Consider the following 72,089-nt stretch of genomic DNA (forward strand, 5'->3'; position numbering starts at 1 on the left):
TCCAGAGAACATCCATCGCCAGGCACCGCATCATGGTCGACGAAGCTGTGAGGCCTATTTGCCAGCATCCCTACCGAGTGTCACCGAAGGAGAGAGAGATCATCAGTAAACAAGTCGAAGAAATGCTTCGAGACGACGTACTTCAACCATCGACCGGCCCGTGGGCTTCGCCTGTGGTGCTGGTAAAGAAAAAGGATCAGACCTTGCGCTTCTGCGTTGATTATCGGAAGCTAAACGTCGTCACAAAGCGGGATGTCTATCCACTTCCGAGGATCGATGACACCCTCGATAGACTACGGGATGCGAAATTCTTTTCCTCTCTCGACTTCAAAAGCGGATACTGGCAAATAGAAGTGGACGAACGGGATCGTGAGAAGACAGCATTCGTGACACCAGACGGACTATACGAATTCAAGGTACTTCCGTTCGGCCTCTGTTCCGCACCTGCCACCTTTCAGCGGATGATGGACACTGTGCTCTCCGGGTTAAAGTGGCAGTCCTGTCTGGTTTATCTTGACGATGTCGTGATTTTTTCTACCACCTTTGCTCAGCATGTGGAACGAATAAGGACTGTGCTCAAAGCTATTAGTTCAGCAGGGCTGACGATAAAGCCACAAAAATGTCACTTCGGCTTCCATGAGCTCCTTTTCCTCGGCCATGTGATTAGCTCCGAAGGCATCCGTCCTGACCCTGAGAAGACCGCAGCAGTAGAAAAGTTTCCTAGACCAACCAACAAAAATGCCATTAGGCGATTCCTAGGACTTTGTGCCTATTACTGGCGTTTCGTCAAAAACTTTTCGAAGATTGCCGAGCCGTTAACGCGATTAACGAAAGAAGATATGCCTTTCGTATGGCACAGTGAACAAGAAGATGCATTCAATGAGCTGCGACGGCGACTTCAAAACCACCCGGCCCTTGCGCACTTTGATGAGGAAGCGGAAACAGACATCCACACAGACGCCAGCAATTTAGGACTTGGTGCCGTCCTCGTTCAATGGTAAAACGGAGAGGAAATAGTGCTTGCATACGCTAGCCGCACTCTTTCGAGGGCTGAAACCAACTATTCAGCCACCGAAAAAGAATGCCTCGCAGTAATATGGGCCATAGGAAAATTCCGACCATACTTATACGGTAGACCGTTCCGAGCAATCAGTGACCATCACTCATTGTGCTGGCTTGCAAACCTGAAAGATCCTTCTGGACGACTTGCTAGATGGAGTCTGAGGCTGCAGGAATACGACATAACGGTCGTGTACAAGTAAGGTCGCAAGCACAGTGACGCTGATTGTTGATCACGTGCTCCGGTCGAATCTGCTCCTGTGAAAGATGGAGACGAATTTCCGTTTCTTGGAGCCGTGACCACATCTGAGATGGCTAAACACCAGCAGTCTGACGCCGAGTTGCTTCTACTCATCAGGCACCTCGAGGGACACCCCGTCCATGTTTCGCGAGTTTTCTGCCGGGGATTGTCATCGTATGTGATGAGAAATGGCGTCCTGTACAAAAGAAATTTTGAGCACAGCACAGAGACATTTCTACTCGTTGTTCCTTCAGCTTTGCGATCGGAGATCTTAGACGCCTGTCACGATGACCCATCAGCAGGACACCTCGGAGTGAGCAGAACCTTCGCCTGAATTCATGCTAAATACTACTGGCCAAAGCTATTGAATTCAGTACAGCATTATGTACGAACATGTCGGGATTGCCAAAGACGCAAAACGCCTCCATTAAAACCCGCAGGCCTCCTTCAACCAATAGAACCCCCAGGAGCCCCGTTCGAACAAGTAGGAATGGACTTGCTTGGTCCCTTTCCGACACCGTCATAAGGGAAACGATGGATTGTAGTAGCGACCGATTACCTAACCCGATATGCCGAGACTTCCTCTCTAATCAGTGCAATGGCCGTTGAAGTGGCTGAATTCTTTGTCACCAAGATAGTATTACGACACGGTGCCCCGGCAATTATTATCACGGACCGAGGAACTTCGTTCACAGCCGCTTTGACGCAATCCATCATGAAATTGACTCATACCAGCCACAGGAAAACAACTGCCTATCATCCTCAAACAAATGGGTTAACCGAGCGATTGAACAGGACGCTGACCGATTTACGTAGACTTAGAACACCGTACATGGGACAAGATCCTACCCTATGCGACATTCGCCTACAATACCGCATTGCAAGAAACCACTCAAGTAACGCCATTCCAACTTGTTTTTGGTCGAACAGTTACCACACCCTTGGATGCAATGCTGCCTGTCAGCGACAGTACAGAACAGAACCCTGACATCAGTGACTTTACACAGAGGGCCGCAGAAGCACGTCAGCTGGCGCGACATCGCATTCAACAAATGCAGCGCATCGACGCGGACCGTGTTTGGGATCGGACCTGCTGGTACGATCTGTTGGGAACTCGGCGCTGACGCCCGTGGTTGTACCTGGGTCGCAAGCCCCAAGGGTAGCGTTGGCCTGGCGGCCTGGGGTACAACTGGAAGCATCCGAAGGTCCCGGCAAAGCATGAGTCGACTGGTAACAACGAAACAACTTGTTTATTTTAACATCGCAAAGAGTTGGTGGTCAGGTTTGACCGAAGTAGAGAGACGGGAGAGCACTTCACTCAACAGAAGAAATCGGAGCCCTCTCTTTTGCGTCCGGGGGCAGCTGTTTTTATACTCTCGCAGTTGAGGGCAAGAAGGAACCCCTCAAAAGACGAGCACGTGAATGTACAATGGGCTAATGGTGACGCACACTGTCGTAGCGATGCCGTAGCACCATGACGAGCACGATCTCGTAGCACCCTGTCGAGCACGATCTCGTAGCACCCTGTTGTAGCGCTGCCGGTCGGGCACAATGACTGTAATGAGAGGATGGTCCCTGCTTTGGCATCGCCTGTTTCGGGCACAATGACTGGAATGAGAGGATGGTCCCTGCTTTGGCATCGCCTGTTTCGGGCACAATGACTGGAATGAGAGGATGGTCCCTGCTTTGGCATCGCCTGTTTCGGGCACAATGACTGGAATGCGAGGATGATCCCTATGCGGTCGCATCGCCGCAGTCGCGCCTGGAAACACCTGGCGATGAGTGTTGCGGCGACGACGATCGGGCCAAAATGTCTGCCGCCCCGCCGCAGTCGCGCCGGCAAAACCACGTGTCGCAGGCGAAACGCAACAACCGTTACAACCTGCGGCGAAGGGAAGTCGAGTATGCACCAGGCGACAGAGTATGGGTGTGGACCCCCGTGCGGACGCGCGGCCTGTCCGAAAAGCTTTTGCGCCGTTACTTCGGCCCTTGCCGAGTACTTCGCCGCATCAGTCCCCTGAACTACGAAGTTACGCCAGAAGGACAAGTGAGCTCATCGCGATGCCGGCGTCGCACAGAAACTGTACATGTGGTCAGACTGAAGCCATCTTATGACAGGCAGTGATTATTCGACCAAACATCTTTTCTGTGCCATATACCACTTTAGTATGGACAACTGCTTGTGAACAATTTCGTCGCTTTACGCATCGGGACGATGCGTTTTGGAGGAGGGATAATGATAGAAGGCAGAAACATTTAAGCAACGCGCGCAGGTTCGTGCGCCCCCTCAAGACGACAAAGGCGTATTGAAGGAAAAGACGACGAAATAATGGCACGTGTTTTCACCGCACGCACTCGCATCGCAGGTGGCCGTTGTCGGCGTCTACAAGAAGAAGACGAGGTGAAGCGACGCTCGAGAGAGAAGAAGAAGGCCTTCCTGATCTGCCGTTGAGAACGCGGCGGTGTTTTTTTATGTACCCCAGGGCACAAGTTCGCCCACAATGAATAGTTGTATCTGGATTCCCTTAACTGTCCGTTACAATATATATATATATATATATATATATATATATATATATATATATATATATATATATATATATATATATATATATATATATATATACATGGAAAGAAACGAAAGCGAAGGGCCAAATTGGTATTAGTCATATCCTAAGCAGCAAACAAACAACGACACCAAGGACCGCAGGTGGGATAGGAACCCACGTCTTCGCATTCCTCGTGCCATGCTCTTACCGATTGAGCTACCGCGACGCCGTTTTCTCATCCTCAAGGGTGTCGAGTCTCGCAGCATTGATGTCTTCAAGTAGCATCTGTGGGTTTATTGACCAGTTTGCCTTCACCCAAAATGTTCACGGACACGTGACGCCTGCGGCAGAAAGGATTTTCCGTATCCAACGCCAAGGCTTGTGAGTGGTGTCGCTGGCTAACACTCCCATTGTTACTTCTAGTAGATAAACATAAATACCCCTGAAAGTGGATGGGAACACGGTGGCGCAGTAGCTCAATTGGTAAGAGAATCGCAACCGTAATGCGAAGACGTCGGTTCTTATCCCACCTGCGGCCATCCACTTTCGTATCTATTCATTTGGTATTTATTTATTTCAAATAATAAGTGCAAGTAATTTGCCCTGTGCTCTCTTTGGTGCCTTTGTTTGTTTGCTTTATAACCCTTTCAGGGTCAATGACGCAAATGCCCGGCGCCGCGAACAAGTCGAAAATGGTGTGGGCGGTATATTTACGGCGCCATCTGTAGGTTTAAAAAGTGTGCCAATTTCCTAATTTTTTCTTTCCTGGCATGTGCGGCCGCTATGTGGGAATACAGGGAATTTTTTTCTCGCGCCTCCCTTTCTCCGTTTTCGTTGCATGGTCTGTTTTAAAGCTAGTTTGCTCCAGCACCTCTATATAGTGCAGCTCGCGCTGGGCACGCGCGCGGGCAGTTCTGCGGGTGGTTTCGGCTTCTTGCGCTCGCAAAATTGATGGCTATCTCGTTACTAATCGCTCAAAGGGCAGCCGCCTTTTTCTCGCTGGTTGAATGCTCACATGTTTGAGCATAGGAAGGATGACGCCGTGTATGCGTTTCCTTCTCTTTCTTTTTCCTTTTTTTTGTGGCGGGGGGGGGGGAGACTCGCGATATCTAATTGCTTCTGATTGGCGATAAGATGAAGATTAGCGGTTGTTTGTCACACGTTCTGCTTTTCTGACGGGAACACAACCACATCATTTTCCTGGGTGCGCTCACCTACGAAGTTCGATTAGGCTATGGACGTAAATATTAGTATAAGAGCAGGAACATTCGAGACTTGCGAAATATTCTCGTGTGCGCATATTCAAGCCTTGAACTATAACAATGCATCAAATGTATAATTTTTATAAGTTTATTTCCTTTTTATATTGTTGTTATTCATCAATAAAGAATGCATATATACCAACGCAAAATATTTGTTTCTCACTGTACGGTCACCCTAGAAGAATTACGGTAATATTTTTTCGAAGTCGGTCCCGCAGTAGAATTGGAATCTGCAATAAAGAAATCGACCCTGGGCGGTCGCATATGGCGAAAGAAATCGTCCCTGAAAGGGTTAATATATATATATATATATATATATAATTCACCATGATATAGACGGAGAGAGAGAGAGAATAGTTGTCAGTGCAAGCCGACTAATTGGTATCCGTATATAATGCAAGTGTTGATGCTGCTAGAATCGAGAACGCTGCAAACACGGCTGCATTTTATTTCAATGGCCGTAAAAGGCAAAAGCAAGCGACGGTCTGGGATATACAACGTCCCATCGATTCGGAAGGTGAACACAGGCCGCATTCGACACTACACACTGAGTCAAAGAAATGAAAACTTACACGTGATTGCAACATCGTCAAAGATGTAGAGGCATGCAAATAATACAGTGATGAGATATTATGCGCAGGTGTGTCACTCTTATGTTGGAGGTTTCCGCAGTAAAGAAAGGTGTTGCTAATTGCAACGGTCCGCAAGTGAGTGCACATACAGCGAAGGTGCCCGTTTATTTCACTTTTTATTATTTCTCAAGATGCTCTAATACACACACCTGTTGCGTAGAATTCAGAGACACGACCTCTTGCACTAAAGCATAGATGACAAGGTACTGCGATTTACTAATAAATTACTGGATTTGATGAAGAGGCCATGAACGTTGAAGGGCATTTTAAGCCTTCGCTTTGTATAGCTCCGGGTTCCAGCGGTGAAGTTTCCGCACTGTAAAATAAACAAAACCGCAGAATATTACAAACACACGTATTCGATGATTCTGGACATACTAACTATATGCGGGCTGTGAACTCTCGCACCGGCATCAACATCATTGTCCAGTAAATGAGAGAAGGGTTCTTTGAGAGCCGATTTATAAAAGAACGACAGCGATAAAACGTAGGCTTTACGCAGTATTTACAATTGCACTTTCCCACTTACAACGCTCATAGTTCGCACATACGCTGTTAAGGGGCGTTTGCTTAACATTTGTTCCTTTTCAGCATATTTTCGAATGATGCCGGCTCTGAAAAAACAGCAACACATAACACAAGGCCGAGCTTATTGCCAACCGCAGCTTACTCAAAAAAGCATTTCACTGTTCCGAAAAAATAGGCCTCATCCGAACCGTGTCAATATTTCGAGTTTGTTCTGTAATATCCCGATGCTTTTAATTAATATCTAAGCGTGTGGCTTGCTACCAGAAAGAAGTGAGGACAAGATGGTGGCGGATCTAAACTGCGACCTTCTCACAACCGCCGTGGTTGATCAGTGGCTATAGTGCTGGGCTGCTGAGCGCGAGGTCGCGGGATGGAATCCCGGCCATGGCGGCCACATTTCGATGGGGGCGAAATGCGAAAACACTCGTGTACTTAGATTTAGGTGCACGTTAAAGAACCCCAGGTGGTCGAAATTCCCGTAGTCATCCAATACGGCGTGCCTCATAATTAGAAGTGGTTTTGGCACGTAAAACCCGATAATATAAATTTTTGAACTGCGCCTTTCTATCGTAACAGGAGGCACCACTCATTTGCCGGGGCTACGTATAGCGGGGTTTCAAGGTAGGAAAGATGTGCGACATTATATTTTCTTTCTACGGACGTCTGTCTTTCTTTTCAGAGGGTACAGAGCGACTTCCGAGCGAACTGAATAAGGTTATCATAGCACTTTACAGCGTAATGAGTCACTTGATATTTGTACCCGACTCCTTTCGAACAGCCATTGATCGCTACTGCATGTTTTGTTCGTGCATTGTGTACAGACGAGCGAACGAAGGCTACTCTAATAATATGTTTAGGCGTTTTTAATTTTGCGCTGCCACATGCAACTTAGGAAAGCTTTATGACGGATGTTGGATTTTCGAACATATATGCAGAAACAATGATACCATTTTCTTCGAGGTAGTCACACCCATCTTTAGCAAAACAGTTAAGTATGGTATTAAATGAAGGCGTCAGTAATTTATCTTACTTGGTGAAGGAAGGAAGGAAGGAAAAAGTGGAGAAGGAAGGCAGGGAGGATAACAAGTTTAGCCTAACCGATTTGCTACCCTACACATGGGAGCGGGAGGGGGGGATCTTACTTGGTGAAGAAAACAGTATACTTATGCGTGTTGCCGTCTGAAATAAATTTACCATGGCGAGTGCAGTCTAAATGGTAGTGCAGTATAAAGTACAAAACACATGATACACTAATGTGCCCAAGAAGACCTTGTCTTTCTTCGATGTCAACATTTGCTGACTGGCCTCTTGTTTTTTATTCAAAAATCCACCGAAGAGGGAAGTAAATGGTGTAGTACCTATGTATACAGCGCGGAATAGGTGTGCGCTCAGGCAGTATAGTGCATTGTCACTTAAATTGGTGCAACGTTTGCCTTGGCGGCAATATGAGCTAAACGGTGTCGAAAAAAAAATGTATAAATCATAAAACAATTGACCTACAGCGCTTTTTTTAAAGAAAGTTTTTGGTCCCTCGTTGTATCTTCAATCCAAACATAAAAATCAGGAAAACAAAAGGAAACAAAACAAAAATCAAAACGAAACAGATAATGCGAGTAATGATTGATGGACAAAAATTCAGGGAGCCATTTGTTTTATTATTGTTATTGTTTTTTTTGTTACTTTTACGCTCAAAAAGAACCTCTGGGACTTTGCGGGCGTAAGAGTTATCACCGACGAGCTTGTTTTTTTTCAGTGTCCAGTGATGCATCATACTACACTAATTTCAGCACCATGACCCTCTTTATACAACTTACAGTCCCGCTCGCATAGGTCAACGCAGTGGCTAACTGACCCTGCGACTTCGTATTCAACTTTCGAGCTCTTCAATTAAACTGCGTTTCAAAATGACAGTGAAGATATCAGAGCAATTGTGTAGCGATTGGTTAGTGGAGAGGCTATAAGAAAATAGTACACAGTGAAAAAGTGTACCGATATACAAGTGACCTTTTTTTTTTATTGAAGTGAATATTAGGAGAGGTTGGCGCCTCTATGGTGGCACCGGCTACTCCTTGTCACTTGGCAAAGGAAATAAATTTGCGCAGAAAGGGAGAATAGCGAGACGAAATATGGCACTCAGTAGAACACTGGATGAATAAAAAATATACAGTCCAACAGTACATGAGTAGTGACCTTTACGTGTTTTTATGTAAAATTAATATTGCATGTTGTTGTTGAAGGTACTAAGGTTAAGCCAGCCGGCGTTCCCGACACACACTCGTTGTGTTACATTATGCAACACAGAGGGCGCCGCACATGCTGGAGCCTTTTTTTTTAGAAAAAAGAAAAAAAAATACCAGGGCACGTATTCACAACACCCATGTAAAATCCCAAATGCGGTAATTAAGGAATGAATAAATAAATACTTACATATATAAAAGCCGACCGTGAATGGCACCGTGCACCAATCATCTCGTTTTCATGGAGCAATACTATCAGCGCGAACGATCGAAAGTGGACCCGTGAACAAACATTCTTTCACAAGAAAAGCAGAGATTAATACGGAGCGAAGTTACTCCTAATTAGGTCAAAATATTTGTTGGCAGATTAAAAGGCCCTTTTGCGACTGCTGAAGGACAAACTTTGTTAATTTAAAACGATTTGTTGAAGGGCTACTTTTTTCAAGCTTGAAGGATTCATAATACCGTGAACTAGGATGACACGAAGGCCAAAAGCATGTTAGTCATGAATGACAAAGTGCTCAATACCAGCCTTAGACTGAGATTCCCTTCCATTATGAGCCACTCCTAGTGGTAAAACTTGATTCGCATGCCAAAGCTAGGCCAACCCTGAAAGGAAAGCGGTAGCTTCGAGACGTTAATGTGCACCATTCAATCGCTGTCTGCATTATTCTTTCTGTCAGAGGCCCCAAGGGAAATTACGGAGGGCTTGGCACCCAAGAATAGCGTACGGAAGCTTGTCTCTCATTTGCCTGCTTATCACCATGAGCTATTGGCCCTCTCCTTTTTTTTTAAAGATTTCTGACACCATTCCACCACCCTCTATATGCTGAAAGGCAGCAAGTGCACTGCTGTAATAGCTTATTTTGAGATTATTTCGTCGCACATTAGGTATATATAGTCATAAGGTATGTGCATTCATCTGTGTATGGGTGAAACGACAAACGTTGCCAGAATTTCTGAAAGAATGCAAATGAAAAAATTATGCTCGCCTACTTCGCTGTTTATCAGTACATGTATCCCCTACCTTTATAGGCATATGCGGTAAAAGACATGCTGCATCTAATTTCCTCGTCCTCATAAATTCCTGCCTTACTCCCTGCCTCTATGCGTGGTTTAGCCAAGTGGCGCACTCCTGTACAAATGGGCAAACGATTTGTTAACCGTCATGTTTCCTACGTATATTTTCCGGATGACAAAAGAGAGAAGGGACACATCCTTGCCAGTGTGCATATGTCCGCTTACATTCTTCTCTGCTTAAGGAGATGTGAAGGGAATGCATAAAAAATGTATAGAGGAGGGCAATCAAAACAAAAAGGGAAAAAAACTGTATGAAATATTTTCTTGTTTCTACCATTGTCCAAGTGCTTTACAAAGCATCGTTCTGCCAGTACACCCGAGTTTGCAAAATGCTAGAGATAGTGTACTATGCAGGTTTACGATAATCTGCCCAATTTGTTTTTATGATGCTTTTTGATCACCCTTCTCTAGCTTCGTTTTGCGTAAAATTCAATCATGCCACAAACGTTGCTGTACTGTTTTGTGATATTGCTTTCGACGAGAGCGTGACATCTTATGAGGCATCTGCGGCGCTTGCGACCAGGGCATCTTTCATTTGCGCTTTGAACAGCAGCGATAAAAACACACATGTATTTAGCTAACCAAAGCAAGACATCACCATGCTTAGCGATTGCGCGGCGCTACCCTGAAAACTGCTGCGTGGTAACGAACTGTTCACGAGGCTGAGGCACAGAGAGCTTCTATATAATTTCATCTTGCTACGCTGTCTTGCTGCCACAGAGCTGGTACAACCGGATGCGTAGCGAGAGTGTAATTCACGGGGACCTGCGTAAGTAGTCTACAATCGCATGAGCGGAAGACACACGACCATTCTCGTTGATCGGCTAAGGTTGGGATAGCTCAAAGACACGAAATTAAATTATATTTCAATGAGAAAGACGAAGCACAATTTTAATATAAGTACGCTAGGATCACGAAAAGAATGGTTTTGAAAGCATAGGTTATTATGAGCAAAAAACGAAGTCATTAGGAAGAATGTAAAAAGAGAAAAAAAAATCAAATGCTATTCAGCTAACACGAAAATATCATGCAGTAATGTAGCTGAATACAGTAATGTAAGTGCACGGAAACTAAACGGATGAGCAGACAACCACGTCGCTGTTGTCAATAGTCGACGCATTCAGGTATGACAGAAATATAATGGTTAAACCAAGTTCAATAAGACGAAGTGGTACTTTGAGCGTGTCTTTGTCCTAGACTAAAAAATTGTTCACACATTCAAAATAAGTTAGAAATGGCCGTGGTTTCATGTTCACACACATACATACATATAAAAAAAAGACACGCGAAGGAGAGTACTCATGAGTAACGCTGTGTAAGTAAGTCCCTAGAGTCGTCATTCGAAAGAGTAGACAAGTCATTTGAGTTCAAGCATCTGCGTTTGGCTCAGTTTACTGCTGCTGGGTTCAAATGTGCTAATATTCCGTAGAGTTAATTAATGGCTAGATAGAAAATTGACGCAGCATAATTTGCTTCCGAATTGAAAGCTTATTAAAGGAGAAATGGAATTACCGGACCCACCAATGCTGTCTTCCCCAATGAACGCACCCTATGCTCAGGCACCAAAATCCATCTTTGCCCCAAATTACTCCTTAATAATTCATTATTCTTTCGCCCTGGATGGTGTCCACGTGTATTCTGGACCTGTGTTGCATTTTTTCTGCGTTGGACGTTTTATAAACGTCATATCTTTATATCTATGTTGAAATATATGTTGGTTCCAATTATAACATTTTGTAAGCACTAACATGTGCTTTTTAGTAGACACAACCCGATGTTTCCTAGAATGGCCAAACGTCAACACGACCCAAGTCACAAAACAATGTATTTGGTGTTGTAAGTCTGTGGTGGCGCCCCTAGGCAAACCCGAAAAGCCTATAATCCCCTAATTGGCCTCCTGTAGGTAGGACATCCTGACATTTACGTGCACCAAGTTTAACTCTACAGTTCTCCGTTCTCCTGTTTCGCATTTCGTAATGCGCTTCCACGCATTTCTAGTATTGACAATCAATCATGCCTGGTCAACCACCACAGCATGGGCATTTCTTCCACTCGTTTTTGTCGCCTGGCCCCCGCAATACTCTTAATGCGGGTGGTTTCCTCGGTCAATTTCCATCGTAACTTCCTACCATTCCTCTCTTCTACCCGATTTCACGCCTGCAGCAAGATCACCGTGCCGCTTTTGGTGTCTCTGGCAGCCACATGTGCACCTCTCCATTCAAAAAGTTGGAAAAATCCGGCTTGCCGACTTCTGCCCTGAATCCAGCCGCTCTACATCTACTGCATGATTCCTACTCCAATCGAGTTCAAATTTATAAAGATGTCTCTTCGACTCTAACCTGCTCTACTGATGCGGTGGATATTCCGTCGATGTCAATCTGCAAAAAGTTCAAGATCCGCCATGTAATAACATCGACAGGTTCTGGACTTGTCATCCTCCGTAGCGCAGCGCTTTATGTACATCAACAGTAACCAAATCACTGGCCTATATTCTGTGACTCAAACGCAGCCCTGCAATCACTCTCATCAGCAATGCGTCGAGGGCCAATACGAACAATTGGTGGCAGAGATACGATTACACTAGCTTAAAGTAGTGCATCGAGGCCACTTATCTTTCAGTGGGTACCTGGCCCCTGCAACATAAATGGTAATGAAAGTACCGAAAAAGCTGACGGCGAGCCACCTGGAGAATGTGAAAGCACCTTCATGCCATTGTCGAGAACGGATGAAGCCTGGCAACTCGGCAGTTCTGCCCATATTATCACTCTAAGAAATTGGAAAATACCACAGTTCACCAGCCGGTGCCTACATGCCATGGACCTCCATATAAGATTAAATTTTGCCTGGTTTTACTCGACAATAACAAACGTTACTATGCCGCTTGCGACTAGGAATTTCTTTTACGAACGCCTGCTCATTCCTAATTAGAATGGCGGACAGTGTCAGCTGCAGTGCATGAGGTGTAGAGGAAATGATCAAACATCTCCTGCGCGACTGCCCAACATACAAAAAATAGAATATTCTCCTCCGGACAGCTTTAGGGACCTTATATGACAGGCTTTTCACAGAAGAGAAGATCTTGGACGGTGTCATCGTGTGTCTGCTATGCACAAAACCACAAAAGCGCTGCTGCATGTCTTTAAATGCACCAGCCTATATGACAACTTGTGAGTGGCTCAACCACTAACCCTTGATTGTGTGCACACCACTGGAAAGTGCAAACTTTGCCTTTCCTTCTCATCTTTCTAACGCTTTTCCCCTCTCTCAAGTGCAGGGTAGCCTACCAGGCCCAGCCTCGTCAACCTCCCTGCATTTCCCTTATGACCCCTTACACCTGCAGCACGACCATCTCTACCACTGTGGTGCCTACATCCACTCCAGGCCCTTCTTGATATTCCCGGCATCAAAAAAAACCGGAGATGTCATCTTTCGCCCTCAAAGAAACCGTTCTTTCATTCCTACATGAAAAACACAACGAACGCACCCACGTTTACACGGACGGTTCTGTCTTCTCTAAATGTTCAGCTGCAGCAGTGGTTCTTCCCGCTCAGTCTGTCACTATCAAATTCAAGACGTCTCACGTTACATCATCGATGGCTGCAGAACTCGCAGCTATTCGTGCTGCTCTGGAGTTTATTGGTCCCAAATCACCACATTCATGGTCCATTTTTTTGTGATTTAAAGGCAGCTCTCCAGTGTCTGATGTCCCCTTTCAACCACGGACGAAATGTGCGATTAGTCACAGACATCCGACTACTCTACCATTACGCAATCGACAAGAGACACAACATCATCTACCAGTGGATACCGGGTCACTGCTGAATTTCGGGAAATGACAATGCGGATGACGCTGCCCAGTCGGCCCATGATGGTGCCCAGATTATACCCATACCACTGTCAAGAATAGGTGCAGCCACAAGTCTTCGCTCCCTCGCACGCGAGCTTGCGCTAACTCTGTGGAACACCAGTGAATTCACGAACACACGTCTTCACAGATTGCATGCATGTTTGCAACTCCGTCTTCCACTAGGGTTGCCACGAGCGGAAGCAACACTTCTGCGCCGCCTATGGCTCGGCGTGGCATTCACGAACTCCTATTCCTTCCGCATCGGAATGGCCGACAGCCCTGCTTGCGACACCTGCGGCTGCGAAGAGACGGTCGCGCACCTCCTTTGTGACTGTCCACGTTACAATGGGGAAAGAAAAGTGCTCGTGACCGCGCTCGAAAAACTGGACAATCGCCCCTTTACAGAAGAGAAGGTTCTAGGACACTAGTCACTAGAACTAGGCACTCAAGGCCTTAAGGGCTTTGCTCAAGTTCTTAAGGACATGTGAATTGTGCGACCGCCTTTGAATATCGTTGCGCGTAACATCGCGTTACTGTGCGCATTTTTTCTTGCTTTCTTTCTCTCTTCCTTCTCCTTTTATTCCCTTTACCCCTTTCCCCAGCACAGGGTAGCCAGCCGGTATTTCCACTGGCTAACCTTCCTGTCTTTCCTTCCCTTTTGTCTCCCTCTCTTATGACCTCTTTCATCACTCGTTTTTTTATCATTATGGGGTTTTTTTCATCGTCAGTGCGAAACAAAGACGAGGCCTACCAGGTCAGACAAGGTCAAGCGCTACAGACAGGACAAGTGTCCTGTCTGTAGGCCTGTCTGTTGGACAAGTATCCAACAAAATTCTTTATAACAGTGCTGGAGGAACTGGAGTCCTTAACTGCACATCGAAGTTATCTGATGATCTACGGATCTTGTGCCTAGAGCTACAGAATGATTGCCGGGTTAATTATGAACGTTGTGACATTCCTTGGCAGAACAGTCTTTGATGTAAGAGTTGATATAAGGAGCTTGCGTGGACGCACGTACGTGATGTGCACGGAAAATCTATGTGAAAGGGGGGGGGGACGGGGTTAGGTGGCCGCCATACGGGTGTAATTGCAACGATGGTTTGTTACTTGCACTCATTTAAAGAACACATGCGACGCCGTTTGCGTGGCTAGTGCGGAGGTTTTTTTTTAATGGTAAAATTAGTTACCCTGATGAGAGTGAAGTACGAGGCTATGATATTAAACCCAATAGATACCTAAGCGTGTTGCTTAAGCTTTTGTCTGCTTTACACTTTATTGAAGATTGCAGAAAATAACTTCAGAATAGACAGACGCTTCATATATGGCTATTTAATCGCATTTAGCTTAAGTAGGCGCTTTATCTCTGGCAGATTGGGTTCAACTGTTCAGATACATATTGAACAAAAGATATACACTTATTAAACAACCACCTAGACTCTATGTCTAAAATTTGTCGCATTGAAATTAAAAATAATTTAAACTCTGTAGTTTCACTTGCCAGAACGAAGGTTTGATTATGAGGCACGCCGTAAAGGGGGACTCTGGATTAGTTTTGGCTACCTGGGGCTCTTTAACTTGCGCACTTGAATCTAAGTACACGAGAGCTTTAGGTTTTGCCACCATAAAAATGCGGTCGCTGCAGCCGGGATCCAATCCCTGACCTCGAGCTCAGCACATTGCATTTGCGAGCGGAAGCTGCATTTTACTGACGCCTGAAAGCATAGTTGTGAAAGGACGTAAACATTTTTTTTTCATTGGCGACAACAGTAAGCTTTAAAGAAATTAAGCGGAAACTTTAGAATTCCGTTACTCTCCCGCCAAAAACAGGTGTCACAATTATGTAAACCCTGTCTGTTCAACCCTTAGCAAACTAGAATTCTAAATACTTGAGAGTTTGCATGAAATTGTTGCTTTGTTAGGCGCCTGCAGAAAAGTCCTACTCTGAAATTAGTGGTATATTTGAGAGCGATCTATAAAAAATCGCTTTCATGTGCTTCAGGTATGTAACAGGTGTAGTTCATCTAAGTAAATTGTGATATCTTTTTTATTGGTGAGTGACAGCATTGTAAGCTTGATGCGTCAGTTTTTATGTGCGTGTGTGTGTGATTCCCAGCAATTTTTCTAAATGAACTGCTTAGCTGAATCACAATTGTGCTTCAAACAGTCAGTAGAATTATACGTTTACCTTTAAATCAAAGAAACCTCCTCAAAATTAGTTCAGTGGGTTTCATTCCAAGAAAGAAGTCTAGGTGACGTTCCCTCTTAATACGAAGTATACTTCAGCATAAACTTGGTGCGCCCGTGTGACCGCCTATATGCGATAGCTATATATGTTCATTTTCGTTGGTTGACAGCCAAGCAGACAGTTGGCACAGCAAAAAATTTTGTTTACTAGCACTAATAATATTCTTCTGTCGCCGCTTTACCATATGGTGTTACTAAACACGGTATCAGTCAACTACAGAACTTGTGTCATGCTGGAGCAACAACATCCCGATAAGCTCTGCTGCGATAAGTTGTGCCATTTCGCTCTTCTCCCTGCTTTCATTGACCTAATGTTTGTGCCTGGTTTATCGCCCCAGACCCGCCGTGGTTGCTCAGTGACTATGGTGTTGGGCTGCTGAGCACGAGGTCGCGGGATCGAATCCCGGCCACGGCGGCTGCATATCGGTGGGGGCGAAATGCGAAGACACTCGTGTGCTTAGATTTAGGTGCACGTTAAAGAACCCCAGGTGGTCAAAATTTCCGGAGACCTCCACTACGGCGTGCCTCATAATCAGAAAGTGGTTTTGGCACGTAAAACCCCAAATATTATTGGTTTATCGCCCCAGGCAGTACCTCTACATTTGGAAGAGTTCGTAGTTACACGATACACTCGATAGAACGTTTCACGCTACAACGCGAGCAAGTTCGGTGGGACATATTGATCGGTGTTTGACTTAAGCCTACAAGTAGATAAACTCTCGTACCATGCTGTACCATGAGTGAAGGTACGGGCCCTTGAAATGAATGATGACGCGGTTTATATGGAACTGCTATTGTGAACTTACGGGTGGCGCTCCCACTATTCATCTCAACACCCCCTGCCATCCTGCCAATGCATGCATGCATGCCGTGAGTCGTGCCTGCTTTTAATGCCTTGCTCCGCATCAGACTATCCGTCGACTGGTTCTCGAAAAGATACAAGGCGTCGTCGACGCATCCTTTAAAGAAAGGCCCACTGACACGGCTCCCTAGTAGTTTACATTTTCCTTCATTCTTTGAGCCTTTTCCAATTTCTATTGCCTGCATCTACCCCCACCACATCATCCAAAAACAACCGTTTGGGAAGTGTGGCTGCGCCCAAAGCCTTCATTTTTCTACGTTCCCAGATCTATCGTCGCTATAACTTCCTTAATCCCTTCATGACTCATAAGTGCAAAGCTTTAGCTCGGGGTCAACTGCGATTTTCCTATTATATATGTAAAATGTAGAAATGTCATTGTGGGTCGTTTGTTGAACCGATTTGCATGAAATTTGTAGCAGTTAAGAGACAAAGTTAAGTTGTAGTGACCTTAGTAAGCAGAATATATATTTGAGGCCTCGTTCTTTTTTTTTTCTTTCTTTTACATGAGCTCACAAAATTCGGTAACGAAACCGAAGCACAATGTTTACAAATCCGCAACTCTGCACAAAAAAAAAAACATGAATCGTAGTTGTGTAAGTTGCATATGTTAGACAACCTAAAGTGGACAAATCTTTTGCAAATATTATTTTGCAACTTACGTGAAATTATCACAACGTTTACAAGGGTTTCGCAAAAGCCTTACTCACAAATGAGTGGTACATTTAAGAGTGGTGTATAATATACGCATTCTATCCGTTTTTCATTTGTTATTATTTGCAGTTTACAAAATTGGGATATCGTTTTTAATTGCTGAGCTACTCAGTCGTAAACATGAAAGTCTAGCTTTTCTAAATTTTGCAATTTTCAACAATCTTCTTTTAAAAAAACTTGCCAACCTAAATAAAAAATACGTTTGTTGCAGTCACCATATTTTGCGTTATTCATTTAAATGCAACAAACTCCATCAAAGTCGGTTCACTGGTTATCGAGAAAAACCGTTTCGCCGTTCCCATGTATTTAGTAGGAGCCCCCGAGCTAAAGCCTTAAAGCCTCCTTTTAGGTGGCCGAAGCAGGACTAAGTGAACCCTCTTACGCCGGCCGTGGTAGGCGTCCACCAACGTTGGCTCGTCGATGGGGAGGGCGCTGCGGTCGACGAAGACCACGTACTGCACGTTGCTGCCTTCGGCGATCGAGAGGGCCTTGGGCGCCGCCCGGTAAACCAGTGGTGGAGCCTGCCATTGTGAAGGCTCGATGGCTGTCTCCTGCTGCCCGGAACCTGGTTCCGGGTTTAGCGTGCGGATTATGTAGATGGGGCCCGGCCTGACGCGTGCCGCCCTGCCCGCCGGCAGGCTGCGGCTGAACCATCCACGTTCGGCCGAGTACCGCGGCGGAAGCCGTGGGCGCGGCACGTCGCGCTCGAAGTGGTAGGGCGAGTCGCGCTCCAGGCGCATGGCTTCGCTCCTTTCATAAGGCTTCTCGTCGTCCAGGTACGCGGCCAGCGCGGTTACCCCGGCGAGAAGGGCGATCACTGTGCGAAACTGCGGGAAAGAACAAAAGGGGGAGGGGGAGTTACCTGCTGGCCAAATAAATTAATCTAGTCAGTTTTGCCTATGCAGCTGTCGGTCTAGCATGTCGTTCTAGATGGAGAGCACAATTACAGACGCGCTGGAAGGAATTGAGCATATACAGAGCCCTTTACTTGACGTTTAGTTTCCTTTACATTACTTTCTTTCTTTTTAGACTGCATTAATCCTCGGGATCATCTCCAACTTCTAGCAGCATTATTTCCGGGGTCAGTCCCGAAATCAGTACAGCCACACCTCTGGTTTTGATTTTAGGCTCGCACAGTTTCCACTGGCATATCTGGGTTTCATTTTGGCCGTTATTCGCTAATTTCGCATTATATCTGCTCCATACATAGCTATACGCTAACTTGGCCTTTTAGAGCGTAGCTTCTAGGCGTCCGTTCCTGCGGCGGGCGTCGGCGTCGTCCCTCGGCGTAGCCCGTAACCAAGCGAACGAGCACAGCGAAAGGCCAGTGCACACGCGGAGCGCAGCGGGGGAGGAAGAAAGTTGGCGACAGTGAAGTAAGTTCGAGGAGTTAAACGGGTGAGTAGGGTATTGCGAAAGCGCGAGAAGAAAAGCGTAGTGCTGCGGACGAGGGGCTTTGCGGTGACGATGGCTACGAGATGGCGCATGCGCGTCGTCTGTATGGAAACAAAGCGCTGCATGAGCGGAGGTAGCCTGCGGCAGCTGCTGTGAATCGCGCCCACACGTCACCCACGCGCTTCCTCTCGCGATCCCCAGATTATCGTGGCAGTGCCACCGCACTTCGTTCCGTTTGCAGCGTGCCGCACGAGACATGATTGTCCCCACCAGCCAAAATATCCCGAAATGAAAACACGCATACAGCTGCGCTCAAATTTCCTATTAGGGAGTATCGCAATTGTCGGCGAGTTTTCTGGTTCACAGCTTCATTTTGACGCCTTTTTCATTTTCCTTTGTGTGCCAGAAAACCTGAAATTGCCTAACTTTCGAGACGAAAGTGGCTAGATACCGAGACTCCATGAGCCCTAAATCGATCCGAACTCGCCAAAAAAATGCACTGTCTTTGAAAAAAAGTTTTCATTAAAACCTTATGTATTAACTAGAAAGGTGCATGATGTGGAGTCTTGTAACAGAATACCATACTATGCTAAAGTAAATTAACATTAAGTCGGGAGTATGACGGAAGCCGGTCTGGTCGGGATGATGCATACTTAACAGGAAGAGGTCCAGACACCGACCAAAATTGTTTAAAATAGTTATTTGTGTTTCGGCTCCCCCACGGGAGCCTTGTTCACAACGTAAATAACTATTAAACATAAATAACTATTTTAAACATCTTGGTCGGTGTCCGGACCTCTTCCTTTTAAGAGTGAATTAACATGATTATCGTAATTTTTTCGTATCCAGCTTTTCTGGACATGAGGGTTTAGTTCGCGTGAGTGCCACCACGTGGCGTACTAACCTTAAACTTTTCAAACTTCCCGCGGTGACGCGTGATGACGTCAACCAAACAAAATAAAAAAAAATAAATGCTATCCCTGCGCATTGAACTTCGCCACAATGCTTGTCCCGCCGGTGTTATCAGTGTTCTTGATCAAGCGTATTCGCTCGTCGCCTAGAAATTACTCGTCATCCTAAGAGCGTTTAGTCGCGACGAGCAATGGTTGATTCTGGGCTTTTGATGCGGTTCTTTTTTTTCTTTTTTTTTCTTTTCCTTTTCTTTTTTTCATTCTACGGAGTAAAGAAGCTAGCCTATTCGTCAGAAGTACTTCGGGGCAGCCTTTCTTCAGTCGGCGTACATTGTTAACGTCCAAACATCGCACAGCGCCTACTAGAGACGCCGTCGTGGACGGATTTTGATTTTCCACTATCGAATTCGTTAAGGTGCACAAAATTATTTCACTAGCGACATTGCAATGCGCACACATGGGCCACCGCCGCAGCTGCAAATCTAGATGTGCTTAAGCATTAAGACATATGCATGGATAAGTTGGTTTTTCACCTTAACACAAAAGTCACGATACAAGAGTTGAGCAAACTGTCCCTGTGTCGTCGCAGGCTGTGAGACCGGGCTAGTTGGTATTCCATGATAAAGTGACTAGCGCAAGAGTGGACCCGGGACACTAGAGGCGACAAGGATAAGCGCGCAAACATCCAACTGGGCGCTTGTCCTTGTAGCGTCTTTAGTGTTCCCTGTCCACTCTTGCACTAGTCACTTCAGTTTGTGTCGTTGTCCGTTAGCACGCTATAGCCGAAGCTGTTCGCAATATTACGTCTCCATTTACTGGCCACCAGGCCAGGTACACCATTGGGTACGACATATACAGTACTTGCAGTTAGTTTCCAAAGTAGTCTCCTATGGCGGTTGTCCACGTGCGTGAAGCAAGAACGATATTTAAAATTATTGTGCAGTAATATATGCGGGATTTGTGTGTTCTCCCCATTCTCTACCATGTTGCCGTTCCGCCTTTATTATATAGCCGCAATGTAGACTAGCAGCTATCGAACGCCATAAAGGCTATCCACATACTCAAAGACCTCGCGCACAACTCCTGACGCTTAATTGTACTCAAGAGTTGTGCGACTGCCCAGGACATCCTTAACGAATGTTACATAACACATTATGAGGTTTTACTTGCCAAAACCACGATTTCATTAGGAGGCACACCGTAGTGCAGGATTCGAGAATAATTTAGACCACTTGGGATTTTTTAACGTGTGCCTAGCCCTAAGTACGCGGGTTTTCGCATTTCACACCCATTGAAATACCGCTGCCGTGGTTGGGATTCTATCTCGAGACCTCGTGATTAGCAGCCGAACCCAATAAAAGCTAAGCAACTACGGAGGGGAAGGAATGTTGGCAGTAGGAGAAAGGTGACAGCCGGAAGGTGAGACAATTTGTTCCAATCCTCATTACGCGAAAATCGGTACCATCTGTTTTGTCGAAGAATGACACCGTAGAATGCACTGTATTCAATGAGTGAAAAAATTATGCGAATCCTATGTATGTGCGAATCGATGTAAGCAAAGCTTTCTGCGTTTGATGTCATTGTCATGCGTAATCTCCACAGAGTACGCAGGCACTCTCTAATGAAATGCTATCAATGTTTGCCTGGTTACGCCTGCCATTGTGATGCAAATAAACGGGCGCCTTCAACTCTTTTTCTCAGAAAGAAACGCTGAATGAAATGCTGACGTGATCCTAAAGAAGATCAACAAGCGCCGAAGTGCTCGATCTTACGACGCCCATATTCGTAAGCTTATATTCGTGATTTTTTTTTGGGGGGGGGGGGGTTGTGCTCTTGTACCCTAGAAATGTCCCTCGGACGTCTCTGACGCGCTCGTTTTTATTCTCAAGTACGCATTGAAAACTCTCATCACTGCAAGTTCATGATGTATTGGTGGCAGGCCACCATGGCGTGTCGCGCAAGTATGACCACGCTGATTCGTTTGGGTTGACATATACTATTTTGTGCGTCATACTTCCCCACATTCATTTTTCAAACTATGCCAGAGCTCGAAAAGGGCGGCCAACTCACTACGTCCCTTTCCTCTGTTTACTTCCGCAAAATGTGTGTTTATCGCTGTGGTTACCAAATACGCCCAGCGGTATGCTACGACACAAGCCTTTCTGGCGGCTGAGCAACTGAAGTCGCAGGCTTTATTCAACATGGCGTCGACGTTCTATATGGCTATCCTCAATTACTTTTCGCGGACTTCGCTCACCGCCTCCTCTCCAGTGTCATCTCTTACGCTACTAGCTCCTGCTAGACACAACACAAACACGCAACGACCTTAATGAAGTATCAATTACACGCTAATTGACACACTGTCGACGTATATTTCCGCTGAGCACCAGGATGGGAGCGTTGTCCTGTCTATGGTGACATTATCCGTCTACAGCCTCGCTCAACAACACCGCTCGTTACTCATCACGTTTTTTTTTTGTCGGCAAGAGTATTGTGTATTTCCTCCGAATGTGCTTTCGGCTTTAGACGTGACCTTGCACGCCCGCTTATTCTGTTACGTTGACGGCGACCGTTGTCGTCAGGATGCCGCCTCATTCTGAGCTTCGCAGTCACCAGAGACCACAGAAAGCTGTCTTCACAAACAAACCACCGAGATTCGAGCCCATCTCCCAAATGCTCCATCTTGCATTTGGGAAAGGGGCACGCTAACCATTACGCTACCACCTGCCTCCACCAATTTCTGTTTATCTATCTGCCTGGAGCAATTGCCGGACTTGTTCGCCAGGCTAAACCCGCCTGCTGCTACAATTCACCACCACCACCACCACCATCCCACTTCACGTTTTTGCCGCAGCCGCAGGCAGAATGGATGCAGAAACGAAAAAAAAGTAAAGATTGCTTGAGCGGCCAGGTGACACATGACCTTAACTTTGGCAGGTTATTCTCAGTGGAGCGCATGTAGGCTTGCGGCTGTGTGCAGATTGTGGGTCGCCTTAGCTTTATTGTAAATTTGCTTTCACCGACTCTTTTCAGCTAGAACTCAAATGCCGGACAAAAATGATACCTACCGTTGAATATTTTTTTTCTTGGTTTCAACCAAAAACGCTGATTTACACAAATAGTGATCTTTTTAAGAAATGGCATAAAGATACTACATTTCGGGTCATGTCGTTGTGTCAGTACGGGCCGGCACCACGTATCGACGAAAGGGCATCACAATGCCGATGCACGCGGCAGGTTACTGAATGAAGAAATCAGGAAGCGACTGTTTTTCAGTTCTCGCAACACATTGTAACAGACACGAAAGGCACGGACAAGAAGAGAAGAAAGAGAGGACGAAGAAAACGAGGAGTTAGAGAGGCCGGGCTGCGCTACGATCACGCTACCATCATCGTCCAATTCTCCTGTAAATAAAACCATTTCTTCGCAACTCCTCGTAACAGTTGTGGTGAAAGGTGCTGCGTAATCGACACCCGAAGACGGAGGCTGAACCACAAGTTCTTCGACGGAGCCGTCGCCTTGCTGGACTCCCACCGAATCTACCGGAGTTGAATATGTCCCACGACGCAGACGAACAGCGGCCCATTCCGACTGCTGCCCCAAGTTCTGCTCTGCAACTGAGAGATGCGCGTCCCTTCGCCGGAAGATCGGACGAAGACGTCGAGGAATGGCTCATCCATTATCACCGGGTGAGTGCCGCCAACAGGTGGAACAGCGCTTCTCAGCTTTCGAACGTCGTGTTCTTTCTAACCGATACTTCATTGGTGTGGTTCGACAACCACGAGGAAACATTCACAACTTGGGGAAGATCTGTTTCGGAAATCAAAGAGCGATTCGGTGACTCCGCGACGAAAAAGAAAAGGGCAGAACAGACGCTACTGCAACGTGCGCAAGTACCAGGCGAAACCTGCACGACCTACATTGAGGCAGTAATAAAGCTGTGTAGGATGGTGGACTCTGGAATGTCCGAGGAAGACAAAGTCGGGCACATCCTAAAAGGAATTGCCGAGGATGTTTACAATTTCCTCATTGCAAAAGACAGCCTGGCTTCCGTCGCTTACATCATTCGGCACTGTCGTACTTTCGAGCAACTAAAGACGAGGCGCATAACGCCGAAGTTTGGCAGGCTAGCCAATGTAACGACAGTTGCAAGCGTGGACAGCAACCAGCCCCTTGATCTTGAATCAACGATCCGACAAATAGTTCGGGAAGAACTCAGCCTGCACGCGCAAGTGACATATCCAGGCACTCGTAGCTTCCGCCTACCACCAGATTTTGAGCCAAACGTGGCATCCTTCTCCCCGTATCCTGCGGCAAGGGGCACTGAGGATTATGAACTCGCGCCCCGACAGCAGTCACGTCTCTACGACAGAGGCCCTACTTATGGCGCTCGGCCACAACAAGAGCAGCCGCGTTTTTACCCCCGAGGCCCTGCGACTTCTGTCAGGCCACGACAAGAACAGCACCGACCCTACTACCACGACGCGACTTATGAAAGATATAACGGATTTCAGCAAGCAGCAGAGACACGTTATCCACATGACCACGAACTTTCTCGCCGCCCGCAGCCGTCTACCATTCGTTTCGAGGTAGACGCTGTGAACCGCGACCCTCCCGTGTGCTACAACTGTCGTTCCACAGGCCATATAGTTCGGTATTGTCGCCAAGGCCGTCAATCACGTAGGACACCATCGATGTTCTCGCCACCCAGAACCCGTACTTCATATGACCTGCGGACGACCGATTTGCTTCCAAGGGATCACTTCGCACACGAGACCAGACGCAGCGATTCGCCAGCATCTGAGCAGAGTTTCACGCCTCCAAATAGCCGTCCCCGTCGCTCTGCGTCCCCTCGGCGCCGTTCTTCCTGACCGCCCCCGCGAAACTAGCATCCGCGGCCAGTGGATGTGTGGTCGCCGGACGGTCTTTGCAAGAAATACCTCTGCCTGTTGTGATGTTCAAAAACACAGTGAATGTCTCGATTGACGGAATACCGACCATGGCGTTAGTTGATACTGGGGCGACTGTGTCTGTGATGAGCCTCGCTTTGAAAAACCGGCAAGGCCACAAAGTTATGTTTTCTTGGAACGACGGTATTACCTTTCGTGGAGTAGGCGGCGAGTGGTTTCATCCCCTTGGTGTTTGTGCTGTGAGTGTTTTGTTGGCTGGGAAAGTGTTTGTGTCGGAATTCCTTGTTCTTTCTCGTTGTTCGCACGACGTTATTCTTGGTATCGATTTTCTTGAACAGTGCGGCGCTTCCGTGGACTGTGGTTGTGGCGAAATCTCATTGAACAAGTTATTTATATCAGCACATTCTGAACAAAGCTTGGGTAGTGAAGACAAGGACACAGACACAGTCAGTGTTCTTGATGAAGTGATTGTACCATCGTGGTGCCTGACGCCCGTTCGTGTTTCTACAACTACTGTTGATACTGATTGTGTTGACCTTGTAGTTAGGCCTCTCCGCATAAACGGTGCTAAAATATATACTTGTGCCCTGCTCTGTCGTGTGAATGACGAAAGGAGTCGCCACATTGTGGGCGCTGAACTCTTCCGCCACGCCGGTTGTCCTTCCTCGCGGTATGAAAATCGCTCTTTTCGATGAAGCCGCATGTACTTCAATAGCGGCACTAACTACGGACGTTTCTACAGCTTACTTTCCTTGCGATAATCGCCATTCTGAAGAGCTAATGCTTGGCATGATCAGCAAGGCTCCCGGTACATCGGAACGGCAAGCACTGGTACAAGTCCTTGCCAGGCATGAGGCCGAATTTGATTTCACGCATGGAGATGCACCCCTTCATTTACCGTCATACCGCGTCCTGCGCTCGTCACAGAATAGATACTGGCTCAGCACACCCCATCCGCCAGAAGCCCTACCGAGTGCCATCGTCCGAGCGCAAAGTTATTGCCGAGCAAGTCAAGGAGATGATGAACAAAAGTGTCGTTCAAGAGTAATCTAGTCCATGGGCAGCCCCAGTAATCCTGGTCCGAAAAAAAGATGGCTCCTGGAGATTCTGCGTGGATTACAGACATCTAAACGCAGTGACGAAGAAGGATGTCTATCCACTACCGCGAATCGATGACGTCAGTGATTGCTTACACGCTGCTTCTTACTTCTCAACACTTGATTTGCGATTGGGGTACTGGCAAATACCTATGGACCCTGCCGACAAGGAAAAGATCGCTTTCGTGACTCCAGATGGCCTATTCGAATTTAATGTTATGCCTTTTGGCCTTTGCAATGCTCCTGCCACCTTTGAAAGATTCATGGACACAGTACTACGCGGTCTAAAGTGGGAGATATGCATGTGTTACCTCGATGATGTTGTAATCTTTGGCCGCACGTTTGAAGAACATAACGAACGCCTCAGCCTCGTTCTCGACTGCATTGAGAAAGCTGGACTGGTCCTAAACTCAAAAAAGTGTCGGTTCGACGAACGTCAAACACTGGTCCTGGGACACTTAGTCGACAAGGATGGCGTCAGACCCGATCCTCGTAAGATTGAAGCAGTGAGCTCCTTCAAGCCACCGCAGTCAACACGAGAACTCCGCTCATTCATTGGCCTATGTTCGTATTTTCGTCGCTTTCTTCCCCGGTTTGCCGACATCGTTTACCCGTTGACAACTATTTTGCGACAAAATGCATCCTTCAATTGGACGCCAGAGTGTGACGCATCATTCTCTCAACTGAAGTTTATACTAACGTCAGCACTCCTCTTGCGTCACTTCGATCCATCTTGCCCGACTGAAGTTCACACTGATGCGAGGGGAATCGGGATAGGAGCGGTGCTTGTACAACGTCACAGTGGTGCAGAACAGGTTGGCGCATATGCCAGCCGTTGTCTGAGCAAATCTGAACGCAATTATACGGTCACGGAACAGGAATGCCTGGCAGCCGTTTTCGCCGTACAAAAGTTTCGATGTTATCTTTACAGTAGACCATTCAAGATTATCAACGACCATCATTCTTTATGCTGGCTGGTCGGTTTGCGTGATCCCTCTGGTCGCCTCGCACGTTAGGCGCTGCGCCTCCAGGAATACGACTTTGTGGGTACAAGAGTGGCCGTCGTCACGCTGACGCAGACTGCTTCTCTCGGATTCCTCTTGCGACTACCGACTGCGATGCTGAGAATTTTGACGACTGTCTCGCTGCTGTTACTCCTACGTTCCCTGACGCGGCAGACTTTCAGCGAGAACAACGGGATGATGTTACCCTTGATCCGCTTTTTGTCGCCGCCCGTACTTCTAAAGGCAGCGGTCGCTTTACTGTCCGTGATAAATTGCTGCACAAAACTAATCACTCTGGGCATGGAGCGCGTTTTCTGCTTCTTGTCCCCGAGAGTCTCCGCTCCGAGGTTCTACGCGCCATGCATGACGATGTGACATCCGGCCATTTCGGCTTCGTACGAACGCTGCACCGCACGCAGGAGCGCTTTTACTGGCCCAAGATGTACGAAGCAACCAAGCGCTATGTCGCTATGTCGCTAGTTGTGAAACGTGCCAACGTCACAAGCGACCGACCACCGCAGCCCCGGGTCCCCTTCGGCCATTGACACCGCCCAGTACGCTGTTCGAGCAAGTAGGCATTGACCTTCTGGGTCCATTCCCGCCATCTAACAACAGGAACCGCTGGATAATTGTCTGCGTAGACCATCTTACACGGTATGCAGAAACTGCAGCCATACCGTCTTCCACCGCTGCTTGCGTGGCGGCCTTCCTTCTCCGTTCCGTGGTCCTTCGTCATGGCCCACCACGTGTCATCATCAGCGACCGTGGTCACCGTGGTCGCCAGTTCACGGCTGATGCCATTGAAGAGTTACTTCGTTTGTGCACTTCACAGTTCCGTCATTCCATGCCATATCATCCACAGACCAATGGCCTCGTTGAAAGGACAAACAGAACGCCGACTAACATGCTTGCTATGTACGTCTCCTCCAATCATAAGAACTGGGACGACGTGCTGCCCTTCATCACTTATGCATACAACACTGCGAAGCACGAAACCACGAATTATAGCCCATTTTACCTCCTGTATGCAAGGTTACTGCGAAGGTTACTCTGGACACTTTCCTACCCTTCGTTCTGCACAGTGATGATTCTGTATCGAAGACTTTGTGTCTCGCTGAAGAAGCGCGTCGAATAGCTCGTCTTCGTACTCTGGCCTCGCAAAGTCATTCGAAAGAGCGATACGACGACCGTCACGTACAAGTATCGCTGCAAAAAGGTGACTTATTCCTCCTTTGGACACCGCAACGCAAGCGTGGATTGTACCAAAAGTTCTTGTCACAATATTCAGGCCCATTTGTAGTTGTGGACCGCCTGAGCGAACTGACTTACGTCATAGCTCGCCTCCTGTGCAATGGTCGGCGATCAAGCAGAACTCAGCTGACTCATATTGCTCGCCTGAAGCCTTTCTACCCTGCTTGTACATCCTGACTCGCCCCACGGGCTTCGTCTGCTTGCGGGGAAATTTAACAGATACGAAAGGCACGGACAGGAAGAGAAGAAAGAGAGGACGAAGAAAACTAGGAGTTAGAGAGGCCGGGCTGCACTACGATCACGCTACCATCATCGTCCAATTCTCCTGTAAATAAAACCATTTCTTCGCAACTCCTCGTAACAATATTGTACACAGCACACTAGGCAGCCACCACCATGACATTTTATTTTTGACAACTGCGACACCAAATGGCGGACTGATATACTTCCTAAATGGGTTTAACTTTATTTTTTCATCGCAGAACCGCAAGCACAGGTTGCGTCGCGCGTATACCGCAGCCACGTACTGTGGCCGCACTCCTTTTCCTCTAACAATGTGGCCCCCGGCGGCTTCACGCGCTCCCGTAGGTGGCGGATTGGACTGTCACTCCAGAAGTTTAAATACACAACCTCTTTGCATAGAAACGACGGCATGATTGTTAACATATTGTTGGCTTGGATATGTTTGGCACGAGGCCCAAGACCCTGTCTTCTAACACGTTCTTATGTTTGCGTTCGCGTCTCTGTCTTGAAGGGACTCACACCGTGACATGCTACAATGGTGCTTGCGTTGGGCGTATGTAAGGCGAAAAACGCGGTTCTAAAATGTCTGTTCACTAACTTGTGCAGTAAACCCATGTTTATAGTATTCGCGCAGTATAGTAGTAGTATAGTAAGAGTCACGAGTATGGCATCCGTAACCGCAAGTGCCACGTTATGGTCGTAACTTGTCGGGACAGCGTAGATGTAATCCACAGACCCTGCCACTAAGGAATACGTGGCTAGGCATGGCTGATGAATAAGTAATTGCGAAGGTTGGTTTTCAGTAAAGGTTCGTTACCAAGAACGGTGGGAGCTTATACTGCCGCAAAGGACGGATGCTGGGCGGTGACTCCAATCATTTACTCGGCACATCACACATCTACACTGGAATTCAACTGGTTTCGCCAACTCTTGCTTATATTCTCTCACCTCTAAGCTGCGACTTCGCCTGCCACCCAGGCCCCAGCTTTTCCTCTTTGTCCCCCGCTTCTTTCCCAGTCTGCTGAGACGTGCTTCCACTGAGTCTTGCTCCTCCTTTTTCTCAATAAATAAAGGCATTCATCCATGCATGCCTAGGTTACTGCAGAAAATAGCGTGTCTTTATCTCCATAACCACCCCGTCTCTCACCTGGACTCTCCCATCGCAAAACAATGTTGCTGTGTTCCAAATGGCTGGGCGTCACATATACAATTTTCTAGGAAAGGCCAGTAGCACGGCGGGCAATTTTCGGTGGGTGACGAGACATTATATAGAACACCTTCTCTGCCATATCCACACTCAGTGCTCTGCTTCGTGAGCTACTATTAGCCGCTACGACGATGTACGAAATGAAAGAAACCTAGCTGGGCTGGTCGCGCGCAGCTCTTTTTGGATTCGTGATGCGTCGGTTTAAAATAATAATATTTCTTATCTAAGCCTAAATGACAGCGATATAGGCGAGGTGAGTTACGGTAGCTAGTTGGCTTGGACTAACGACGCTCTTCAAGCAGCACTTTCGTCTTATGCGTGTTTGCGAACGGGAATGAAAGACAGGAGGGTAACACGCCTTCCTGAAATGAAACATTCGGAATGACCCTTTCTTTGGCGGTTGGACATATGTCGAGGGTGCCCAATACGAACAATCTGCAAGTCTGTATTACCTTGCAAAGGGGAACTCAGATGAAACGCTGTCAAACAGATAGGCTTTTAATTATCGTAAGTAGATCTTTATTGGAATTCTTTACCATGAAGTGCAAGCCGACTAATAAGCATTTAAATTTTCTTTGTTAATAAAACATCCTGTTAGTAAAAGGTTGCTGTGCTTTACAGCCCCCTAAATTTAAACGTAAGTTATGGAAAATAAATTGGTGTGGTTAATGTGTAAACGCATACGCAAGAAAAGGCCTAGTCCATTTCCCAGTATTCTCTCAATGAAGATGGAGCACCTCTATACTCTCACGTTGTAGTGATGTGAAGAACAAAACACTTCCAAAAGAGTCAGTCACGAATGTTACTCATTATAAGATGAGCTTGCGCTGGAAAAGAAAATAACACTCAAAGATACCGATGGCTGCGCGCAAAGTGCTTCCTCTGATTCCGATCTACGGATCAAGGCGTCGGTTCGTCAGATTGGAATGCTCGTACAGCGCAGCGCAATCTCGGGTCGGCAAATGTGATGGAGAATGTACGCCAGTATTCGCTTCACGCGCGCAATCTGATAAGATAGCGCTCTTTCGCTATTGAATCCGTGCCAACATACTGGATATTAGAAACACATGCAGGCGCATCTTGAGCTAACTGATAACTTTGGAACTGTGGTTAGACGCTAAATCCCCCCCCCTTAAAAGAAGGAATACAGTTGCTTTCAATATTAGCTGAGACATAGTGCTGGTGGTATAAAAAGGGCCCACAACACTGCACAGCGGCGCCGATTGACATACAGGAAATTCAAGAGCGAACCACTTTACAATTACTGGTATTTATCAAACCAGCATATCGTGGTTTAATGTAGCCCTGTATTCCAGGGGCCAGTTCCAACACGGGTACTGTGTCGGAGCTCATATTTCATGTCAGCATTATTTGTCACAAAATCAAAGCATTTTTTCTTTAGATCTTAACATTAGACAGCCAAAATACATGCAACGAAACACTCACCTTAATATTTCAGTACTTTTCGTTCTAACGTACATATCCGTGCTGATCCATATGTTACAAAGTGCTGAAAATGTACCCAATGCTTTCCTCCAGGAAGCTGTTATTATTCCTTATGATGCCAGGAAACCGAGTCTGATGCCACCAACGCTCAGAAACCTAGTCGGGAGCGCGCACAATGTTCTCGCACACCTTGTGGGATGTACCGTAGCGCTGAGGTGCTTCTTGTATAATGTATGAGAATCGGTTGTAAAGACAGACGTGCAAGGTTGGGTCATGTGCTTAAGCTCATGAAGTTGATTTGTGCCAAGATAACCTGTCCAAACTTTCACACTTACTTTATAAGAAGTCTACAGCACCATCAATATGCCGGCTGCTTTTAACTGCACAAAACAAAACCATTCGAACGATGCAAACAATGTTAACATCATTTTATCATTCAAGTGTTCAGATTGGTAACCTCTAGATGCGGAGTAACTTCAGAAGTTGTTTGCGTAATTAACAAAGCTACGTAATTAAATTTTCAGTAAGGGTTTTTACGTGGTTAAAGAAAATGAGCAGTTTGGAGCCCGTCCTCGAGATTAAGCAGCCAAACGAACAAATTTCGACTAAATATGCTTCTGTAAGAGCAATGCGAACAAAAATTTTCCAAGTAAACACTCTTGGAAGACGTAACTGACGCAGAAAAAGAACATCTGTGAAGTCAAAGAAAGAACAGCACTTCACGACGGGACACACACAGGGGGAACCACACACAAACTGCGCTAACATTAAGTGCTGTTCTTAATGTGATAATGAAGCAACTAGCCCGTCAGTCTTTCCTTCCAAACCTGTAAAGTCAACCTGAACACATCTAGCCTTTTGTGGTGCTGTCATCAATAGTATGGCCCCGTGAACATGTTCCCCATGGTCACATAGTCGCGTTCCATTTTTATTCACGCTGCTTTCTCGAAGGCAAGCATTTTAAAGTTTTAGTGTCAATACGGCAGTGAACGTGTGCCGCCGAAAGCGTGCTTGGTCGCAGAAGCGATGCATGACGGAATGATGGTGCAGATTTAGCGTGTCGTCGGCATCAAGACAGTGCACTGCCGCCGAGCGAAGGAAGATAACGAAAGGGAACAGCTTGGTAGCTGCTCAGGAAGCCGTGCCGATGGTGGCGGTGCCATCATGACAAAATCTGAGGCGGCGATATTGACGGCTGAGGCGATTTTTTTTCTTTTATTCTTTTATTACTTTTTTTACAACGAAGTCGTTAAGAGTATGCTTTAACTCGGGCCCAATTCCGATGTGGCCTATTCACATAAATGTAAAACGCCGAAACGATTTTCTGAGATAACCCCTGGGCCGATTTTAATCAATTTTGCTGGATTCGGGAGAGAAAGGTAAATTCTAGTGACTATTAGAAGCGCAAATTTCTATTTAGGGCTTGAATTCTGGTAAAAGATTTTCAAAAATTCAAAAGTGCGAAAAATACAGAAGCACGAAGTTTACAAAATTAATAACTCCGCATCAAGAACTGATATCGCGGTTATGTAAACAGAATCCTTTAGACAATTCAAAGCGGACAAATCCAATATGCCGATTTATATCTTACGTGAAGTCGTTACGTTGTGAACAAGGGTTGTGGAAAAGCTGCATTTCCACATTACTAAATTTTTTTAGATTCATGCGTATTATATCAATTTTGTCCGCTTTAGATGTGCTGTTAGATGCAATGTACAGAATTGTGATATCAGTTTTGATTGCCGAAAGACAGAGTTGTAAAGTTGGTTTCGTTTTCTGAAAATTTGTGATTTTTGCCAATTTTGAATAAACAAATGATGACCCAAATAAAAGATTTTAAACCAACAGTCACTAGATGTTAAGTATTTCTTTCAAGTGCAACAAACCTTGTAAAATTTGATGCAGTGGTTGTGGAGAAAAACGAGTTCTCCTTTTACATGTATTTATATAGGACCACCAGAGCTAAAGGTTCCTCTTAAGGGCTACTTTCCCCACTATCGCGTCCGCGTATAGAGCAAAATCCCGAAGATAGCATAATACCGGCCTGACCCGCAGCAGAGGTGCAGCAAACGTTCAGCTCTCCCCATACGTGGGCTGATCCCGAATGTAACGCCATGCCAGGCCGACCAGCGGCGGAGGTGAAGCAGGCATTAAGCACTCCCCATACGTGGGCCGATCCCGAAGACAGTGCAACGCGGTGCCGACATACGGCGGAGGTGCAGTTCGCCATTAAGGGGCCCACATACACAGCTTTGCGGGTCGTATTTCTTCAGAGAGTGGGAGGGCACTGAGATTTTTTACTTATCAAACATCAGGTCATCGACGGCGAAACTAGGGACACCAAAGCCGTCCTCGGGCTCCACCTAGAAAGCGCCTTCGACAAAGTTACGCACTCTGCCATCCTCGCGCAGGTATCGCATCTAAACCTAGGCGAGAGGTCGTACGAATATTTCAAAGGCATCCTCACCGGCAGATGGCGGAGCTCAGACTCGGCGACCTGAAGACGGACGAGAAGACATTAGGGAGCCAGGGCACTTCCCAAGGCTCCGTCATCTCACCCATGCTATTTATTCTTGCTATGATTCAAGTTGCCAAAAGACTACGCCAGCTTGAAGGACTGAAGCACACGATATACGCGGACGACATTACGCTGTGGGTGGACGGGGGCAATGATGGCCGCACAAAATCCACGCCACAGACGGCAGTCGACACGATCGAAGAAAGCTTGGAAGGTACGGGACTGCGTTGCTCCCCAAGTAAGTTGGAGCTCCTGCTTTACCAACCGATCAAAACGCACAGAATCAAGAAGCAAAGGAAACACGAAAAGATCAAGATCCGCACCAGGGATGGTAACACAATACCGACGGTCAGCAAGATCCGAGTCCTGGGCATGACGATCGAAGCGCTCGGCAGGAACGGAGACACCATCACCCTCAGCATGGGTGAGGCGTCCAATGCCAGCAGACTGCTCAAGCGCGTTACCACCAAGAAGGGAGTCATGAAGGAGGAAAACTTCATCAGGCTTATACACTCCTTCGTACTCTGCCAGTGTACGTGGCAGCCTTCCACAAGTGGGTGAAAAGCGAAAAGAACAAGCTAGACATCCTAATCCGGAGGGCTTACAAGACACCCCTCGGTCTACTTGAAACTACCAACATGAAACGTCTCCTCCAGCTGGGCATACACAACACGCTCGACGAGGTCATCGAAGCGCAAAGAGCCGCTCAGTTGGAAAGATTGTCATCAACAAAGGCCGGCAGAAAGATCCTGTGCAGTCTAGGCATCGGTTATCATGAACAGCAGGGACCAAAATGCCCCGTCCCCGACCACGTACGATGAAACGCGCAGGTTGACCCCTTGCCGAAGAGCATGCATCCGGAATTCAACGAAGGCAGAAGACGCGCTATAGCCAAGGCACTAACGGACCTGCACGCGGAAGACTCCGGTGCCAGATACGTGGATGCAGCCGAATATGCCGGCCGCAACTGCTTCGCGATCGCGGTGGTCGACTCCGTGCGGGCGACTGCCAGCACATCGAGCAAGCAAGTGGAGGAAGCAGAAGAAATAGCCATCGCCCTGGCCATCGTAACCCGAGAATGCTACATGATCCTCAGCGACTCCAGACAGGCGGTGAGGAACTACGCCAAAGGAAGAATTGCCCCAACGTCGGCACGCGTCCTGCTCCGACAGGCATACCGCGACAAGAGGACTCGAATCAAGTGGTTCCCGGAGCACGCAGGACAAGCGTCGGAGAAGCATGCCAATCGCAACGAAACGGCACACGCCCGAGCGCGAGGATTAACCGACCGCGCCCAAGGCAATGGCTGCCCGCTGTGTTTCAGCGCCAAAGACCGGATGACCACCTATAACGAACTGACCAAGGCTTTCGGCTGCCCCGTAGACTTCTCCCGCCGCCCTGCAAAGGGCTCAGCAGGTCGCAGACCGTGCTGTTCAGGTAACTACAAACGAGAACACTTCCAAGCCCGGCGCTATTGCATAGGATGTAACCAGAATCGCACCACCATGACAAGTGCAGAGCATGCTGCAGGGAGAAGGCCACATTCGAGCACATGCTATGGGATTGCTCCAAACATCCAAGCCAAGCTAACTCAGGACATATACCGCCGCAGCTTGAGGAAGCAACGTGGAGCGAAGACCAAGAAATACAACTACAGGCCGTCGAGCAGGTCATCGAGGCGATGGCTAGGCAGGAGCCTGGTGAGCCGGCAACGGCGAGCGGGGATCCTCGCAGAGCACCCGCTGTAAGAGTCGGCAGTCGTAGCCGTAGGGAGGACCTTGTGGCGACAGGACTAGGCGAGCAGGATTTATTTACATATTAACATTTTAAGGAAGATACATTGGCAGTTTAGCGCGACTCCCATATGGAGCCCGCAAGACTATCATACAGCAAACAGCTTACGAGCACACAGCTCACTAGTACATTTCTAGCATGACAACGAGCACTCAGCTCCCGACGACGAGCACGCTCTAGCAGCCGGTAAACGCTGCTTATAAGCTCTCCGCTCGACGTCATAGTTCGATGTCCCCGTGGACCAGCCCTTCTGGCGGAGGGCTCACAAACACGTGCCGCACACACGCACAGGGGAAAAGGGTCCGGAGCCGACGTCAGAGGGCTTCGTAGAACTCAGCTTTGTCTCGGGTGGCGCAGCCGAGTACCACATTCCTGAGTTGACCGCGCGCCACGTGGCTGCCGGTCATCCGCAGTTCTCTGAAGTGCACCCTGTCTGGTGGGATTGGAACAGGTGCTGCGGGCTGAAAGCTGGCACGTTGCCACCCCGTACGGCCATTCCTAACACCACCACGATGACGACGTAGGTCACGTCCGAAGCGCGCCTTCGCGCTTTACTGCAGGCTCAATAAACGTTTTCCCAATCTAATCCAATTACTTATCCGCGTTTGTCCTGCATGCGTGTGCAATAGAAACAAGAAGCAGGTATGCATAGAAAATCTGAGGTGGCGGCGGCGGGTCGTAGCGCAGAAGTTAGCATGCCCAGCCCCTCCAGGTACTTACATCTGCATTGACATGGGTTCGTGGTAGTGATAGCGACCACAGCTCTACTTTTTCTGCGCGCGATAGCCATTGTGGCAGCACGCGCAGAACTGGCAGAACTTTCGAAGTTAATCAACAAGCGTAAGACAGCTTACATAAGGAAATATAATATGGATAGAATTGAACATGCTCTCAGGAACGGAAGAAGCCTAAAAACAGTAAAGAAACTAGGAATTTGCAAGAATCAGATGTATGCGTTAAGAGACAAAGCCGGCAATATCATTACTAATATGGATGAGATAGTTCAAGTGGCTGAGGAGTTCTATAGAGATTTATACAGTACCAGTGGCACCCACGACGATAATGGAAGAGAAAATAGTCTAGACGAATTCGAAATCCCAAAGGTAATGCCGGAAGAAGTAAAGAAAGCCTTGGGAGATATGCAAAGGGGGAAGGCAGCTAGGGAGGACCAGGTAACAGCAGATTTGTTAAAGGATGGTGGACAGATTGTTCTAGAGAAACTGGCCACCCTGTATACGCAATGCCTCATGACCTCGAGCGTACCGGAATCTTGGAAGAACGCTAACATAATCCTAATCCATAAGAAAGCGGACGCCAAAGACTTGAAAAATTATAGACCGATCAGCTTACTGTCCGTTGCGTACAAACTATTTACTAAGGTGATTGCATATAGAATCAGGAGCACCTTAGACTTCTGTCAAGAAAGGACCAGGCAGGATTCCGTAAAGGCCACTCAACAATAGATCATATTCACACTATCAATCAGGTGATAGAGAAATGTGCGGAATATAACCAACCCTTATATATAGCTTTCATTGATTACGAGAAAGCGTTTGATTCTGTCGAAACCTCAGCAGTCATGGAGGCATTACGGAATCAGGGTGTAGACGAGCCGTATGTAAACATACTGAAAGATATCTATAGCGGCTCCACAGCCACCATAGTCCTCCATAAAGCAAGCAACAAAATCCCAATAAAGAAAGGCGTCAGGCAGGGAGATACGATATCTCCAATGCTATTCACAGCGTGTTTACAGGAGGTATTCAGAGACCTGGATTGGGAAGAATTGGGGATAAAGGTTAATGGAGAATACCTTAGTAACTTGCGATTCGCTGATGATATTGCCTTGCATAGTAACTCAGGGGACCAATTGCAATGCATGCTCACTGACCTGGAGAGGCAAAGCAGAAGAGTGGGTCTAAAAATTAATTTGCAGAAAACTAAAGTAATGCTTAACAGTCTCGGAAGAGAACAGCAATTTACAATAGGCCGCGAGGCACTGGAAGTCGTAAGGGAATACATCTACTTAGGGCAGGTAGTGACGGCGGTTCCGGATCATGAGACGGAAATAATAAGAAGAATAAGAATGGGCTGGAGTGCATTTGGCAGGCATTCTCAGATCATGAACAGCAGGTTGCCATTATCCCTCAAGAGAAAAGTATATAATAGCTGTGTCTTACCAGTACTCACCTACGGGGCAGAAACCTGGAGGCTTACGAAAAGGGTTCTACTCAAATTGAGGACGACGCAACGAGCTATGGAAAGAAGAATGATAGGTGTAACGTTAAGGGATAAGAAAAGAGCAGATTGGGTGAGGGAACAAACGCGAGTTAATGACATCTTAGTTGAAATCAAGAAAAAGAAATGGGCATGGGCAGGACATGTATTGAGGAGGGAAGATAACCGATGGTCATTAAGGGTTGCGGACTGGATCCCAAGGGAAGGGAAGCGTAGCAGGGGGCGGCAGAAAGTTAGGTGGGCGGATGAGATTAAGAAGTTTGCAGGCACGGCATGGCCACAATTAGTACATGACCGGGGTTGTTGGAGAAGTATGGGTGAGACCTTTGCCCTGCAGTTGGCGTAACCAGGCTGATGATGATTATGATGAGCCATTGTGAAACTAAGGATGTAGTTAGCATGCCCAGCCGTAACTGCTGCAAATTGCAGCAGTTACGAGTGGTGGAACCCCGCTGGGGCTGATAGTGAAGAAAGCTTCCTTTCTCTGCGCACTCTCGCGATGGTGAAGCTAAAATGAGGAGGAGGCCACCATAACAGAATGGATGGACCACCTGCGGATAGGACGAAGCACACCAAGTTTTTAGCACTTGGCCTGGAGTCAAGCGCTACAATGGCTAGTATGGCCTCACGGAGATGATAGACCGAACTGCTTCGCACTGCTAACACTGGACTGATACTAAGAAAATACTCCGTTCGCAGACACCACGCTACACTGAAATTAGCAAAACAAAATCAGTTTATAAACTGACAGTGTCAATTATCTGGTGTCCTTATTGTGCGTGTGAATGGCATAAAGGTCCTCGCAATGAAATGGTAGTATCTTTGTTTTTGCTGCAGTTGCACACAAACAAACTTCGTTGAAGTGATCGGACAGCAATCTACCAGCAGGGAAGACCAACCCGCAAATTAAAAATAATTGCTGGTTTCAGATCTTCCAATGTACTTTGCGCTCAGCTACTATCTGTAATATTTTTTTTTTCTTTTTGTGCTCTTATGAAGAGGAAAACTCCACATTTCTACAATATCAACAACAGTACACAAAATAGACTGGCTTTGAAGCTGTGACCACGCACCGCACTTTTCTACATTCAGCACATGTAGTATTGGGGCAACGCGTTTGAGCAAAATGATTAGGTTTTCGGTGAAAGCGCTGTGACAGGCGGGAAGAAATCGTTGTCATGCCCGGTCTAAATAATACCATCTGAAATCTTATTTACCTAACATATTTTTTGAGAAATCACTATAACCCTTTATACGTTTGCTTCGTATGAGTTATGTACTAGCTTGCCTCGTCAATCTCAAAAATGTATTGTCTTTGTGGGAAAGGCTTTCGTGAAAAACGGCCCAACATAACAGTAAAACATCCAGCATGGTTTCTATCCAGATGATTGACGAAATTCTGCACTGAGAACGTGTCGACTAGCGTGCGATTGAAAGTTTAATTATGATCGTTGTAAGCTTGTGTTGCGTCTAGCACGAGCGAGTAGTGTTAGCGATGTCATTGGTGTGAAAATGGTCAGCTCGGTCTGCGATTTGTTTTTGTGGATCTCCACATTGAACGTCGCAGTCGTCACGATGAGAGCACACCCATGACATCATTAGCTCAGTGGGCTGGGAAGGCTCGAGTGGTAGCTCACCTTGAGGGATATAGGTAACAAGTATTGACGTACGTACTTTGCGATGATGAAAAATATGCAGAAACACCACTGGTGTTGTCTAACTATTCGTAAACAGGCCCCCAAATTTCAATTGGCCCACCCCAAACAATAAGTAGGCCCACCCCCAAATTTCAAGTTGGCACACCCTCAAATTTAAATTGGCCCACCCTCAAGTTTCAAGTCGGCCACGCCCTATTTTCTTTTTGCCCAGCCTTAAACCTGAAGTTGGCTTAAACCCGAATTTCAATTGGGCCACCCCTAATTTTCAAGTTGGTCCACAGACGAATTTCCATAAATCGTCCTCCAAATTTCGAGCCGACGCATCCCAAAATTTAGGTTGGCCCACCCCCATATCGCCCCCAAATTCGGATTGGCCGACCCCGAGATTGCTCCCACATTTAGGTAGGATCACCCCCAAATATAGATTGGCCCGCCTCCACAACACCACCAAATTTAGATTGGCCCACTCCAATACCACCCGAAAATCTAGGTTGGCCCATCCCCATATCAGCCCCAAACTAACGCTGGCGCAACCCTCGATCACCTCAAATTTAGGATGGCCCACTGCAAATCGCCCACCAACTAAGGTTAGTCCACCCATATTTTACCCTCCAATTCAGCTTGGCCCAGCCGCGCATCACCCCCATGGTTAGGTTAGCCCGACCCCATGTCAGCCCCAAATTTAGGTTGGCCCACCCCCATATCATCCCCAAATCCAGGTTCGCCCACCCCCATATCAGCCCCAAACTTAGCCTAGCCCAGCCCTCTATCACCTCAAATTTAGGATGGCCCACCGCAAATCACTCCCACATTTAGTTTAGCCCACCCCCGTATCACCCCCGATTCAGCTTCACCCAGCCCCATATCAGCCCCATGGTTAGGGTGGCCCACCCCCCATATTTCTCCCAAATTTAGGTTCTCCCACCCCCGTATTCTCCCCAAATCCAGGATGGCCCACCCCCCATATTCCCCCAAACTTAGGCTTACCCACCCCTATATCACCTCAAATTTAGGTTGAGCCACCCCCATATCAGCCTCACATTCAGCTTGGCTCACTACCATTTCACCCCAAATTTAGGTTGGGCCACTCCCATATCACTACCACATTCAACTTGACCAATCCCTGTATCACGGCCAAATTTGTGCTGACGCCAGTTCCAATTTCAAGTTGGCCACCACACCCCCTTTTATAAAGACCTATGTATTCATATGGGAAATGCGTCAAGTTTTTTGGCGTTACAGACACGATTTCGCACGATTTTGCTACCAGATCACTGGGGCACTCACCAAAGAATGCTTCACATTAAAAGCAACTGCACCGAACGAGTGACACCATATGTTGATCCTAAATACTGACGGCTAGCCAAGCTAGCTTCTCTGTAGAGCGACCGGGGCAGACACAGCACGGGACATTTATTCAAATTGTTTTTTTACGGCCACACCTACGGATTCATACCACTTGGCTGTAGGGGACACATTACCAGTAGCTATTAATCCACACGCTGCACATCTCCTATTTGGTGCATTTCTTAATTGGATGAATCTTTAGAAATAATTAACGTTCGGGCAGCGACTCAGCTTAGCAGGCACTTTGTTCCGCACGAATGTTGCGTAGGAATGGCACTGGCCACCGGGTGGCATTGTGGCCCAGGTTGACCTCATTCGCTCGAAGTATTAAAGACATGGGAAAGTCGAAGAAAACGCACCTTCCAGAAGGACGCAATAAGAATGGCCATTTTGTTCTCCCAGGTGCCACGCTACAGAGCACGAAAGTTTTTTTTTTTTGCGTAGCACAAAGCTTTGCGCAAGCTTCTAGTTATGATGTCCAATGAATAAAACCTTCATAAATGCGATGACCTAACAAATGAACACGACATTGCTGTGTTTTAGGAAGGAAAAATAGAAAACATAATATTTCAAGAGAACGACTGGAAAACCTGAACCGAAAGCAAATCATGAGTTTTGTGTTTCTTCCATCTGGTGGGAGACTATAAAACTAAGTCCTATGCGGCTGTAAAAAAAAAACTGCGCCGCTGAAAAACCAGAACCGAAAGCAAATGTCGGGTTTTGTGTTTCTGCCATCTAGTGAGAGACTACAAAACTAGGTCCTATGCGGAAAAAAAAGAAGACCGAAGCGAGAATCGAACCGCGGCCACCGCGAAGCGTGACTAAAGGTGCGCGCAATTCTACCGCTCGGCCACGGCTTCCAAGGGTTCGCGCAGGCGTACGAACCTCTTTTTATAGACACCACGTAAATTTTCACGACAGTGTTACAAAAAACGCTTTTGGGAACAGTGTTACGCCGTGTGTGGAGAGTCGAGCTAGGCATCAGTCGAAAGCTGAGTCTCCGGACTACATACGCTGCACTGCGTATTGCGATAGAAGCCGTAGTGTAATCACAGCCGCGGTTCTTGCCTCGAAAATGGAGTACAAATTTTCGTCGTTTCCATAGGCTTCCATTGCTAAATCTTTAACCGCTGTGGGAACAAAATTCTTACGTGCCATAGAGTGATCACTGCACTTGGCTCGTGTGGATTGTCTTCCAGAACACGTCTGTCACCTGCGTTTTTTGATAATCGACCTGCAGCTTTTGTTATTCGCGAAAAACCCGCTCGTTCCATTGAAAACGCGCTAGCTTCGTGCCGGGGCCGCTTGGGGCGCTAGTTGGTACGTGTCCAGAAAAGCTGGATATGTGTGCACTCAACAGTGCAGGCTCACAAGCTAGTGTTTGCATTTGAGGATATTTCGCTTTTCAAAGGTACTGGTACTCAAGGTACTCAAAGGTAGTGAAAACAGAAAGGGCTATAATCAGTGCACTACCGATCGCATTTTCAGCATAAATTTCTTTGGCTTGCGATGGAGTGATTGCTGTGGTTGAAACTTCTGTCAGAAGCCGGTACGACCTCGAAACCTCAGTTGCACTGTTTGCTATAGATACTGCAACACCGCGACAGTCAGGCAGTGAAATATCAAGCCCAGGAATACGTGAAATCAACAACGAGAATCTCTATGGTCGTACCTTGCAAAGGGGGGCTTTTTTAGGAGAATACGCTGCTTTAGCGAAATAGCGGCTTCGCCGATAACAAAATGGGACTTGGCATAGAATGTATTTGATGCAAGCTGAAGCTCATTGCAAGACAACTGCGAGCAGGATTCAACTGAAGCTGAATCGTGCAAGCTGTAATGCTCTTGTCTATTCTAAATCATATTCCAAACAGCGTGCGAACTTTAATTTAGGCGTCACTTTCTAAATGGCCAAGAATTTAATTCATTTTTCCGCAGCAAAAGCATAGTTCGTCAAGAAGTACGACGTAAATTTAACTTTTGAATTATGCAATTTAGTTCAGCTGTCTTGACACAAACTTGTCCGTGTCAGGAGTTCTTACATACAAGCCGTGGTTCAGCAGTTGCGACAATTGCAGAGTTATACGTAGCTGGCCTAGGGGAGTGGTGTACCATGTTTTAGTTGAAATTTGTAGCGTGACAATAAAATACGCAGAAAGAAGAGGACTAAAAAAATGACATAACAGCATGTGTCCTGCATTTTTTCCCCTTTACCATATAATGTAGCGTTCCTAATTTCAATGCATTGTGACAACATGATATGCCAGCCTAAGTAGTTGTACTTTCTTTTGTCATGTTCCAATCTTGTTCTCCGATTGAACGTGCGCAGTTTCTTGCTTGTGTCACCATAAACACTTCGAATCATAAAGTGACAGAATACCTGGGGGACTTACACCCGAATTGAATCTGTAGTGTTCAATTTCTCAATATATTTTCAAGGTATTGTACCCCACCGAAGCAGTATTCATTAATTTTTAGCCGACAATGCGTCTGGGGACGCATACCGGAACCGCAATGACACATCAATAGGACTTGGCAGATTTTTGTCTCAAAAACACAAGAGGAATATCAATTTTGCTCATTTATTGATTCTTCATAGAAGTCACCTGCAAATATTAAACATATCTGGGGGAATTCGTACAACAAAACTACTAATTGAGAAGTAAAATTTGCTTACATATATGTATATCACGCAATCACCATTTAAATAGAAATTAACGGAAATGGTTGAGCTGAGCTTGACGGCTGCATTATACCTCTGAAATACCAAAGACGTTAGTCTAATGGTCGGCTGAAGCTCGGTGAGTCAAAAGACTCGAATACTCAAGCACCAGTTCCCAGTGATGCCACGGATTTTGAGGGCACCTAATCGGTGCTGTTTTAATGTCACGTGACAGCCGATGCCGTAGCTCAATTTTCAAAGTATCGCGCGTCTCGTACGTGTTGACGTTGTGGATTTTGATCTCCTCCAAACGGAACGCAAGGAAGTCAAAATTCTGTGAGCTGCAGCATCGGAATGCGCCGTCATCAAAAGAGCATGTCTTATGCTGATAACTTTTTAGGCACCACCTAAAATACCTATAGCTGTTTCTTATGGTTTGATTTTGTCGCAATTCGAAACAAATTACGCAAGTGTTTCTACAATATATGACTAACGTGACCGCAGGGTCAATACGCAAAAGGATGCTTAGTGCTGAGAATGTTAGGGAAGAGCACGAAGACATGTAGATTGAGTATGCAAGCAATCGACAGACGCCTACGTGAGCAGCATGTCTGTGTGCTGCGACCCTTTCTTGTTATTCTACAGCTTTAAAATAAGTGCTGAATAGTTCACACTGTGCAAGCAACGCGGTCACCTACCCAACGGAGACATTGCAAGCTAGCGAGGAAGATCGCTAATTTCAGTAGCTTTCGTCAACATCCGTTAGCGCGCTTAGAATCGTATAATATGGAGAAATACTCATCACTTTACAAACACGCAAGCGAATGCTGAAATTGCAGACACTGTCCACACGTTCTGGACTCACCATTTCTATTGCGCTCTCGGCCAACCCGTCTGTGGGGCACTGCTTTCTCCAGCCTCAGCGACGGCGTCCATGCAACTGAGGACCTGCAGCTCGGCCAGCCAGAATGCCCCGCTTCTCCACTGTGGCCGCCGCGCCTGCCAGCTCGCCCGAGAGATTTGCGAGGCCGTCGGCACGGCACGCACACTCGTACAGGTGTCAAGAAGACGACGCCACTCGTGGTCACACCTGTGAACGTGCACTCTAATCGAACAATTGTCGCTGAACCGTAGCATGTCTTTTGTAGCCGGTACAAGGACCTAAATGTTCACGCAACCGTGACAAGAGCAACGGGACGAGAGACGCGACGCGCCCGTAACAATGGTGTCTACGCGTAAACGAGAGCCTCACGCCAGCAAAGTGCCAGCACGAGCAATACACGAAGCTTCGCAGTTTCCAGCCCAAACTGCCGCGCCTAACTACAGGCTTTCACACGCGAACTTCGCGGCTTTCTTTCGACTCTTTCTTTACTCTATAGCACAGTACTCGAACGCCGCCTCCCCACTCCAAAGTCGCTCCCGGCGTTTTCTTCTTGGCGCCTCAATTTTCTTTCGCTTCGCTTGCTGACGCCGCGCCGGCGCCCACTGATGCCTTGCCGGCGCCGCTCAGACCCATTCTTTTTCAATTCTTCCCACACCGCGTCGATTGCTTTAGGTGCTGATTTCTCGTACAGTACAGGACCAGTCATGAGGACAGTATGATGCTCCATATATATGTTCCATTTTCCTGTCACTATCATGGGAGCTTAACAGGGAAAGTTGGCTGAGTTTATTTCTCTAGAAATTAAAAAAAGGCACGGGAAGTTTACCTGTAAAGATGATATGTCAAAATTCGGTCTTACCATTTAAAGGCGAGGAAGTGAAAGTTGGAAACCTCATCCCAACAGATTTGTAATAGTTATAATTTTCTGGTTAAGTTATAAAGAGAGGCATAAAGCTGAAATTATAACCGACAGTATTTGAATAGCGTATGGCAGAGGTTACTTCAAACATTCTAACCTTGACCTTGCACGGATGTCCCTGCTCTTTCAGAGACTTACGTTCGTCTAAGACAACCGCTTACTGCTGGCCAGTACATCGGAACGCACAGCGCAACGCCCTGAGTATCTGTGTTTGCCATTCTCTAGAAGTCGCTCAGCAGAGAGAACATTAAAAAGCCTCGAAACATGACCATGCATACATGTTGCACTGTCGTAGGCAGATGAGACATATGCGATTCTACTTTTGCATGTTTACCCTTAACTTTGTTGTTTCATCGGAACAATCATACCTGCAGCCACTGTGTACTGAAGGTTCGCACGTTTATGACACTTCACTATTTTAGACAGTTTATTGACTCGTGCTGGTGGAGGCACCCTCCACTATTATGCAGGGAGCCTCCACAAGATGGTCGAGGTGAAGAGATCTATGAGCTCATGATTAAACATGAGCTTCAAATGCTGAACAACGGCTCGCCGACTTTTCTTGGAGTGGGATGGGTGTCCTGAACGTTGATTTGCTGACATGAAGCAGACAGGTGGTGTGGGAATATGATCCGCAAACCTTGGTTCTGATGACCTCTCCATATTGGTCCTTCCTGTACAGAGGCTATACGTTTCTTCAGATGATAATCCATTATAAGCTGGGTTATATATCGGCGACTTCTCACGGAATTGAATGAAAAGAACAGCATACCCACCAACTTAGGCAGCTGCATCAAGCATTCCACTGTTTGGAGTTCTATTCAGAAAGCACCTCTCAAGTTTAATGTATTTTGTAACAGTGAGCAGCAAGGTGGCGCGCACAATGTAGAGTAGAGCGTTCACAGCTGGTTATGCCCTATTTATAACTACCTGGACGCAGTTCCTCGAATTCACCTTTATCAGCTTCGCATAAATTCTTAGGCAATGCTCTGCAACTCGTTAGAAATTGATCGTGACATGGAGAAGATATGGTGGGTCCCACACGTGCTTCGTTCCCGCGAAATATTTCGAAATAGCTCTATAGTGTACAATTCTGGGCATAGCTACAAATCAGTCAGCAGCCCTGCTAGTGGAGAGATCTGCAAATTATTTTGCTCTTACAACAGCGACAGCTGCAGGCGTAGCTTCACGTAGCCTTCTGGAAGAAAGCACAAGGCACGATGTCTATAACGCAAATTTCTGTTTTGAAGATCTGAGACATGCATTTCATCTGTCGCATAAGCAGAGTGCCTCAGGTGAAGAATCCAATAAAATTGGAGGCTCTCGCAAAACTTCATTTGAATAGAAGCCATCACTTGTTATTCCTGTGCTAAAACACGGCCGTGCGTCAAACGTCCCAAAGTCTTTCCGACGCCTTTCTTTCTCATTTTATGTCATGATGGGAAGCTGCGTAAATACATGATAAACCAGCGTCTTACTGACCTCTTTTGCAGGAATAACTTCTTTCCAGAAGGTATGAAGGCTTTTCGCCGAAATCACTTAGGCCCATTGTGTACCTCGCATCAGTCTATTGTGTACCTCGCATCATCGCTGGACTCTCCAAGAACAATAATACGAGCGCGTACAATCTCTTCCACTATATCGAGAAACTAGTTTACTCTCTGTCGTAGGTGCCCATTCTTGAAGCACCCAGATGTGCTGCTGTTGAAGATTCCATTGTTATGTTTCAGGCTAAGGCTTTTTATCCCACACAACAAGGGAGGTAAGCGTTCGTCATGTGGCACGCAAACATTTCCCTGTTACTTGTGGAGTTCCTCGAGGCAACATTCTCTAGCCACTTTTCTTCAGCGAAGGGATTTGTGCCGAAACGTTGGCTTCAGCCGGATATATTCCTTGTTCGACAATTGTTACTTCGTCTGTGTATTACGTGCTGTGCTGTGCCTACTCTTATCTTTTTCTTTTCTTGTATTTTCCCCACTCATCACGCAAGTAGTGCCATTCAGGCTAACGTTTACGGAGAATACAAAATACACATGTAGGTAATGTTAGTGACTCGGGTGGAAACATCAAAATTTTAAATTGACGGGCCTTTTCTTTGCGAAGCCGCCCGATTTTTGACCGTGCCCCATGGTGGGACTGAGCATCTATTATCCAGCACAGTAGCCCAATGCTCAAACCATTTCGTCCGAATCGCATGCATACTTCTGTCTTGTCAATGCCAGTTAGCTCTTCGAGATCTCGCCGCCTGTGTGACACTGCGTAGCATGGGTGCGCGAGAACATAAACGTGTGCCGCAGTTTCGGGCGGCCTCCTTTCCTCAGCTTCACCCCATCCTTTTGATGAAGAGGCAGAATACTTTGCTACCGGTGCGTCTGCAGCGCTGGTGGTGCAAGCAATTTCCGTCCCAGCAAAATAGTTTACACAGCACCACATTTTGAGCGTCAATGTAGTGCCATTGAGTGCATCTCTGTACTGCATGATTAAAGAATCGAGATATGGTCGGCTCATAGGTGCTCAAAGGACCTTCTTATAAAAGAGCGCATGGTTTTAAACGACTTCTTAAGCACTAGGTGTTACGTAAGAACGTTAGCGAAAAGCTCTGACGGAAGCCGAATAAGTGCTTGTGCTCCTAAAAACATACCTCCCGAATGGGATTTGAACTGACGCGTTATCACGCTCAGTATGAGATACAAGTCGCGACATCTTTGCCGCGCGCTTCGCGTTGTAGCTCATGCTACAATGCAAGCTCACGCTACGCAAAGCTCATGCTACAATGCAACATTGTGCTGAGGAGTCGGACTGCGCTATCATGTAACATTCACGGTTCGCAATCTGTCCCGTGTTTCACGCTCCACACACTCAGATTGGCGACATTGGACCCTTTCTTCAGTGGAAACAGCAGACACTGCTGTAGTGGACAAGGACGACGTTGTGTGTATCTCAAAGTTCTTGAAAAGATGGCGGTGTCAGCTATGACAGTCTGCTGCTGTCGCAGAACGCGTATATGAGTTCTGATGTCTGCCAAGATATCCTTTTTTACATTCACTGCTAGCCAATTTTCTACCTAAACGTCACCGCACTTATTCTGCCCAGTGGAATTCAGCCTCCTTCAAACTTTTTTTATCAGCGCTTTTGTTCCCCGGATCCACATCTTAAGATCTGCCTCGCACGCTTCTATGTACAGCATTGCTTATCTCTCATATGTTGTCGATGGCTTAGACTCGCATTCATGATTGTTGACCGCTGTGAATGTAAAGTTGCTGCACAAAGTGTGTACCTTTCTGTATGAAAGTTACTGTTTCAGTACGGAAAGAAGAGTGGTCTACGTGTTCAGTCCCAAAGTTTCACTACCTTCCTCTAACGGAAAGTAGAAAGCGCTGATGAGATTTCCGAAAGTATCGGGTCGGTTTAAAAGCCTGAACTTCGTCAAGCACTTTATCGCGTTTGCGCGGACAGATCCTTTTCATACGTACAATTTCTTTTGTCGTCAGCTTTCTACGCTTTCTCCTTCTCGCGGAAAACAAAAGCGAACCGGACAGTTATTCTGACCCAACTCCTCTGCCTTTTACCTATTTCTCTGCCTCTCTCTCTCTCTCCTTCTCTCTCTCTCTCTGTACGAACGGTGAGAGAGACAGAGAAAGATACAAGGTATAATGATGCCCTGCACTAGGTAGCCTGGCTGATCACCGGGCATGCTACTCCAGGTGATGGGTGATAATTATTATTACACATGATCACCCCACCATAACACGCAAACAGCAGATATAATCGCATACACCCATACCCAACAGATATATTTAATAAGTTTTGTCAATACTTTTAGTCCTCAGGTAGATCAGCAGTGCCTTCGTGACGCTTAACGCGCAGGTTTGGCTTATCCACGGGCTGAGAATGTGCCGCACTTCCAAGCTCCAGTCCCGTTGGGAGTATAGTGCCGCCTTCAAAGTCTATCTCTGGTAACCACTGCAATACAATGTTACCATGCTGTTCCCAGGCTTTGATACACAGGCGTTTGATGGGCATAACGAGTTGGTCCTACGTGTGTGACGACATCAGGGTCTGCACTGTCGCTTGTGAGTCGTAGCAGATGACTCAAGACAACTATTTTCCCTAAGACATAAACAAATTTTAATTTGTCCAAGGTTTCATGCTACACACAGACTCAGAGTGGTGACGTTCTGCATTTCCTCCAGATACCACAGCAGACACTACTGTAGAGGACGAAGGCGAGTAATCAGTCTACCTGCAAAAACATGAAGGTTGAAATGACACAACGGGTGAAAAAATCTAGTACTGATTAGGCTGACGATTAAGGCTCAGGCTTGTAGCTTGACGAATGTACAGCTAAATTGAACTCTCTGAGTCCTTGAAATGTGTTCTTGTCCATCAGGAAAATCAGTATTATTTTGCCTATAACGAGAGTTTTCTAACCAAAGCACAGCTAAGTCTTAGTACCCATACGTGCTCATGACATTGTTAATCTTCACTAATATTGCAGGACTAATCACAAGCAATGATCACAGTATTTGTTTATTACGCTTCCTGTGCCACCTTTTTAATAAATTATGTTTTCATGCGACGGTACGCAAGTTTCGAGACGATTTAGCAATGGATACTTTAGCGAGGATCATGCTTCTGTGAGAGAACAGTAACCCCAAGTTTTCAAAATGAGTAACTCGTAAACTGTAGCGCACTGTGATTTTCGGAGACTCCACTTTCGTTTAGTGTTTCTGCTAGGTCGCATAAGTCGGCATTCATTTATCGCATTATGTTTCGTTGGTCGTTTATCCCTGTGGGTGCGCCTCCTTTTCGCTTATTTGCCCCGCGAAACAGCGCCACCCTCTCGACAAATTGCTTGTGTGCTTTGCTGTAATATCGCAAAAGCACACCAACCATTCCACTAACGGGCGATTGCCGGAAGCGCTAGCGCTCTGTGCGTCATCAAGGAAAGAACGCGACTCGACCTACGCTCGTCTTCAGCCGCTGCAGTAAAGCGTGCAGTGTCTGCGATTTCATTTCGTTTTTCTTCATCTCTACGAGCCATGAAAAAACATTGTTCGGCTAAATGTCGTGGAAGTGCGACATTACACGCTCGTTACCTCTGCTGCACTTAGAATGCTAGGGGGCAGTGCCTTTAGAAGTCATACCATTCTTTTCCTTTCGTTTCCATTAGGCGTTAGGGTTATTTTACGTATCTACTTGATTGCCAAGCTAACTGTCACCATTGCTTAAAAATTATTCCAATGCACTATAGCAGAACTCGGCCCACATCACGTTGTTGACCGCATCATGAAGTAAATCAGGGAACGTTTTTGCATTCGGCTTAGTTAAATACACAGAAAGCCTCTTTCCATGCAGGAAGTTGTAGAGCGTTTTACGAAGACTTCAATTGAGCCGTAGTTAAATTCCTGTGAAGGAAGCAATCTTTTGGGGGGCCGTAAACAAAGCCTTCGAAATATTTAAAAAAATATATGCAACTATTTAACGTTTGCGCCGCCATTGCCGTGCTTTCAATCAGTTGGACGATTTCAGGTTGGTAATTGCTCTTATCGCTGTCACGAACGGTCACGTCCGTTGCTTTCGGAAAAGAAACAGAGACCAATTGCTTCCGTTAATTTCTAAATTAACGCCTGCGTCACCTGTTACTTATTCGGCGGCGGTGCGCTCAGTTAAATTGTTGATGATTCATGCAGGGTGAACAAGACCGCATTCGCGTGTTCTTTTCCACGTTTCGTAGGCTTCTTTTGCGCAACAAGAATGAGCGATATGTAGGAATTCCAGTTCAATTAAGTTTATTTCTTTCTTATAGAAGAAAGAGGGAGCAAAAGCTAAAGGCCATCTGTCCTGACAGAGGCTCTTGCTCTTGCTGACGGTCATCATACATGTACATTTTACATTCCATACAGGTATGTTTACATGCAACGCAAATTTTCTTACATACTCCTTTATGCACCTTGCATGATAAAAATAATTCACTTGAGCTTTACGTACATCTGGTAAATTTGAAAAGCAACGCAAACCAATACATACATGTCACAATCATTTTTTTCTCCCAGTATTGCAGTACAGAGAGCATAATTGCAGGAAATGACATGACTTAAGAACAACTTTTTCATATACTGTTTATATTGAGGAGCATAAAAATCCATTTCCAACTCAACAGTATTTAATGTTTGCGGTATTTGATAGTCTAGGTCTTGACGTCCATAGCTTGTGCGGGTCAATGCTTATGTTCTCGTTTGGTTGTGCAACGGGTAAGGTAATGGAGAAGTAGGTGTGCTAACGATGTGAAGACTAGTGCTGTTTACATATAAAAGTAATCTGTATTGGTATACTTGGCTGGCTTGAAGCAATGAGTGCCTGCGAAGCATGCTGCATATCGGTAGATGTCGCGTCCTTTGTGTAAAAGGACGCGACATTTGTGTAAAAGTATCAATTTTTCTTAATTTCTTGCGATTATTGTTCCTTAAATTGAAGCACCCTAAGTAAGGTTAGAATAAAAGAGGGTGCAATACATTATTTTGTTTAGCCATAAGGGGACAAGAGCATTAATGCTATACATACAACTTACTACATTACTAAGCTCATTGGTTAGCTTATTGAGATGAGTGGCTCAAGAGAGGTTATCTTGGAACCAGGCCCCCAGGAACATTGGCGTTTTTACTTCTATACACTTCTTTTGACATAAAAACCCTCACATTTCTAAGCAATTTCTTGTTTACTGGTTTGAACATGATATACTTCGTTTTATTAGCATTTAAGCGCAACTTGTTTATCTACAACCAGTCAGCGGATAAATTTAAATACTCAATAATTTCTTCCTCGAAGTATTGCAGTGAAGCGTTCGCGAAAAAAAGATTTGTGTCATCGGCGTACATGATTATGTTTGGTGTGAAAGGCAGGCTTGTAGGTCGTTTATGTAGAGGTTAAATAACAAGGATACAATTATGGAACGCTGTGGGACACCCATCTTTACATTGAGAAGTGACGAGGTGAACTGATTAAATGATACAAATTAATGTCGTTCAGTCAAGCAACTTTTCATTAGCTCCAGTGACGTTGCATATATGCCATATTCATGAAGTTTAGACAGGAGTGTGCCATGGTTCACACTACCGAATGATTTACGCAGGTCCAAGAATAAGACTATCGTGTATAATCGTTGCTTAATGTTTTGCAATATTTTATGTGTGACATTTAAGAGCGCATGTTCACAAGACTTATTCTTTTGAAAACGATATTTTGCTTCAGTAATTATAGCATACTTACTCACAAAACTCTCTAATCAAGTATGTATAACAGTTTCAAACACCTTTGAAAGAAGCGGTAATGTCGGTATTAGTCTGAAATTATTCACAGTATGGTCAGCACCACCTTTGCAAACTGGGCAAACTATGACTATTTAAGGTTTGTTTAGGAAAATTCCAGATTCCAACATTCTATTGATAATGTTGCCTAGCACTTTCAAAATTATATCAGATACATAATTTATCGGAGCTGTCAGAATACTGTCGAATCCTGCAGCAGCATTGTTCTTAAAGCCAGCGATCATCTTTTCTACTTCATCAGATGTCGTTGTAAATAGTACTAAAGATTTAGTGCAGGCTGTTTGCGTACAATGAAAGATATTTCATCTCGGTTTTTGATAATGGCATTGCTACAACGTTGATCAAAGTGAATGTTTAAGACAATGGCTGCTTCAACTTCAGTAAGGGTGCCATTTTAAGAAAAAAAAATTAAATTGTCGGATTTTACGTGCCAAAACCACTCTCTGATTATGAGGCACGCCGTAGTGGAGGACTCCGGAAATTTCGACCACCTCGGGTTCTTTAACGTGCACCTAAATCTAAATACACGGGTATTCGAAATGCGGCCGCCGTGGCCGGGATTCGATCCCGCAACCTTGTGCTCAGCAGCCCAACACCATAGCCACTAAGCAACCACGGCGGGTGCCATTTTAAGAGGAGATACATAGACTTTCAGAGTTATATTTCCTTCCAGTCAGATTTCTAACATCCTGTCAAACTTGAACTTGGTATATATACGCGAGAATAAGTTGTCATGGTGTTGTTTTTTCGCTTTTTTTACTTCTGAATGTATTTGGCAAGGATATTCTTTAAATTCAGCCAGTTAATCAATATTTAGTGTTCTAAGAAAAATATGGTATGTTTTATTTTTAGTGTGGATTTTTTGAAAGCATCGCGTTTATCCAAGGCTTTCTTATTTTCTTATATCGTTTAGTGCCATTGCGCTGTGGGAATGCCTTATCAAAGCAAGCAACTAGTTCATCAAAAAATGAATTGTATGTCTTACTTGGGTCTCTCTCTAGGAGTTCAGTTTCCCAATTGATTTTACTGAGAAAACAGTGAAAGTAGTCGTGTCAATGACGCGGTAAGAATATATATTCAAGCGTATTGCGCTTGACTTTTTTGGTGATGGCAAAAAGCAAAAGATAGGGAGATGATCACTTGCGCCGATGGACATAACGCCTGCTGTAAAAGTAGAGGTTTGTAGATTGGTGACACAAACATCTAATAAAGTGTCACTGTGTGCTGTCATACGTGTAGGCAAGGTTATAATAAGAACATACTAATAATAACATACTTATAATAAGAACGTACTAATAAGAACATAATAAGAGGCAAGGTTATAATGTTAGAACATACGTAACGGTTGTACCAACTGCTCACATTCTCTAGTAAGTGCGTTGTCACCGCATTTCATGAAGTGCGCAGACGATTCAACCTCCAGTTCAAATCGATAAAATACAAAGTCATCCTGAGAGAGTTAGGAGTGAGAATTGGAGCGGAGTTACTGCGCACAGCCCTCTATCTCATAACCGCCGTGTGTGACAGGGGTATAGGAAGCGCTGAACTCTTATTTATTTTTTTATCTTCGGAATAGGCACAGATATTTTGACTGCACTATGTTCGGGATGGGCTTACATTTCCAGATCACACTACTTCCGGGATCGGCCTATATTTTGAGATATGATGATGTGTTAATTACTTTTAAGTAATGTCGTCTGCGGTTGCAGACATACCAAAACTACAATTTGATTCTGAGGCACACCGGTGTCTGCGGGGAACTGATCCGCACGGACAAGCGATCGGCGCCAATTTCACGAACTAACTTTATACTAACACACTGTGCATCTATTCCTAACTTGTCGCATATTCTCAGGAAGCATAACTTACTGACACAGAGCGACCGTCTTAAAAGATTTTCACGGAATCGCCAAGGGTGGTCTATCGTTGTTCTAGGAATCTGCGTAACCTAGTAACCTCTTCCAAGACTAAAGCGATGGCTCCTATTGGTTGTCATCCCTGCAATAAGCCCCGTTGTCAAGTTTGTACACATATGAGCACGTCAAAGACTGCTATAACCACAGCACCCAATTTTTTTTTGTTAAAATCAACGGCAACTTCAATTTCGACAGTACTAACATCATCAATCTGCTTGAATGTTCAGTGCGTCATATGCTGTATATCGGTCAAACCCCATATCTTTTCGTATCAGATTCAACAACCACAAAGCACACGTTAGCAGCTTGCCACACCTTTCATTATCTAAGCATGTTCGAGTACCAGGTCATACGTTTGACAACGTAAAAGCAACAGCGATATAATCAGGTTTCAAATCGCACCATGATCGAGAAGCACAAGAATCCTTTCTCATTCATAATTTTAACACTGTCTCATCCGGCATCAACGAGAGCGTAGGCAAAATTTCGTGCCTTTCTGCCATATCTTGATGTGTATGTTCTTGAACAGAATTGACAAACCATGCGAAATCAATATTTGTTCCCAGTTTTGCCATGTCGCAATTGATATAATTCTGTAACTTCATGTACAATCATCGTGATACCATAATTATATTTCATACATATCATTTGTCGTGCTTAAGTTCTACTTACTGCTGCACTTTTTCTGTTAGTATTTGCAAGTGTACACGTGCATGTACTGTTGATTATGCCCACGTCCGCATGCCCATAAAAGCGGGTGCGCACTTGTATCTGCGTTAATTCTGCCACGGCCGAAACGGTAAAACATTAAAAATGCAATTTTCGTGAGTGTGCTCTTTCGTTTCTTCAACTATATATATACATATATATATATATATATATATATATATATATATATATATATATATATATATATATATATGTGTGTGTGTGTATATAAATATATTTATACGAATCAGGAGAAACTAACTCAAAGGGATCTTTAGTTGTCATATCATAACAAGCCAACAAACAGTAACACCAGGGCTGGCATCATAGGGCAACTTATCTGCAATTCTTAATTGAATTAAAGAAATAACTGAATGGAAATGACAGGAGTGACAAAAACAAGCCGCAGGTGCTATGCGATGCCCTTGCCAATTGAGCTACCGCGGCACCGTTTTCGCGTCCACTGTTTGGGGTAATTAGGTTTATCTGTTACAACTAACCGTGGGAGTGTTGCGCAGCGTCACTACTTATGCCCGTTGCGGCGGATGTGGAACATGCTTTCTACCGTAGGAGTCACGTCTACGTGAACTATGCTTCGGTGAGGCGAGCTTGTCTAGAAACCTACACATGCTACCACAAATAAGAAAAGCTGCTTCATTCCAGACGTTCGCTATCTAATGAAGGAGCAGAAAGGAAATCGAGGAAGCCCGAGGTTTCGTAATCATAGCACACACACACAGACACACACACACACAGACACACACACACACACACACACACACACACACACACACACACACACACACACACACACACACATATATATATATATATATATATATATATATATATATATATATATATATATATATATATATAACGAGGAACAAGATCTCTGGATCTGGTGAAAGCATAGCGCAAAATCGTACGTGTCATCTACATTCTGTGCTATAGCATATACAGGGAGAGCATTTTAAGTTTAGTGGAAATTTTATAGATCGCCTGTTGCTGGTAATTGTGATGCACAATTGGGGACAGAGCCGTTTGTTTCGAAAACACACACAAACTTTTAATGGAACTAGAAATAGGCTTAAAATAAATAGAAGGAAATAGAAAGCATAAAATAAACACTCAAACAGACATCACGGCAGTAAGAAACACACTTGGGGCTAGTATGATGTTAACTAGTGCGCATGTCCGGGCTTGCCACAACGACAGTGGCGCATAACAGTCTCGACGTCGAGAAGCGGCGACAAGACGATGAGAGAAGTTGCGCCGGCCTCACCAAAGATCGGGGTGTAGGATGGTTGACCGGGCAAACGGAGCGCCATTGCTCTGGCTTGGAGATAGAAGGCAGGCGGCTTGGCGCCACGAGCAGACGGCGACGGCGTTCTGGCCGAGCAGCTGGGCGTAGAGCTCGGGCTCGTAGCCCGACTGCTCTCGTCCTGCTCACGGGCACAGAAGCTCGAACGCCGGCCTGGGGCAGCACGTGGCACGACAGACGGGGGCGGGGTTCTGGCCGGGCAGCTGAGCGTAGAACTCGGCCCCGTAGCCCGACTGCTCTCGTCTTGCCCACGGGCATAGAAGCTCGCCGGCCTTGAGCAGCTGGCGGCACGCTCGGGTAGACTGGCGACGCACAGGAAAGGGTTGGCAGGAGGCCACGGTCGGGTGAAGTCCTGGTGGCTCGGGTCCGGAACCCGACGGCCCGTCTTCAACTCCCGGTCTGGTGGCCGACCTTCTCCTGGCGTCGCTTCCTGGAACTCTCCCGGTGTCTCCCACCTTCTGCCAGCGCGCCTCGCCTTTTTTTCCGCTCTGGCCGATTAGTCATTATCCGATTGGGTATCCAAAAATTTAAATATGATTACATCGTATAGGTCAAAGGTCTACTATAATAGTACTATCCACTTTACACTGTGTGCGTATTTTGTTCAAGTGATAGAACAACCAACGTGGCTGACCTAAGCGATATTGCAGATATTGCATACGAGGTAATCTGTCCCGCTTTCCTGCTAAAGGATGATGTTGCTACCATGACGCACCGCATCCTCTCGGCAATATTTCGCTCCCGCTACTATACACGTTGCTCACGTCATGTCTAGCCCTCCTCCTCAGCCGCTGAGTGTGCCCCGCCTTATAAATGATGCGCGTATTGAAATATTCATCATTTCGTACGATAAGTTTAGTTATGCTCGCCGGCTCTTAGAGGAGTTCAACTATACCTGGCGAAGTTCCAGATTAAAATATTTATTCGCCGCTAGGACACCAGATGTTATTTATTATTTCAGCCCTTTGTAAGGCATTCTAGCGGGCCTCTCAATATTTTGTTAATTTCTTGCTCATGTGATTATTCTACCCATGCTTAAAACTTTCAGAGCTGTACAATATCCTTAGTTTTCCCGAGATATTTCGCTATGATTGAATATTTCGTTTTTCATAGGCTGGTAGCTTTCTGTGATCTACACAGATATGCTTCCAATTGCTTCCCATTTCTCTAACTCCTCCAGTATGTCCTACGTTGTTCCTTCAAAGGATTATTTCAATGTGACTTTCTTAGAGCCATTGTTCGAATTGTCTTGCTGGCGGTGAAGGCGCTTTTGTGCTTCTTAAGGACGAGGGGTTTGTGCTACCATCTGTGACTATTAATGCTATTTCTGTAAGACCACACACGAACTCACCGCAATTTCCTTCTTTCCTTCTCGTATCTCTCCCTGTGATCTTTGTTTTCCCATTTCCCATTCTCCCGGTGTATGGTAGGCAACCGGACGTTATTCTGGTTAACCTCCCTGCCTTCTACTTTTCTCTTTCCTCCTCCCTCCTCTTGCTGGCTGTTATTTTTCGTTGGCGAGATATCAATAAGTTCTTGCTACTCGCGCTTCTAACCTATGTGTTTAAAATTTCCTTTGAATTTCCTTTGAGCTAAGGCGCTTTATGCATGTTGCCTAAAGCGCCTTAGCTCCCTTACGACGGTTATGTATGTCGCACACTTTTTACGAACGCTGTTGCTCTGAGAGCTTCCGACAACCTCTGTTCGAATAAGATATTCTCTGTAAAGTATCTTATCGCTGGCGTGGCAAATCTACAGTTCAGTTTCTTAGAATTGTTCTTGTTCTGGATAAATTCGCATTGCTGTTGGCTTCAATTAGGTCCACAATATTCGCAAATTAACTAGACTAAATCCATACGAGGGCGAAGCAGCACAAATGAATATAAATAAAAGAATCAGTGGGTTTAGATCAGAAAGTCGCGAAAGCAAATATATCATCACTTGCCAAGTTTAAAATGACAGGCCACCGAAAAGACATTTAAGGCTCTGCAAAATTTCTCATTGTAGTGAAAAGATCATGAGTGCGGCACCACAATTATTAATACGCCATTTCAATGACCTCGTTTGGCCAGTATAACATTACGTGTGAGTACAGTTATGCTGGCCGCAGAAGTAGACATCTGGGACAATCGAAACGAATAATTGCAAGTACAGCGTAGCACATCGTACTCGCAGTTGTTTTAGCACTTTTCTTTTTATTCATAGACGTGTCAATCAACATTTCGCACACACGTAGCCATATACTGCATTCTTCGGAAATTCTTTAGTGGACGGACATTGCGAGCCATTCAAGTTTGGCTTCGTGATGTGAACACCCAGCTAAAATTTCCCCATGGTGTACTTCTCTTTTACAGCAAAGCTGTCTATGGCTAGGATCCCGGGATTTCTTCGTGGCATAACGTCGACAGAAAATTATCATCATCAATGGCTCATACCCCGAAGGCTGAGTGCTACAAGCACTCAGCAAATTCAAGTGTACAGTGCATACATTCTTTGAAATCACGCATACAACATACAGAGCAACATACATTTCAATAAAGAACAAGCTAAAAACAGGCATCCGAGCCAAATAATTGATGAAAAGGCGCTCCTGCGTCTACATGGAATGCGAAGCACGTAGCGCTCCTCGCCTACATTTCCGGGTAATGATCACTGTTGCGCAAGCTGCTACGGCGACCGCTGCATGACTGCAACATACGAAGCAGGGAGTAACGTAACTATACTTTAGCACGTAAAAGAAGAACCCGCCTAGCAAGTGATTTGGATTGCGACAGTGCTATGGGAAGGTGACGTACAGTGAGCACACCTGAAGAGCAGCGTGCATGCGAAGCGCGGCAAGTTTCTCTTATCACTCGTAAACTCTGTATAGGTGTACGAAGTATCGGCACAAACGAAGTCACAGGCCGTGGAAACTTCTTAGGCTAATAATGAGGCAACGTGCGTGTGAATGTCGCCACGTAAATAATTTCAACCTACGTGGCAATTGGTAATGGTTGTTGTTGTTGTTGTTGTTGTTTTATTTATCCATCCATCCATCCAACCACTTATCCAACCACAACGTGGACTGGATAGATGGTTGGATGGATGGATGCAAAACTTTGATGAACGCGGATTGGAGACCATTTTTTTATCTCCCGCGTTTCAGCGCCTGATCACAACTGACGCGCACTATAGTTCTGTGAATGGCTAAACTTCATTGGTGCTTTGCGAAACGTTGGAGCGTACTAAGTTTCTGTGTTAAAGGGACACTAAAGGTTACTATTAAGTCAACGTGGACTGTTGAAATACCATCACAGAAACCTCGAAACGCTTGTTTCGTGCCAAGGAGAGACTTATTTTAAGAGAAAATGCGTTCTGAAGCGTCCGCGTTCCTCTAACGCAGTTCAAATCGCCCGCCCTCCGATCGAGGAGAACTGACATCATAGTCTCATAGTGACGTTACGAGACCGGTGAGTAGAACGGCGTCCGCAGACGGCGCTACGGCTTTTCTGCGCAAAACGCGAACGCGCGGCCAGCAACAGAGCCAAGACAGAGCCGACAGCAGAGCGAAAGCGGGAGTATGGTGGCTAGCGGAAGGAGAAACGAATTACGTCCCACATTACGTCCCACGGCACACGGAGAGTCCGTTTTCGTTAAACTATAGGCTGCGGCGAGCTCGCAGCGTGGTCGGCGTAATCTATGAGAAACGACGAGCCTTTTCGCATTCGCAACAGGGCATAAAAATGTGCGAATCGATGCAAAACTCGGCCTAAAAACATGCTTCGCCACAGCCAGGGCTCATTACGACCCAAGCTGGCACGACCCTGATGTCGTTTCCCGCACCGCCACCAGGCGCCGCTACTATACCTCAAACTCCAGCGCAAGACGCTCATAAGCTGGTACTTCATTCTATGACGCTAACTTCGACGCTCGTCGCAATGGACCCTGACACCGACAGATTGGCTCGCGATGGTGGGCTCAACTTCAGCGATTTGAGCACCGACGAGCGCGACCTGCTGCTGAGGGCTCGCACTACCGGCGTCGTTGCATACTACGACGGCGGCCTCGACACCGGCTCTCCAGAGCGGGAAAGCAACAAGGGCTTCCCACGACATCACATGCACGTGGCATTCTCGCTGCTTGTTCCAAATGAAAGTTTCGCGAGCCAGCAGAACCCTCACAGCACGATGCGATAACGAAACTACTGAAACTCCAAAGTGTGCGCGGCGCGGAGTCGAGCGCGCAGAGTCGAGCGAAAACGAAACCTTTCGAACACCCATATTACTGAAGGGTAACGTCAAAATGTTATTTTTTATTAGAATCAAATAGAAGTAGACAAGTAGCATTTTTTTCCGTCTTATAATCGAATGAAATGATATTTTTAATACGAGTAGTTGAGTATTAGTAACACAAATTATGAGGAGTCCTTTCGTCATCGGGCTAGTACCGGAATGTCGCCGGGGGGTCTCAAATCGTGTCATGCATTTACCTCAATTTCTCGGTTACTAAAGCTCTGTTCGCGATTATATTGACGCCTTAGACGTTCTAGAACATTGCTCTACCACTTTAACTTGAGTTTCTGGTAACCTTTAGTGTCCCTTTAAGTCGCTGACTGCACGTGTCACCTCGCTTATTCAGGGAATAAACCTATTTTGTGTCGATCACTTGCAACCCACGACGTTCTCACTGCTCTGAGTGTCCTTTTCGACGGTCCTCAATCGGAAAATAAATGTGAGAATGGTGGGAAATAATGGACAGGATACGTTGGGCGAAAATCAAGGGCAACGCTTTGTGCGCGCCCTTCTTTTGCTGCTTTCCCGTTCCTCGCTGGGCGACTTTCGTGTACACGAGCGTAAACGACAAAGTCGTGGCTCGACGTGCCCGGCGGCCTACCGCGGCGCAGAATCTTTCCCCTACGGCTGTCAAGCTGAAACGTGAGCGGGCCGGCACGCCGACGTGGGGTGGTCGTGACCTCGAAAGCGGACGTCGTCAAACGGCGCAAATCGTTCCAGGACATTCGTCTTGTGTGATGGCCTGGGCCGCGCTGGAAAAAAGCAAGAGAGAAGGCGAGAGCAGGTAAGGGACACTTTGCGTCTATCTTTTGTTTTCCTCTTGCTGAATTCACAGAACGGCAGCGTTCGTGCATAAACATTTGTATATTATTTGCGTTGTTATGTTAGTAAGCCGAGTACAACTTGGTCACAGCTTGAGCCGTCAGTGTGGTTATAGTCGCGCTTTCTTTGCTATCTTTTGGGTGAAAGAACACCACGAATGAAAAGCCTGAGCAGTCTATATATAATATATACTCGAGGTTGCGTAACTCAACCATCTATTCATAACGTGCACATGTTATTAAGTAATGAATGGTACCTGGACCTCCACTGAGTGAAATTCGGTTGCAACTGCCTTGCTTCCTACATATACCCAGAATAGCTGATCCATCACACAAAACAGTGAAGATATCAACCAAACACGGAATCAGAAAGCTACGTGCCTCTTTGTGTCACCTTCGTTTACTTATAGTCGAAAACCTGAAATCCCCAGTGCCTGCGCATATCATTTCTTTATTTTTATATTTATAATTGTGTATATTGAAGCTACTATACTACATTGGCATAAAAATAAATTAACCAGTTAGCCAAGCCCACAAAGAGCGGAGTTATTGGTAAAGATTGCGCTTGATCCCCACCGCGTTGTTTAAGCTCTTTCTTCAATGCCTTGCACATTGGCGGCTACAGCTTAGAGGGGCAGCGTCCATCAATTCTCCGCCCACTGTAGGTCACCGTCGTGCTGACATTTGTTTTTGTTTCATTGACTAATTGACTAATTGGGTCTGATAAGTAATGTGACGGCCACTACTTCCAGTTTTAGTCAACAACTGCACAGTAGCGTCGCCGTTTCCCATCCATTCTAAGCAACGGGGTTTGTGGCTTACGAAGAGCATGTAATAGACATTTTATCAGAACCCCGAACAGGGCAAGCATACCGTTCATGCTGCACACATTCCAACTATATAAGGTTAGAAAAAGGAACGATGCCGATTTCATTGGCGTTCAGATGGGTCTAGATGCGGAGAAAGTCAGTGCCCGAAAACGAAGGATGAAAACGCAAAGGGAAACTTGGAAGATAGCACGATCGTGTCTTGGGAAAGAGCCGGTCAACTAGAGCAGACGACAGCCATCAAGTGCTGAAAGTGCATTTTCTATCAAGTTTTAGACATATTGTTATTTTATAATTTTAATCAGTAAAGTAAAATGAGCAGACTTCTCAATAACTGCTGTAGGAATCACTCCTTGAAAGTGCGTGAAAGGCAGCGCACGATGAGAGAAAAGTATTGTATATTTTACGAAAAAATTCATTCTGACGTTTAAGTATGCATAACAGCGGTCCTTTCCATGATCTACCAGATAATTCTACGAAATATACCTTCCTTCAACATTGAATTTTGTTGGAAGTTTAATTCTGGGGCCCAGGATACCTACCCATCCAGCATTATTCCAAGAGATCAATGGTATTTGGCGTTGGATAAAGGCTGTCCTTAAAGGAAAAGTGGGATACTTTTTTACCTGCTTCCGAGTGAAAAGTAACACCGATGCTTTAGCGATGACGGAATCCGCCACCTCTACCTCATGAAGTGGTTCAGGAGGTTCATTCCCCCCTTGCATGGCGTCCTAAAGAAATGTATGTTAGACCGAGATGCCGAAATGCACATATCGCCATCGTATGCGGAAAATTCCAACCCGGACAAACGTGTTCTAGATAAGTCCGCCATGACGCAGTACGCTCCCCTGTGGCACGCCCTGTACGAAAATCGTTTTCAGCGTTCTCTCTCTAGTTTGTTCGAACATATTTTTTGCGATCTGCTACAGTTGAACGTCGATGGAAGCACCTTTTGTTTTGTTTTGTTTTGTTTTTAGCACTTCTAAAAAACCAGAACTTTTGCAGTTTCCACTCCCATGTCCTGTGTTTCACTGTCGTGACGCCATATAATGATTTCACTTCGATAACGTTGGCGCTGGATTATATCTCTGATTGTAGCTCCTAAACGGCTGCTTCTTGAGGCGCTGCCTATCTCAGCGCTCGCGATTTGCCAATGTCCTGATATGGAAATTAATTAGACTGTCAACTTCGATAGCCACTGAAGTGCCTTCGTTTCTTCAATTCTCTCTGTATACTCGATCCACAAATTTATTTCTCATCGCATTCCGACATAATAAGGCTGACAGCCGCTACCTGATACTGCTTTGGCGTAGGTGACGCAGTAAATTTATTTCGACTCAACGTATTAGAGCTATTGCTGCAATATAGCATTTCATGCGAACTAGTTAACCAAGTTTCAGTCGAACCTATATAGCGGCAGCGGTCGCGTTGATGCTATAAAAGGTCGGTCACGGGTGCATAGAGTATTATGTTTGTGGACCTACAAAACTTTGGTATTTATTGTTTACGAAGTTTAACTAGGTCATCACCAAATATTGTGAGCTAGCTGTTAGTGCTTCAGAGAAGCTGTATCGGTGTGGTAGAGAAAATTTCACGTAGCATAGCAGCGTTAAAGTTTATTTGCTAGAAGGCACTCTCACATAACGGCAGCGAACGCAATACTTTACGTTCATTAGTCACAAAACTGAAGGGATTCCTTGGTGTGGCGTTTCTTTTTGATTTTCACTGACATCTTTAGAGTATTTTTGATAACAACAGAAATTTTTTGATGTGAATATATCAGAACACGCAACGATTCAGTTTAGCATTTAAAGTGGCCCTGGACCACCCGCTGGGCATGGTGAAAAAAAACACAGCCCGCACATCCGATACGCTGCTGCGAACATCTCAGTCAAATTTTGCACTCATGCGCCACGCGTGAATGTCTCAAGCCGAGCGCGAAGTTGCCTTTCTCTCGATAAACCCTCTTTTCAACGACAGTTTTCTCCTCACTCTTTTCCGGACGCTTTATTTCGTATTATGGCATATTTCCATACGCAGCTGCTTTTGGCCAATAGCTGACATCAATCAAGAAAGGTACTTGGATCAGTGCTCCTCCTCCTACTAATACTGCGTACATTTATTGGCGAAGTTTGAAAAACAGGCTGAACTAAGCCAAACGTGCTTTCCAATGTCGATAAATATTACGTACTTCCCGAGGAAGCCGACTATCCTCTGCTCACGCTCCGCACGCGGCCGCCCACGTAAGACTTAAACTTTGGCCACACTGCTTATCGGTGTCATAGCTGTCGGGTCTCGCCAATTTCGACTAGTTTTGAACGCTCAACTAGCCTCGACCCACGCGAAACCGAAGGTCAGCCCACACGCACGCTTGCTAGCGCGCGCTCACCCCTGGCCGCTCCAGGTTAGATGCCTTGGCAGACTTATTGATAGCGCTTCAGAAACGCGCAAGCTCTATGTGTCTACTATCCCTCGGTCAAGCTGTTGAAGGACAAAGCCGGTCCGCGCCACGGAGCGCGACCAAACTGGAGCATATGTGCGCGAGCACGCATTCAAGCCCTGCCATGCACAAAGCAGACGCTGCAGTTTCACGTATAGCTGCGGTCTGCTACGCATCGTAGATATCGCGACTACCGCGATGTGCCACGACGAGCCCACTGGCTGAGCGCATTGGGACTCGCCCAGGATAACCGCATTTTGCTACGTTTGGCACGTGGTAGGCGCCAAAATTGGAAATAGGGGCTACCTGAACATCCAAAATCAAGTGTGAAGTGTATGCGACGGTGGCGCTCAGTAGGCGTTGTGAGCACACCCCACTCCATCGTAGCCTTCGCCGTGTAAGTCATTGAAGAAGCATTGGAAGCACCGCGAATGACATGTTGGATTGCGAATAACTCCGCTTCTCCTCAACGGATTGAAATACTTTTGCACCAAAGTATTGCTGAAAAGTATATTTAAATTCAAGTGCATTTCCCGACTTCGATAAAAAGTGGTTCCGGGCCCCTTTAAGACATTTCGATAGATTATAAAGAACCAATTTCATCAATGTTGGTGGTTCCTTTCAAGCCCCCTTATGGGCTCATAAAACGTCCTCATATGAACATGAAATTTTGGTTATAAACGGGAAACTGTAAAGCGATGCGTCTAAGATACATTTTAGCGAAATTATTTTTTACATCCGTTCATTATCGCAGGAGATAGAATTAACTGTCTTTTTACCATGCTGCCAGGAGGCGAAAATCGCTACAAACGCAAACGCTTTCTTCCTGCGCTTCTAGCAGCGTTCCCAAGCAGTCTTCCTTGCGGGTCTCATTAAATTCTCCTATACATCGGCTAATTCACACTTACCACGGCGTCGAGTGTAAACTTCTGCCTTGAGGCGTTCCGCCTTCCGCATTCGATGATTAGCCATGGTGAGTGACAAAACATGCACTGCGAAGAGGCATTTCCGCGTGTGACCATCCCTTATGAGAATGAATGATGAGTTTCTGATTACAACGTTATGCATCCCTAATGTGGCATCAAACAGGCCTCAGAAATACATCGTGTAATGCTGTTTAGTATCACAATATATCAGAGGCTCAAATTGTAATGAATCCTAATATTTCTGATCAGAGGAGTAGATAGCTTTTCTTGTTTGTTATTGATATTGTCAAAGCACATCATATAGTAATGTGTATGACGCCCAGTCGTGAATTTTTTTTTAATGTGACAGCATTAAATGGTTCATGAGGCGGAAAATGCGGCGTTGTCGGCGTCACCATACGATGGTACAAAAGGGCTACGAACCCTTGACCGCTGGTGGGAATCGAACCCACTACTTTTAGTGCTAAGGCTACGCACCCACGACCTTTAGTTTTAATGATGGCGGTGTAAGTAAGGCACAATTAAGATATAGTTAATTATGGCACTCGAACCCACGACCTTTGGTGGAAGTTGTACCCACAGCTTCTGGTGTGTCTCGTCGCCAGTTGATATAACCTAGTGGCCACAAAGCAAGAACACCTTTATTCACAAAGCGCATACATCTTATAGGCAGGTGTTACGTCACATACTAGATAGTATCGGTGCAGTTTGCATGCGCGGCACGTAATCACAGAAGGTACTGTTAATTAAGGCACTGTTAATTAAGATACAGTTCATTAAGGCAATCGGACCCATCACCTTGGGTGGGAATCGGACCCTTAGGCTTTGGTGAGAGTGCTCAAGGTTCATGGTTGGGGGCAGTCTAAGACAAAAACGAAGACAACAATATATGACACGGCGTGAGCGCCGAGTACTGTGTTTTTAGTCCCTTTGCCGTCACCAAACATGAATCTATTCCTTAATTAAATAAAGGAGGTGATGTATGCTGTGGAAACGATTCCGATTTATCCGGGTCAGGCACAAAACGCCAACGTTTTTTTTTTTGTTTTTTTTAAAGAGCACTGTGAGTTCGTGCTGCCCCGTTATCACTTTTGCCAAACAGTGTGGACCTATAGCGCATGCCTGGTTCTGCGTAGTTTGGTTTCTTGGCTGTGTTACTTCTCTTTAATTGACAAACGACAATTATGCAGATTTACATGATCATGACTATCAGCAGTATCTATTTGCTGGAATTCACTGTAGTACTTGGTTGGAAACACATCGTAGGCCTGCGCACATTTCTGGCAAGAACACATAGGGCACAGAGGCATGTGGGCTTCTCGAGGAATATTCATGGGTCTCATGCACGATAAACGCAGAAGGCACGGATGACAGGAGTGCAATCCGCGCACATCAAGTACACTTAGACGAAAGCAAGATACGAACGACACGGGTGCAATCTGCGCCACAAGAGCAGATTTGATGCTTTCCCACTGACATAGTTGCACCGCGCACTGAAACATCGCACACTGCACATGTGTACTTCGCAGATCTTGTCAACAATGTCTGAGGCTATAGTCGGATACAACTTAAGTCTGCAGTGAAGCCCCGCCCGCGCCCTCATAACCGCCAGCCACTGCTCCTGCGCGAGGTTACAAAAAGTTCGTACTTCAAACTTTCTCTGCTACGTAAAGAATACTACAAGAATAAAAGATACTACAAGAATAAAATTATGAGTGCGTAATTTTATACGTTTTCACTCGTCTATCATGGTGGAAGGGTGAAAGCTTAATTCTTTATTGAACTCAAATAAAATGCTTGCTTTGCTGCAACTATTTATTGTCAAGTTTCACTGCAGTTGGCAGTTAAGTTTCATGAGTCAAACGGTGTCAACAGTGAAATGAACTGTAGTGCGGGCTTTTGAATGGTGGAATGCTCAGACTCCATACACTTTGTCCATGTCTGATGCACACCTCATCGCTAGCGCCGACGAAAAGACTCTTCAAGAACAACAGACGCTCTGGAGCTGTCAAGTACGACGCCATTTTGAAATGGTCGCATAACGACGATTTCGTTTGCTTATGTGATTGGCTGGTGGAGTGACAACACCCGCGCGGCCCGCGCGCCTTGGTTTCCAACTGCTGTTTTTTCAGGTTATATCCTACTATATACAGTGGATGTTAGCGACAGCAGGAAGTTATTTAAAATGAAGTGATGGCGCAGGTAGCACGGTATAGGAGCGGAAAACGTAATTCACGGGCTTTAGTGACCATAGTGCGAATCGCGCAAATAACTCCACAGCGACAGCTTTCTATAGGAATAACATAATCCCATATCGAAGGCCATGCTTTTTGCTGGCTGCAGAGAGCAGAAGCAGTTCAAAATGGAAAATGTGTCATGGAATTTCTTTCTATGCTAAACTGAGTGTAGTGAGTAAGGTAAACGTGAGCGTACTTTGTAATGTTTTAGGCATCACTGAGGCCCCAACAGCCACACAAGTCCACACACGATGCTCGCCCTATGCGACCTGTTGGTGGTGCCACCCAACACCCCGTTTCAAGGGGGACGCTCATAGCATCCATCCGTTCAGCCTGTTCTTGCTCCATTTACAACGAGCCGGTCAGTTGTGCGAGCTGAAACGATGTGCTTGTCTAATCGTGTGTTTGCTGTAATGAAATGGGACTTAGTTCGCGTGCGCATAAGTGCCAGAAGATAGCTTGTGTCTCGCTGCAAACTCCTCGTATTGTTTCATTTGTTTGTTTCAAAATCATGTTTTGACCAAAACCACTTGTTGTTGAACTATCTATATTGCTGTCCTGCTATCCTAATATCTTGCTGAAGGGTATACCATGGGTTTAAATTTCACTTGTTATGCTTTGATGTTCAACATGGCTAGCTAGTGTCATCTGATGAAAGGTTGTATGTAGCTCCTCACCCGGTGGAAATAGTTAATAGACTACACAGGCGGGTAAGCTTTATCGAACAATATAGTGTAGGAGTCCAATGAGCAAAAACTATGGAAGTGCTAAACAATGCCGAACTAAATTAAGAAACGGAAATGTGCAAGACGTACACATATTAACTTCAGTGTCTCGCATTCCCATTGTTGACATCTTGGTGGTAGGACCAGGATTTCTAATACAGTGGTGAGGCTAATACCACGCCAATGCCGTAGTCCGTCCACGCGGAGCCAAGAAGACTTACGTTAATGTAACAGCTGCTCGTAACAATAACGTAGCAGGGGCTAGGTAGTTATGGACTTATCAAGGTAAAGAAACAGTGCTAACAAAAGACATTCACTAAAATACACAGGATGCACCTGCACTGTGTCCCATGAGATTTAGCAGTTGTCCCGTGTTCTCACTGTTTCGTTGCAAGTTTAATCATTGCGGCTCTTGACAAGAACTACACCATACCGTTGTTGACAAGCCACTGTAAAGCAAAGCACCGTAAAATGAAATGTGCAAAAGTAGAAATTTAGATCGGGTGTCGTGTCTGATCCCTACCATGCACACATTGAGGGGTAGGAATTTATTCCTTGCCTCTTTTTAAAAGTGCTCAGAAAGGCCAATTTATGTCTAAAAACATATATACATTTCACAGGAAAGGAAAACCCAGGAGCATGCTGGCAACTGCTGTCTTAAGACGCTTGAAGATCTAATGCACACAATTAAACATTCTCCCTGCGCTCAAAAATGAGACACGGCGAAGGATAGATGGAATGTGAAAAAGAAAGTCAGGCACGGTAATATAGGATACATGGGACAGCATGTTCTAAGTGTCAGGCGTTTCAGCATCCGCATGTTCATGTATAACAGGCTCATGCACAGTATACTGCTCGCACTACACAGAGGCAAAATGCTGCCTCTCTTGTACGGCACCAGCTTGATTCTTAACCATGTGATTTACTTGGCAAAAAAAAAAAGAAAACGTAATAAAACACAAGGCGTTTCTACTCAAGTGTAATACTTGTCTATGACATTCGCGCCTACATTGCGACTGGCAGAGGTTTAAGGGCACTTGTGCTTTATGCAACCCCAACCCTATCAACCCCAAATAGTAGAAAGTTTAGCTTCGTAGAGCGCAACCAGCTCGTCTTTGTTACAACACCCCGCACTGAACAAGTGAACAACAACCAGGAACTGGTAAGCATTGACAGTGGTAGTCATGAAAAGTGCCGCCGTGGATTATGTATCTAAGTTGAGGCATACTTCCATCCCAGTACTTTGTAAGATGACCTTTCATTTGTAGGAATTTCTGGCATGTTACACGACATTCTCTTGCAGTACTGAGTCTTGCATTCACGAAATGTTAACAGATGATGCTTTACTAACGATTACATTATGAAAGGAGTGAACAATGAGTGAAGGGTGGTAGCTGGGCTGCACGAAGGTGGCGCACAGGAAGCAGTTCCAGCGGTTTGCCGGGGAAAGGTTCAGCGATTAATTTGTAAGTACCATGGCTGTGTGGTGTCGCTTCTTCTATTGTGCAGCTGTATGTGAACTCTGTTTGATGCGTAATGTTATCTTACTTTGTTATTCAAACAAATGTTTTGCTTTACGCATACCTTGTCTACGGAAACCCATGTACCTATAATGTAGAATCACTGCACGTCCTATAAAACGCTGCAACAAATGCAGTTGTGATCTGTTCACGTGTTAAGATGGGTCCGTTGAGGCTCACTATACAGGATTACGCAGAAGCTTGGGCAAATACTTTCATTCGCTGTCTGCAGTCCGGCAACAACATCTATCAACAACATCTCTTTCGAACGTAACTGTCGCTCTTCTGGACACTAGGTCGCAGGGCAGCCTCGTCACCGAAACGCAGTGCCCAGAAGCCATTAATTTGCATGCAAATGACCTAGACAAGAGCGCCTAATCCGAGCGTCAGTTTCGGACGCTCGCCGAGTATAGTCTGCGTGCGTGCGTGAAGACCTGGCGCTTTTTCCGCCGCGTTTGTCTCTGAGCTTGTTAGTCTCAACAGCGATAGCGTTACCAGCTCTAGGCAAACATTGTCCAGAGTCGCAGAACTGAGGCGATGCCCATTCCAAATCGCCTCCGCCAAGCGTGTGATTTCCCCAACTCATTTAGGACCCCTCCTACTCGCACTAGTCTCCAGTGTAGCTCAACATTACTCATGCTCTCTGCGTACTTCCCTAAGAGTGATTTTCATTGTGAAGAACTACTTCAGCATATTGCATGTGCATGTAAAATAAAAAATTACCGACGATTACGTTACTTCCTAATGCGAAATTTGAGCGCAGCAAATAAGCTGTTTCACCTTTTCGATAGATTGAGGCAAAGAAATCGAGCAACACATGTATGCGCTATCACAGAATTTTTATTTTATTTTTCACACGTATTCCTTTAACAAAGACTCCACTAACAGTTCTTGACAGTCATGAAGGAAGCTTTGTGGTCGGAGAAATAGACTGATATATGTTCGACTTGGTACACCTATGCTTGATTCTCAAAGACGAGATCTATACAAGTGCCTCGCAAGGTTGTCACAGCCGTGGGACGCGTTACGAGCGAGAGGAACGGGATGTTCTCCCGCATAAGTGTTAGGAAATTGCTGTTTGTCTTTATGTCAAGCCGCCACCGATCTGGCTCTCTGATTGCCACCGCACAGGGCGAACGGCAGCGGCAATTTCGGCTCGGGCGGTGCACATATACAGATCCGCCGCCACCGATCTGGCTCTCTGATTGCCACCGCACAGGGGTTGCATTGGAGGAGGAGCGAAGAAAGGAATTAAGTTCGAGCCGGCGCTTTGACAACCGGAGACTCGCAGGAAGAGGGGGGAGGGGGGCGGCGTGTACACCCAGCGGCAAACGATGGGGGCAGAAGCGCGCGCAGCAAGCGGACAACACGATAAAGGGAGGAGGGAAGAGATAGCAGCGACTGACTGATGCCGCTGACGCCGATAGTGAGTCAACCCCAGCTGCGGAGTTGGTTTCAGGGACAACGCCGCCGATGCCGACACAAACAATATGATACCCTCGCTTCCGCAGCGCTAAGAACCAGGTCTAGCCGTGGGAAGGTGTTCACGTATTCGTCGACGTGCCGGGGCCTACGTGAAATAACCGGCGCGTCGGCAACTGAAGAGCACCCTATCCGCCACACAAGAACAGGGGGGGGGGACCCTTTCCTCCTCTTTCTGCATGGCGGCGACGGTGTTCTATGCAGTCACGTTATCTTGACTCTCTAGCAGCGTCAGCGGCATCCAGCGGTATCAGTCGGTCGCTGCTAACGCTGGGGGGATGAAAGGGGGGCGGAGCTGGTTACGAGGCCGACGACAACGCCGACGACGACGCGAAACCCAGGAACGGACGCCAAAGAGCTGCGCTCTAAAACAATTTCACAAGTGCGAGCATGCATTTCTACACACACACACACACACACACACACACACACACACACACACACACACACACACACACACACACACACACACACACACACACACACACACACACACACACACACACACACACACACACACACACACACACACACACACGCACACACACACACACAAACACACACACACACACACACACACGACTGCGTGCAGGATCGCTCAGGTACTTATCCTTGCTTATCTTTCTGTGCCAGTAAAAAACGCCATGAGGTTGAAGTAATCCGGCCCTCCTCAACGGTTTCTTCATGCTTTCACAGCGAATAACTGCTGATACCACACTCCGATCCAAAGCTTTTCAGGCGTGGAGATCTATATCCTGACGGTAGAAGCAAGACATTTCCATCGTGAACTCGTCATGATGCCGATGAAGAAGCTCATTCGTAAATTAACAGA

The 72,089-nt window shown here is 46.0% G+C and overlaps 1 protein-coding gene across 1 annotated transcript; it reads right to left on the reverse strand.

Annotated features, from left to right (window-relative positions):
* Nucleotides 1-5,923: 5,923 nt before the first annotated feature.
* On the reverse strand, nt 5,924-44,225 carry LOC142572345 (uncharacterized). Its single transcript, XM_075681396.1, has 3 exons — nt 43,796-44,225; nt 17,635-18,079; nt 5,924-6,059 (listed from the first exon to the last, which is right to left on the reverse strand). The coding sequence occupies exons 1-3, from the start codon at nt 43,796-43,798 to the stop codon at nt 6,010-6,012; spliced, it is 498 nt and encodes a 165-aa protein (XP_075537511.1). The 5' UTR covers nt 43,799-44,225; the 3' UTR covers nt 5,924-6,009.
* Between the last annotated feature and the right edge of the window lie 27,864 nt (nt 44,226-72,089).

The sequence above is a fragment of the Dermacentor variabilis genome, chromosome 1 (assembly GCF_050947875.1).
Source record: "Dermacentor variabilis isolate Ectoservices chromosome 1, ASM5094787v1, whole genome shotgun sequence".
Classification (NCBI taxonomy): Eukaryota; Metazoa; Arthropoda; class Arachnida; order Ixodida; family Ixodidae; genus Dermacentor; species Dermacentor variabilis.

Coding starts and splice junctions, on each gene's coding strand:
- LOC142572345 (XM_075681396.1), bottom strand. Junction 6,060..17,634: donor GGACGCCTACCACGGCCGGC/GTAAGAGGGTTC, acceptor TTTATTTTACAG/TGCGGAAACTTCACCGCTGG.